This window comes from Prunus avium, chromosome 6 (assembly GCF_965620075.1).
Source record: "Prunus avium chromosome 6, drPruAviu1.hap1.1, whole genome shotgun sequence".
Taxonomy (NCBI): Eukaryota; Viridiplantae; Streptophyta; class Magnoliopsida; order Rosales; family Rosaceae; genus Prunus; species Prunus avium.
This window is the reverse complement of record NC_142289.1, coordinates 31,641,384-31,711,248: the sequence shown is the minus strand read 5'-3', so window position 1 is coordinate 31,711,248 and position 69,865 is coordinate 31,641,384. Positions and strand designations below refer to the sequence as shown.

General features: G+C 36.7%; 7 protein-coding genes across 11 annotated transcripts; 5 read left to right on the top strand and 2 right to left on the bottom strand.

The window, feature by feature from the left end:
* Positions 1-3,311: 3,311 nt before the first annotated feature.
* DRB2 (dsRNA-binding protein 2) lies at positions 3,312-6,697 on the top strand. The gene is made up of 3 exons (XM_021975333.2): positions 3,312-3,910; positions 4,958-5,177; positions 5,721-6,697. The coding sequence occupies exons 1-3, from the start codon at positions 3,665-3,667 to the stop codon at positions 6,488-6,490; spliced, it is 1,236 nt and encodes a 411-aa protein (XP_021831025.1). The 5' UTR covers positions 3,312-3,664; the 3' UTR covers positions 6,491-6,697.
* Positions 6,698-19,124: 12,427 nt separating this feature from the next.
* Positions 19,125-26,713, top strand: REV (Homeobox-leucine zipper family protein / lipid-binding START domain-containing protein). Its single transcript, XM_021975161.2, has 18 exons — positions 19,125-20,300; positions 20,601-20,760; positions 21,189-21,268; positions 21,389-21,479; positions 21,618-21,713; positions 21,823-21,936; positions 22,032-22,115; positions 22,270-22,425; positions 22,504-22,578; positions 23,149-23,255; positions 23,399-23,582; positions 24,090-24,278; positions 24,447-24,527; positions 24,849-24,983; positions 25,133-25,467; positions 25,743-25,848; positions 25,979-26,128; positions 26,390-26,713. The coding sequence occupies exons 1-18, from the start codon at positions 20,068-20,070 to the stop codon at positions 26,537-26,539; spliced, it is 2,526 nt and encodes an 841-aa protein (XP_021830853.1). The 5' UTR covers positions 19,125-20,067; the 3' UTR covers positions 26,540-26,713.
* Positions 26,714-28,078: 1,365 nt separating this feature from the next.
* LOC110770935 (CASP-like protein 5A2) lies at positions 28,079-30,123 on the bottom strand. The gene is made up of 3 exons (XM_021975172.2): positions 29,661-30,123; positions 29,380-29,512; positions 28,079-28,569 (listed from the first exon to the last, which is right to left on the bottom strand). Exons 1-3 carry the CDS (start codon positions 29,873-29,875, stop codon positions 28,378-28,380), a joined length of 540 nt encoding a protein of 179 aa, XP_021830864.2. The 5' UTR covers positions 29,876-30,123; the 3' UTR covers positions 28,079-28,377.
* Positions 30,124-31,457: 1,334 nt separating this feature from the next.
* LOC110770947 (uncharacterized) lies at positions 31,458-33,465 on the top strand. Of its 2 annotated transcripts, none has more exons than XM_021975186.2 (4): positions 31,458-31,595; positions 32,656-32,808; positions 32,915-32,979; positions 33,141-33,465. In XM_021975186.2, the coding sequence occupies exons 2-4, from the start codon at positions 32,664-32,666 to the stop codon at positions 33,207-33,209; spliced, it is 279 nt and encodes a 92-aa protein (XP_021830878.2). In that variant the 5' UTR covers positions 31,458-31,595; positions 32,656-32,663; the 3' UTR covers positions 33,210-33,465. The 2 variants fall into 2 exon arrangements, with proteins under 2 accessions (XP_021830878.2, XP_021830870.2); XM_021975178.2 differs by having other exon boundaries at positions 32,653-32,808.
* Positions 33,466-35,213: 1,748 nt separating this feature from the next.
* On the top strand, positions 35,214-44,520 carry LOC110770915 (SIT4 phosphatase-associated family protein). 2 transcript variants are annotated; one of them, XM_088254814.1, is made up of 19 exons: positions 35,214-35,546; positions 36,265-36,368; positions 36,584-36,670; positions 36,799-36,874; positions 36,964-37,038; positions 37,130-37,183; positions 37,838-37,897; positions 37,985-38,101; positions 38,721-38,815; positions 38,937-39,145; positions 39,698-39,795; positions 40,070-40,173; positions 40,374-40,539; positions 40,825-40,947; positions 41,213-41,295; positions 41,602-41,743; positions 41,873-41,902; positions 42,126-42,196; positions 43,413-44,520. In XM_088254814.1, exons 1-19 carry the CDS (start codon positions 35,508-35,510, stop codon positions 44,224-44,226), a joined length of 2,547 nt encoding a protein of 848 aa, XP_088110940.1. In that variant the 5' UTR covers positions 35,214-35,507; the 3' UTR covers positions 44,227-44,520. The 2 variants fall into 2 exon arrangements, with proteins under 2 accessions (XP_088110940.1, XP_088110939.1); XM_088254813.1 differs by having other exon boundaries at positions 43,410-44,520.
* Positions 44,521-47,423: 2,903 nt separating this feature from the next.
* LOC110772504 (ubiquitin-like protein 5) lies at positions 47,424-48,785 on the top strand. 3 transcript variants are annotated; one of them, XR_015836312.1, is made up of 3 exons: positions 47,424-47,890; positions 48,217-48,409; positions 48,506-48,785. XR_015836312.1 is itself a non-coding variant. In XM_088254159.1 (2 exons), exon 1 carries the CDS (start codon positions 47,640-47,642, stop codon positions 47,859-47,861), a length of 222 nt encoding a protein of 73 aa, XP_088110285.1. In that variant the 5' UTR covers positions 47,425-47,639; the 3' UTR covers positions 47,862-47,890; positions 48,506-48,785. The 3 variants fall into 3 exon arrangements, 1 of the variants encoding a protein (XP_088110285.1); XR_015836311.1 differs by having other exon boundaries at positions 47,429-47,890; positions 48,224-48,409; XM_088254159.1 differs by lacking the exon at positions 48,217-48,409 and having other exon boundaries at positions 47,425-47,890.
* A 7,473-nt stretch (positions 48,786-56,258) lies between these two features.
* ARF10 (auxin response factor 10) lies at positions 56,259-60,539 on the bottom strand. Its single transcript, XM_021976936.2, has 5 exons — positions 60,175-60,539; positions 58,751-60,070; positions 56,906-57,810; positions 56,684-56,749; positions 56,259-56,527 (listed from the first exon to the last, which is right to left on the bottom strand). Exons 2-5 carry the CDS (start codon positions 59,855-59,857, stop codon positions 56,446-56,448), a joined length of 2,160 nt encoding a protein of 719 aa, XP_021832628.1. The 5' UTR covers positions 59,858-60,070; positions 60,175-60,539; the 3' UTR covers positions 56,259-56,445.
* Positions 60,540-69,865: the final 9,326 nt, after the last annotated feature.

Here is a 69,865-nt window from a genome sequence, read left to right as displayed (position 1 = left end):
AACTAAACAATAAGAAGCATGATTGTGGATGCTCTTAAAACGAAAAGGAAGTGGCCTCTTTCTGCCTCCACACTCTAAAACAATCTCACTATATAAACCTTTTTCAATAGAGAATTCACATACACCTAAAAGCTCACACCCTATAAAGGTTACATCTCGTGACCTTGATAAGCTAAGTTACATTGTAAGTGACAAAGAAGCTGGTGTTTCCAAAACCCTAGCTCTGCTAAACAAGTCACACAACCTTATAGGAATAAGTAAGGGCGGACCTACGAAGGGGCTGAACTGGGCTTTAGTCTTTATTGTACAACAAAATCCACTATAATTAAATATTAGTCTACTTATCTTTTAGAATTCAGCCTATCCTAGCAATCCATATAAGATTTTTTTTCTCTTCTACCCATTGAAATCCTACCATATTTTCTATATAAAAAATATATAATCCTACCATATAAAAAATTGAGCCCAATTGTAGAAAAATTCTTGAGTCCGCCATTGGGAATAAGAAAACCCAAAACATAATAAAATAGGACTTGAAATACAAACAGAAAATACGTCAATCTCATAAGCCGGCCAGTAGCCCATGTATACTGCAGCGAGAGTGACTAACATGTGATTAGCCATGCATTATTCAAATCCTTTTAGGTAGAAAGGGAACTTATAATTATGCTCATATGTAGTTGTTTCTCATGACTTGGCAAAACAAGAACAAAGAAAGTACTCATATCATATGTTTATTCATTACAGTATTATTTATTAGATGGTCGTATTTATTATGTTTAAAAGGGCATGGCCCAAACTCCATAATTGTTCCTCACAGGGACCATTTTCGATTTCGATTGGTCCATAATCTCCAACACATTTAGCGGTTAGATACATGGAGAGGGTCACTTAATTTTTGCCTTATAACATCATTTACTCGTATAGCGCACATAGTTACATATTTCTGTTTGGTCAACTCAAACGACGACCAATTAAAACCCGATCTAGTATTATATCTCTTCTTAATATTAAAAGAGGTTGCAAATTCAAATTCACCGTCCCCCACCGCTGTATAATTGGTAAAACGATACCAACTCGAGTAGAAATGAGGAACAACAGCACAGGTAGCTATTGTTTTCGAAACAATGGAAAACAGGTAGCTATTGTTTTCTAATCAATGAAGTTAAGATTTACAGAAATAAATTGGGTGTATTGTATATGTAAAGCAAGCCAAAGCATAGGGTCGCAAATTGACGTTTATCTAAATTGCGGTACAGCGCTCAGTCTGTACTTGCATTTAATTAAATACCTTTTTTTTCTTTTTCTTTTTTTTAAATGTCCATAATAAAAACTAGACTATCATCCTTCTGTGGCAGTATTTTTTTGACCCATTCATTTCATTATTAGTGGTTCGTTTCTTTTCTCATGTTATAAGTTTGAGATTTCATTCCTATATTTGGTATACATATTGGATATGGATTAACTTTTATAGCATGTTTACGTCTTTTTTATTTTATAGAAATAGCATATTTACTGATTAGGAATGAGTACAAGAAGAAAATGAATAATTCCAATTTCTGACTTTCCTATATTTTTTAAAATATTAAAAAAAATTACGGGTTTCACTTTAAAATAACCAGGAAATAGATCAATTAAGGGAGGATAGTTGATCCAATTTTTATTCCTTACTTTCCCTATTTCCAGGTTTCCTAATTTCTTAATTCCCTCATTCCAAACAAGTAAGCATGTTATCCATCGGAATAAGATACCTATAAAATGGAGGAATGGGAAAATCCATTGAGTTCCCTTACAAAAACTATTACCTTGAAATGCTTTTTATTTATTTATAACTTTTATTACTAAAGCGATATTGTAAACTATTCTAATATACGAAGAGAGAGATCAAACTCAAGTGCAAGGGGGCAGGCACACTGCCCAAAATTATTTTAAATAAACTTAAATACATTGTTTTTTTAATTTTTAAAAAGAAGCCTCGACGGTCATAGAATCAATTAACATAGCGTTTTGAATGAAATCAAATGCCCTCTACCCAAAACAAAGATACTTCTTTAGACAAGGCAAACTTTACCAATCTATGTGCACCATCAGTATTAGCTTCTCTACATAAAAATTGGAAAAGAAATTAGGGGACCTGACGTTGTTTATCTTTTGTATTATATACCAATTAATGAGGTGACACTATTTTGTATTATATACCAAAAACGAATTCTTAAAATATAATTATGCAAAATAAACGTCAATTATGCAGGAGATGATTGGTAACCATAAATGCAAATCCTACACATGTGCAAGCTTTGGATATCATCTTACCTATTGCCGATGTACACAAAAGGTGTCTTGCATACACTGGTTGTTATAACTTATGCAAAGTCATTATGTTTTATACAACGAGTGTCTCACATGCATTGGCCATGTACTGGTTATCTGACTAGCGGGCGTGACCAATGCATGTGAGACACTCGTTGTATAAAACAGAACAACTTTGCTAAGTTATAACCAATGTATATAAGACACATGTTGTGTACACAGGCAATAAGTAAGATGATATCCAAAGCTTGATCATGTGTAATATTTGACCAGCGCGCCTAACCAATGCATGCGAGACACTCATCGTATAAAATGATGGTTAGTAACTGGTAATAAAGTATACAAAATTTAAACTCAAGTTTGAAACAACTTCCAAAATTAGGAATTAACGAGTGCGCGCATGATCAACGCATGTAAGACACTCATTGTATAACAATATTATATATCAAATTTTCTCTGCTTCATAAGAAGAAAAATTGAATGCTCTTAACTTATGATTAGTAGCTGGCAATGAAGTCTACAAAATATAAACTCAAGTTTGAAACGACTTGTAAAATTAGAAACTGACAAGCGCGCCTTATTGACGCATGTAAGACACTCGTTATATAGAAAGTATCATATTTTCTCTACTTCCTAAGAAGAAAAATTGAATGCTCTTTAACTGATGATTAGTAACTGGTAATAAAGTCTACCAAAAGTTCAAATTCAAAGTTTGAAACAACCTCAGTGGTTGAGAAGAGATACTATTAAGCTAAGAGTTAATTGATAAAAAGGAGGAGAAATGAAAAAAAAAAAATGAAAAATGAGTAAAAAGAAGGAAAACAACAAGAAAGAGAAATAAGGAAAATGAGAAAATCTAGGAAAAAGATCACATCCATGAACCCATGCAGCCTAACGTTCAGTTGACTCCCAGCAATAAAACCCCATTATTTAATTAAACTCCCCCAATATTTTATAATTACATCCCAAAAAGAAAAACTCCACTCTCCAAAATATTACCCCCCCTCCTTTCTCTTTTCTCCCCCCCCTCTCTCCTCTCTCTCTCCTCTCTCCTCTCTCTCTCTCTCTGCTTTTTTCAGCTTCACATCCCCCAACTCCAAAGCCCCAAAACCTCTCTCTCTCAAACTCAATTTCACATCCCCACCCCAAAAAAACCCTAAAAACCTCTGATCTTAGCCGGTCCCATTTCTCGCCGGCCCCCCAAAACCCAAACCCAGCATCGACCCGACCCAAAATCGGCGCCGATCCGATCCGGGCTCCTCCCATTACAGCACCCGAACTCGGAGCTCTGAGAAGAGTCGGGTCGGAGACAGAGAGCGAGGGAGAGAGGCAGGATAGAGTAAGGGGCGGAGAAATGTACAAGAACCAGCTGCAAGAGCTGGCCCAAAGGAGCTGCTTCAATTTGCCTTCCTACACGTGCATTCGGGAAGGTCCAGACCACGCGCCCAGGTTCAAGGCCACCGTCAACTTTAACGGCGAGATCTTCGAGAGCCCTCACTACTGCTCCACCCTCCGTCAGGCCGAGCACTCCGCCGCCGAGGTCGCCCTCAACTACCTCTCCAATCGCGGTCCCTCTCACTCTCTCGCCGCTAGGATTCTGGTCAGTTCTCTCTCTCTCTCTCTCTCTCTATCTCCCTCTCCTGTCGCCGTTAGGGCTACGTTAGGGTTTTGGGCGCGTGGTTCTCAGTCGCCGCTCGGTGGCTTTTGGTTATTTGCTCGCTTTCTCATTGATCATTTAGTTTCTGAACTCGCAACTGAAAGCAATACTTTAAAATTAAAATTAAAATTTTGTTTTTTAATTTTTAGTTTTGGTTTTCTTTTTGTATTTGTGTTGCTAATGTGCGCCGTGCAAGTGATCAAGCTTGTCCTGCGCACAGGAGTTGTGTGGGAGTCGGAGGTGTAGATCACTGGCCGGCCGGGATGGGGCTTTGGGGTTGGGAACTTGGGTAATGACGGAAGTACCCCCTTCTTTTTGTACTTGGGGTTCTTAAAATGCAGTTAGATTCTCTGAATTCTGAAAAGCTGACCACCGTGTGAAATGGAAATGTCAGTAATTAAATCATTCAACAAGGGGGTATTTTGGTCATAAAAATGTAGGCTTCGAGAGTCAACTTTATGGAACCTGTTCTTCCTCGTTGACCGCCTGATTGGTTGCCGGGAAAACAGAGGAAGTCTTTTTTTTTTTTAAAAAAAATTCTTCATACTAGTGATATTATAGGGAATTGTTTCAGTTCTTAAGTTGACATGTGTATTAGTGTATTGGGAGGAAATTTGATCGCATCAAACTTGACAAGTGTAGTTTTTGATGGAAGTTGAATGCATTTTAGTTGGATTAATAGGTATCATGGAAGTTGAAATGCCCATTAAACTTTGTTTCCATGCCTTATCAACTTTTTGGGTTGGTTGCAAATTGATAGGACACCTAAACTATGTTCCCTTTCAAACGAATCTTGGAAACTTTGGTTATTGTATTGCTGAAATTAAAATTTTGCTACCAAATATTATTAGTTTTATCGGGTCAGTGAGATTTTCCCAATGTCATGGTCACTTTCAATCTGCATGGTGCACTTTGATTATTCGTATACAATGTTTTTGTACTTTAATTAGTTATGTTGTCTTGATACTGATAAGGCCTTAATTTACCCAGGATGAGACGGGGGTTTACAAGAACCTCTTGCAGGAAATTGCTCAAAGAGTTGGAGCTCCATTGCCACAATACACAACGTTCAGGTCTGGCCTTGGCCACCTACCTGTTTTCACTGGGACAGTTGAATTGGCTGGAATCACATTTACAGGAGAACCTGCTAAGAACAAAAAACAAGCAGAAAAGAATGCAGCAATGGCAGCTTGGTCATCTTTGAAACAATGTGAGTGGTGATCAGGCTTATATTCATCCCATTACATTTACGAATTACACCACATATAGTTAGATCCTTACCCCATAGTTGGAATTTGATTTTACTTTAAGATCTATCTTAATCAAGTTTGTTGAACTAATTTGGTGCATTTTTTTATGCTAAAACTCATTTGGTGCATTAAACAACAGTCTTCATTGGAGCTCTTGCTTGGTTTTTAATGTTCTCAGTTATTGCGATCTTAAAGGGTTTCTGACTTTTTATCATTCCTTTCTGTGTGATATTAAGGCATCTTCAGCAACTCATTATAATTCTGAACTCATCTATGAAATTGATGTCGCTTATGACCTTATGTTGCCATCCTCTTTGAAGTCATTCTTACACATCATGTTCTTTTTACTGTTAAAAAAATAAAATAAAAATCAATGGAGCAGTTTACCTCTATGTCATCTTTACATATTAAAGTTGTAAGCTTGGTGACATAATTTTGGAGAGTCCAGATCAATGTCTAGGAACTTCTGCTTTAACTTGAATCACATGTTTTCTTTTGGCCAGTGGCAAAGGAAACTGCAAGTTCTTCATCTGAACCAGAGAACAATGATGAGCTGGAACAAATCACTATAGCACGAGCCTTGCTCACTTATCGTTCGAAGGAAAAGATGGCAAATCCAACTGCTCCAATACTGTTTCCGAAGAAGTTTCCAGTTCATAACCCCAGACCTACAAGTCCACAACCTCCATCTGCTCACACCTCAAAAATACTGCCCTTAATTTGCCAAAAGCAAGCTCCTCGCAGCAGACTCCAATCAAATGCAACAAATGATAATCGTATCCCATCATCACAGCCTTCTCCAATAGAAAGCCGTGTTTTGCGTCCCCATAGATTCCCTGCTGCAGGAGCAGCTCCCTATGTTCCCATCCGACAATTGAGGACTCCTTGCCATGGGATTGCACCGCCAGTGACAATAAGGACAGCAGTGCCTGTGTTCTCAGCACCACCACGTCCGCCACCTCCTGTGATGCCCTGCCAGGCAATGCGTGTCCCACCACTACGAGTGGCTCCACCTGTCACTATGAGGCAGGCTGTGCCTGTATTTTCTGCTCCACCGATTAGAAAAGATGATCCACCAACCACTCAGAAAGAAGATCCTCCAATCATTGTGAAAGAAGATCTTCCAGTAATTCGGAAAGCAGATCCTCCTGCTGTTATTGCTCCTTCCCCACAGAATGATTTGATAGCTCAAGTAGAGGAAACTGGAGGCGCATCTTCAAACAGTTTGCAGGAATCCAAGACAGTGCAAAGCTTGGAACAACTAAAAATTTGATGGTGATCGGGAAGAACTTAGTGTATGGGAGGAAAAATAGTTGTGTTGCCCTTAAGTTTGTTTTGTCATATTTCTCATCTTATTATATGTGTTTAATTTTCTTGCCCATCGTTTCTTAATCTTCTACCCTTTTTTGTTTTGTTTAAAGGTACAAGTTGGCAGGTTGGTTTAGAATTAGCAATCTCATATTTATGCGATTTAAGAGTAGCTATGTTAGTTTTGCTCTTCAGTTACTAAATTCTGCATCTAGTGGTAATATTCATGCCATTGAAGAAGAGCTTTGTGCTGGAGATAAGGGAGGGAGAAGACATGATTATAGCATATTATATTATTAATTCAAATTTCTCAAGTTTATAGGGGGAAAATATGTTTAATTTGACAACAGGCTGATCAAAAAATTAAATTAACAGGAGTTCTCAATTGTGGATCCTACAGTTGGGTTGATCTCTTATTTATTATATATGAACACCCTTACGTATCAAAATTCAAGTGAATCAATCTAATCATTCTCTGAATTGGTGTTTCTGCCATGCATGTTTTTCCATTTGAATTTGAGCCTTGTGGGTGAAGTAACATGCTTAGGCCTATTTTGAATTAACACATGGAAAAGTCATTGGAAGCACAGATAGCCCAACACTTTTTGGGATATCAGGGCCCAATCCTGTCCTCAAAACCATACTTCATTTGGGTTGGCTCTCCCACAACAACATGGATAAGGTTTTCTCAAGCCCAGCATGCTAAGTTGAAGGCTTTATGGTTGTTGTCCACACACATGCTCATTGTTGAGGAAAAAAAAAATAAGTACGAAATTCTAGTTGTCCACTCCCACATGAGAAAGTGAACATGGAAGTTGGATTTTTCGGAAATGCTATAATGAGGGGTTGTGGGCGAGGGGGTTGGGGGAGTGGGGGGGGGGGTTCAATAATGCACCTGTGGATCCAAAACCTTAATGGAAGGGATCAAACTTTTGGAGTTCTACATGTATGTTATGGTCTGTTTGGTTGGATTGGAATTCCCTACCTCTTCATTCATAAAAACTGATATGAGAGTGAGTACTTAATTTTAAGTCAGTCTAAGAATTCAAGCATTTTTTGAAAGAGCATTGGCTTGTTATTATTAATGATATGAAAGATAATATGGAGCACCCATCTTCAATGCAAAAACAGTATAATTTAGGAGCATATTCTAATATGCAGAACAAATCAAACACAGGGCCAACGAAGCTTAACTTAGTCGAAAAGGGTATTGATTTGCAAATCAGTGGTCTTAGGTTCGAACCCCCATGGTACCTTGACAGTGTGTATGTGAGAAACTCATTTCCCCCTTGTAGTTAAGACCATTGCTTGTATCATAAGAAATAAAAAAAAACCAAACCCAGCTAGTCTTTTACGTCCTATATAATCTCTTTTGTCTTTTGTTAGTATTATTTGGTCATGCCCACAAGGACATTGGTTCTTAACTCTATGAACATAAAGACTATGGTGTATATATATATGGTAGTCTTCTGCTCTTTTCCCATCTACCTATTCTTGAATGTGGTCACACCTAAATGGACCACAAGGTTTTTGAAGCAAGCTTAAAGCAAAGCATGTCCTTAATTTCTTTAAATGAAGGAACCAGAATGCCAAAATGTACCAAAACTGCGGGTAGAGAGATGAATGGTTTATATGAAAATGGTTTATTCTCACTCATTTATTGTCATTCAAACCATACTGTCCTTTACCACCTGTGAATCTGTCATGTCCCTCAACCAACCAGCCAATGAATCCCATCAATCTTTAATTTTAGGTAGAAATGGTTCATTATTGAAAGAGGAAAGGAAAACTACACAAAATCATCCCACTTCAATTGCTGCATCAGAATCCGCAGGTAATATTTTTACCCACTTTGCTTGGTTATAAGCTCAAGACACCCCAAGTGAATAGGTAAATTCAACCACAGTAAATAGAGGCTTGGTAAATTTATTTAGGGTTTAAACAAGTGTCATCAAATCAAACTAGATTTGATGGTGCAGTGGTCCAAATCAACTACAACTTTGTCTTGCAAATCTTGTGGGTACAATTCATTTAATGCATGTTTTTAAGTTCATCCATATATTCCACAGTCAAACTCCACATCAGTTTCTGATGAAGAGGAATCAGCCATGACCGGATCTTGAAGCATCCTGAGATGGGAAGAACATGAAGAAACTTATGTTTTAAATTGCATCCCTTTAAAGTTAGGATTTAGATCTATGTGTTTTATAAAATCAGAGTGCCTAGTTTATGTGTATTTTTTTGTAATTAAAGGTCTCTTAAAGTCAGGTAGTTATATAATGGATTACTTTCTTTTTAGCTAAAGTTGATCGCTAGATCCAATGCTCTCAAAAAGGACTTTGTCATATAGTGCTTGGAATAGTGGTCTTAGGGGTACCCCTCTTCTAGAAATTCTATTTTGCATATAACATACTCCTCTTTTTCTTTTACTTTTTTTTACGGTGACTGATTACGTGACCAGCATACGAGAGGTAATTATAAAAAAAGCGCCGTGTATTCTTGACTAACATGTAAAAAGTGATTTAGAAAGAATTATTGATTGCATACATGTGTTGTATGCTAGAAATTTTCACTCTAGGGCAAAGTGGCTTCAAATTTTACTTGAGCAAAACCCTAACCAGCTGTTACATCTTCATCCATTTGTGGGTTAAAAGCTTTAGGGTGGGAAAAGAACAGAGCATGGAAGAGTGAAATGATGTAAACTAGAGGGTCAATCATGTGTACCAAACAAGCAAAGGTTCAAAGGCAAAGTGGCTTGCTTGGGGGTGGGCCCAAGTCTCCACTTCAACGACATCAACCCCTCAACAAAAGCCACGTCAGCATTCTATTGATTTACGCAACAACGTATTTTTTTTAAAAAAAATATGGGGCCAGGCCCAGACAGGATGGGCCCACATGATTGGACTGGAGATGGGGCCCAAAAGGGGTTTTAAGAAGCACTGGCAATATTCCTTTCCTATGAGAAAAGCAATGGCTCAAGGCAAAAGGAAAGAGAGAGATGGGAACCCTCCACCCATTAGGAAGAAGAACATCAAGCAAATAAAGCAAACCAAAAACAAAAGGGAAAAACAAAAAAAAAATTAAGGGATGAGGGGGACAAAGTGGAAGGATGTTAATCCCATCATCTAAAGTTTATAAAAGAAAAGAAAAAAATATACCCATTTGACTTTGTTATAATCCCATCATACCCCATTCATTGTCTACTATTTATATGCAAACAGGTAATATATATATATATATATATATATATATATATATATGTCATGCATAGCCCACCTACCATTACCATGTGTTATATGCTTCTCTTTTCCAACATCAATCTTTCTACTTACAAAGCTCATATGGACACGCATCACACTGCTATTGGCATGAATGTAGGAGCTCCTACTTACACAGTAAGGAGGGAAGTATTTTCCTTATCTTTATCCAATTTTACCCATATTTTAGCCCAAAGCTCTAGTACCATCTTGTTTATTCTTCGAATGTATGATCTTGATTCACAGTGTAAAACTAATGTACGGTTCTGATTAGATCTGATTAAGAGTGTGGGAGCCACATTAGGCTCCCAAGATCTTGCCTATGCATCAAGAAAAAGAATATACTTGGCTCACCTTTCCCCTCCATGTGAATGAAAGAGAGAATTATGTCTGAAGTGATTATGTATGCACAATTATGCCAACAACACCATATCCATATATGGGGCATGAAAGAGCTTTTCAATGCTGAAAGTCAAATTCTTTTACTTTTTTTGTTTATATATATTTGTTTTTCTTCCATATTCTTTACATGTTCTAATCCCATCAGCATGCTTGGAAGGTAGGGAATGCAAAGTCATATTGGGCAGACATCAGACTGGAATATGTTACCTTTTTGTTGAATTTGGGTTTGAACCTAAGCTTCCCATTATCAGATCCAAACAAAAAACATCTATTCCAGTTATAGTACCCAGCCACTTACTCATACCAGTCAAGAAAAAACAAAATTGAACAACTCTTAAAACCGAAGAATAAGCAAATCCTATTTTCCCTTTTTTTGTTACTATTTATCTCCAAGCAAACAAACAACCCTATTTAGAATACGTCATTATCACAAGAATAAGTAACTTTCATATGACGGCAATTTCATTGTTGCGATATCTCAAGTCAATCACATACTGTCACATGATAAAATTAAATTTATAACATTCATGATTATTTTAAAATACCGCCACAATGACGTATCTAAACAAAAGTAAGTTTCCTACCATTAGCACATCTATGAGATTTAGTAGGAAGGGAATACATAAATGAATGGGCAGAGGATCACGTAGGATCTCTTGATATGACAAGTTCTAAATTTTCACAGACGTGCGGGATTTGTTCCTTACGAATTTTGTGCTATTTTTGGAGTACATAATTCTTTCTTTTGCAGGTGCTTTCATCATAGATCAATAAGGATCTAAGATTCACGATCCGCAGGCTGACAGTGCTTTATTGCATAATTATATTTGTATTTTTTTCTTTTGGTTGACAGCTTCATGTTGCCATCCTTATTAATATTATCATATCTATTTTTTTTTACATAATATCAACAGCTTTTTGGTTATTTTCAGATTATTTAATTACAAATAATTGTTCAATAATCTTTATCCAAAAACAAGTGGACTTAAAATATGGACATTGGACACATGATAAAGTTGGGATGGCCTAATGACATTTTTTATATTTGTTAACATCATAAACCATTTAAGTTTTCAAACTAAAATCTTTATTCATTAATAATTCAATCAAATTTATAAGAGTGTGTACAGTTTTGATTCGACAGGTTCCAGTGGCGGACCCACAGAGGCGCAAGTGCACCTCCCCTCGTCGGAAAAAGCTTTGGAGGTGCCGGAGTTACCCCTTTGCTCTGGTGCCCACCAACTGCTCGAGCAAATGCCTGAACAATATTCTTCTTTCGCTGGCTGTGTTGCTGAGCTGTTGGGTTGCGCGCAGCGCCTTTTTTTTTATATATATAAAAAAAGTCTTGCGTTTTGGGCCAGGCAAAAAAAAACAAAAAAAAAGTAACCTGCAAACTACCGACATGGAACGGAAGCCTCCCAATCCAATTTGAAGAAGCCGTGCAAGGTGATATTATCACTGACATGCAGCAATTCCCAATTTGTTTTTAATCATGCAAGATACCCCATCCCAAATCCTAATATGAATTTCAACGAAGATGGAGTCCTTGCTTTTGCTTAAAAATTTGAATTTCAACAATTTTAGGTCTAGTTCCTTTTCTCTTTTATTTTATTTTATTTTTTCAAAAATGACAAGTTTATTATTATTTTTTTAATTCAGTCCTTGGGCAATATCAAAACCATTATTGTTGTTTAAAAAAAAAAATAGAATTCTAAGTCTTTTATAAAAACTGATTTATCGATTAAGTCTTGTGCCAAGACAGAAAATATTGTATCGATCAAGCTTTCAAAGTACGTTCGAATGTAATTCATAGTTAATCTAGAAGAAAAAAAATGATGAAACATGCTGCCGTTTTTTTTTTCTTCTTCTTTAACCGTCGCGCCAATTTCGTTTTCGGCATATGAATGAAATTGGTATTGTTTAAATTATAAGGCTATTTGGTTGTCAAAATTTTTTAAAAAATTTAGTCTTTCAAAATTGCACCTCCGTCGAAAAATTCCTAGGTTCTCCAATGACTGGTTCTATGGTCGGAATTGGCCATCAATCTAGCAATGTCAGCTAGCATACTTCCTCAACTAATATCGGTCACATTGAATCGCTACCAAAACATGTTCGTTCAACTATAATCGATTTCTACGGTTGTTACGACAACAACCATTTGAGAGAGATGGTCTCGTATGCAAGAGAATGTAAAGTTTCTTTAGGGATTAGTCAGTTGGTTTTGGCAATTTTTTATAGTAAAAATGCCTACCATAATATTATAATATTATAATATTATATTATATAATGCAAATCCATTTTGATCGAACTTGAACTTGTGATGCACCCCTATTTCACATATATTAACCATTTTTAATTTCCGCAGCCAAGTCCCATAATTTAGTGCTTAAAGAATAAAGAATGAAGGCGAGCTAAAACTTGTATTGAAGAAATACAATTTGTTGACCAGTCCTAATTATAAATGACAAATTTGGTGAATGTAGAATTACTCTTTAAAACATTGGCCACAATGTGAAATGGAAAATATTCGAAAAAATTTCGAAGGCGTAATTTGACCTATTTTTACCCTTTGCAAGTCCTCACGTATCTCTTGAACCTTTGTGGTCAAAACACACAACTCTTCTCTTCTCTTGTGTGGACTTACTGTGGAGGTCCATCTTGTACTTGGTGGATTCTCTATTTCTTTCAAACTTTCTTTCAAACTATTCTATCTCCCCTGTTCTGTGCACTTCTTTTTTTTGCGAAACAGTAATAATCATTGTGCACTTCTTCAACATAAACAATTTTTTTTTTCTGGGTACATAAATAATAATTTAATAAATTAGGTGGTAAAAGACGAGAATACCCTCACCCAGAATACAGTAGAAGAACATATTATGTAGCGCGGGGCCCCTCCTTCCTCGAATTCAGGTTCAAACCTTAGCCCCCTATTGCATTTTATCTTGCCGCTCGTAAATGTACTCAACTTCAACAAAAGTTTCGCTACGTTTAATATTTTTATTTTTAGGTAAAATTGTAGCAATGGTCCTTAAATTAAGACTAAACTTTACTTTTCATCTCTTATATTGCTAAATTGTTACAATGATACTTTAATTATGCCTCTATTTTCAGAAATCATCATTTCCGTCATCTCAAAATGTCTTTTCACACAAAAAATTTATCTCTCTCTCTCTCAATTTCTTCTTTCCCCCCATCCACCTAGATTTCTTCTCCCCCCACCAATTTCTTCCCACCATTTCTTGTTCACCCCTCTCGATTTCTCTCCCACGCCCAGATTTGTTCTTCCCCCTCCCGCCCGATAACACACATTAGACCCCACACCCAATTGACAGAGAATTCAGAATTTGACAGAGTAAATTGTCCCTTTTTTGATGCTCAAGCAAAGAAAATTCAGAATTTGACAAAGAAAATGGTGTGGGCAACAAAAAATAAATTGACTTTGATGGCTTTATAACCCATTTGGAGAAAAATAGAGCCTTCGTCAAACAAATGAGTAGTCATTTGAAGAAAAATTGATAGGGTTTTCAGAGCAGTAGTCAAATAGAGCCATTATTGCCTTATATTTTTGATGGGTTGCCTCGTAATCTTTGACAGAGAGTGAGAGAGCACGAGACAATTAAGCCTCACCCTACCCATCCATCTCCAGTAGCTCGTCGGGGTCGAAAGCTAGATCTATGGTCTCGAGGTTTGTAGTGTGGGTGATGTCGAATTCACTATGATGGTTTGGGTGGTTTGACAGTGATGGGAATGAGAGAGAGTAGATGGTGGTTTTGGCAGCTCTGTTGATGGTTAGGGTGGCCGGATTGGTGGGGGTATGGGAGGACGCAGTTGGGTTGGGGTGGAGATATGAAGAGAATGAGTGAGATAATTTTCGTTTTATTATTTATTTATTTATTTTGATGACTTTCCCAATTTGCCCTTAATTTTGACAAAAAATTTAACTTAGTTGACGGAAAGACCAATGATGTAACATGAGATCTAATTGAAACACCACCGTTACAATTTAGCGGGATGAAAAGTAAAGTTTGGTCTTATTTGAGGGACCATTGCTACAATTTAGCCTTCTTCTTAATATTTTGACATGGTAAAATTATACACGGCATGAGTTTGCACAAAAAATTTGTGGATTCAAGTTGGAGCTTATCAAATTGGATTGGATTGGATTGGATTGGATTGGATTGATAATGGGTGGATCTCTTAGTCACTTATTAAGGTAACGGTAACGGATCGTTTCGTGTCAATAAGATGGTCATCTGTTTGAACCATTAAGAATAAAACTATTTTAATATTTATTTAAACATTGTGTGTGGTTTCTAATATTTTTCACTTTTTAAATTTTAAAAATATTTTATTTCAGGTTTCTTTAGTTATATTTAGTATCTTTGGTTTCATTGATTTTTGTTGTTGTTGTTTTAAATTCTTTTATTACGGGTAAAAGGGTGGTAACGGGTTGAATTGGGTGCTTAATGGGTTGAAGTCAAATCAATATTTGTCATCTTAAAGGGTGAACTGTTGTCTAGTGTCAACTCTATAAGAAAGTGAGTCATGTCGGATAGGATCCGAAAACGAAAACATCAATCTTTATAATATTATACCGAATATTATAAGAGTTCTTGAGTTCGAATTAACATTGCGGAATTTATAAAAATGAATAGATAAATGAATCATTCAGTAAATATATTATCATTTTCGTTATCGTTTTTTTAATGTTAGCAATGTGTCAATACATGTAGCTCGTATTGAAAAAAAAAAAAAAGAAGAAGAAGATGCATGTAGCCATTGAGAAGCAACGCACATCCCCTATTTTTTTTAGGTGAGACCCAAGGGTATCCACCGCCGACAGCAATGACTAATCCCTTTCGCCGCGGGAGCTCTCCCAATGGAGGTAGACGATTGGCCACGAAATGCGCTCCATTCCCATGGGCGGGGATCGAACCCCCAACCTCATGATTAAGGAATGAGGTGAGCTACCACCACACCACATCTCATGGTTAACGCACATCCCCTTTGATGGTGAGCAATCTGATCAAATTGGCAAATGCAAATTCTTGATGGAGTCACACCTCCATGTCTTGCACTCTAGCCTATGCGATCACCACTTTTTTCTTTCTTTCTTTAAATGTATTTTAATTTCAACGAAAATAAACAATCATTGTATCAAAAAGATTAATTTCAACCCGATGTGCAAAATAATAGTATTTTATACACGTTGTTGTTGCTTGTGAAGCAAATATAGCCTTTTGGTATTTGGGTATTGCTTCTTTATTCATAAAACAGAAAGACATTTCCTTGTCCAATGCAAAAAAAGAAGAAGCAATAATTAAGTCAAATTGAGTATGTTTTCTCATGAAGACACATTAATAATAATAATAATATTACATTTTTTTGCATATGGTTTGGGATCATGGGAAGCACGTGAGATTACTTTTCACGCATGCCAAAAGCAAGTGAAAAATACCACAACCCAAAAATTAATTAATAAAATCCCCATTATTTTTTAATTAATATTAAACCTTAAATTAAAGAATGCAGCAAAATGGACAAATCGTATTCTTTTTTAACATTATTTGAAGCTTTTGTATTTAATATCAAACGTTAAAATGCCACCGGCCAAAAAGGCTAACGTGCACCGTCTGTTCCGGCTCTGCCAAAAAAAATTCTTAATTGTTATATAATTTTCCAGATAAACAAAAACCAACTTTGTTAAGACAACGCCTTGGAACCTCATATTCAAAGTCACTGGTCTTCCTCCTCCCTCTATTTTTTCGGCTTTATAAAATGTTTTTCAAATTTGAGAACATTCTCTGGACGTCCACTTACTTTTACTTTTATTATTTCTTTAGATGTTAAAATAATCATTTTCCCTTTTTTCTTTTGGCCAAATGCAACATATTCTACATGTCTACCAAAAAAAAACTTATAAGTATGGCAATGTTTTAATGATGCCACTTTATGCATATTGTTAGATAATATTGGTTCTTTAATTGGTTAAATGACATTATTTCCTTTTCGACAGAAAAATGAGTTATTTATCTCTTTTAATTCTCAACAATATGAGCGTTGTGCACTTTCACACAAAAACAAAATTGAGAAGTATTCTTTTAAAGACTTTTTTTTGTTTTCTGTTTAAGTTGAATATTACATTTGTTACATAAAATTAGGAAGTACTTGAGTGATGAGTGGATATAAAGGGTTTTCTTTTTTAAACAAGGATATAACAAACAAAAAATGTGTTGAGAAATTCTGGAATTGCATTTATAATTCAATTAAAAAAGTCACTAGCCACAAATGACCTTGACAATAACGGAGTGATCTAATATCAAAATTAAGACAATCTAGTGCGCCTCCATTAACGATCAAGTATGATTGAAGAAACTCTGACATAGACATCCCAACTAAGATTGCAAACTCATAATAATCGAAAAGAGATAAAGCTTAAAAAAACCAAGCCAAAACAATACAAATACCTCACAAAAGGAGAGGTAAAAAGCTCTCACAAAAGGAGATGTGAAAAGCTCTCACAAAATGAGAAGTGAAAATTTCTCACAAAAGGAAAGGTGAAAACTACACAGAGAATACAAAGAGTCTATGCGACTTATTCTAAACACAAAGAAACCGCAAAAAGGATGGTGGTGGAGATCTGAAGCCGAAACACGGGTGAAGATCTGACGCCGAAACACATACGCTTGTGATGGTTGGAGAAAAATCATAACAAAATGAAGACAAATAAGGGAAACCTTCTGTCTCTGAAATGGGGGAAGAGGAGAAGGGAGGAAAAGAAGAGGGGAGGAAGAACAACGGCTTCCACCCCCTTAAAGTAAAAACAGCTCTAGGAGTGTTTTTTAGGAGAGAAGGATATAACGAATTCAAGTTGAAGGAAATTCTAAACTATAATGAAATGTCATTAGAAAAGCGCATGATTAAATGTTTTAGAAAATATATTCATTGGTTTGTGTTATGAATTTTTAGATTAAAAGCCAACTATATGTGTCATGTATATGTTTATAATGACATATGACACGTGTGGAAGATGAAAAACATTTGGCAAATAACGTACATGTTTGATGTTGTTAATAGGTATCTATAGGTGCAAGGAGTTTGTAGCTGAAGTGGTTATGAATATTTACTCACGCATCTTGAAGTTTTATGTATGATTCTCTCAAAGACCAAATTATTTAAGAGGAAAATTAAAAAATTACATATAGAAAAGGGTCCAATTGCATTTTATGTAGTTTCAAACTCCATATGGAGTAATTAACGCAAAAAATTGAAGTGTCAAAATACTTTAGATGAACATGGTGCTTCAATAAAATACTAAAATGACAACCATCAATTGAGTGGTCAAATGGTTTTAGATTCAAGTGATTTTTGAAGGAATACCTAAAAAATAGACGTTTGGATCATTGAAATACAATACGGATTAAGCCCTACAAGGTAACCATCAATTGAGTGGCCAAATGGTTTCGTAGTCAAGTGATTTTTTTGAAGGAATACCTAACAAATAAATGGTTTGGATCATTGAAATACAATACGAAGTGAGCCCTATAAAGTATCCCTCACGTAAACTTGTTTGAGCGACACTTGAATTCGTTATATAATTTCAACTCTCACCCGCCATTACTATCCTTATAGCCCAAAAGAACAAAAAATCCATTATTATTCAGAAACTAAATGCACCAGTATATTGACTGCAATTTAATAGTCATATCAAATCAGTAGCAATCCTCTTATTCCTTCGTATGGCAAGACAGTGACATTTAGTTGTGAAGAAATTTGTACTCAAATCACCACACGACAATCAAACTTCTAAATAAGGAAGGCACATGATCTTGTGAAGGAAAATGATATATCTTCAAGAAGTACCTTCTCATATTTGTTTATATTTCCATTGTCCATACATGAGAATGTGAGTGATGGAAATTGGTTTTAAAGTGTATACAAAGCTCCATTTGAAGAATATCATGCTGAATTTCGAAATCCCATTTTCACTTGACTAGTTTCATACATTTTTGGGAAAAATTATTCGATTTTACTATATAACTTTTGGTATTTTTTTTAAAATAAAAATTTCTATTTATGATATATTTTTCCTGAATTTTGTTTTGGTTAAGAGTTCAACTCAATGTATGAGTTTTAAAAAAAAAGACTCAATAATAGGCGAGGAAAAGTTTTACTTTTGTTTTAATGAAGGAAATAATTAAGCATTTGAATTAATTACTTGGTTTGAGTTGGTTCGATTTTACCTCCATCGAAGTAAAATTCATTTTTGTGATAAAAAGAGGAGTAAAATTCATTTTTGAGATAAAAGAGAAGTAAATTTTAAATATGTTCTAAAACAAAATTATAAGTGTTGGTCTGTATCACTTTTACTATCAAAGTGCTATAGGGGTTCAAACCTGAAACTATTAGTCAATAAGTCAAATATTCTTTTCCACTGAGCTAGATCCTATCAGCGAATTTACTGAATTTCTAAGATGGAAGAAGGTTGTGCATTCTCATAGACTTTATTATTATTATTATTTTTTATCAACTCATTTATCTTGGGTAGGTAATATACTAAAGAGTAATGCTATTTGGACACACAACATTGACACACTTAGTTTCTTTTTCAATATATAAAATATATTTTAATTCGAGGAAACGGAATATTTTTTTAAAAAAAGAAAAAGAAAAGAAAAAGAAAAAAGAAACGATATCCAAAGGATTTGAAGGACAGTTTTGGATTTATACATTTGTTTTCTTACTGCCAAGAGAGATTTGGTTTACTTGACCGAGGCAGCAGAAGACAGAAGAGCCTCACCCTACAATGACCTCTTTGGTCTAAGACGTCATTTCAAAGATACAGTAGGGACAACGACGTAAATGCGCCGAAATAATTTAAAAATATAAAAAAAACCCCATTGTTATATTTGTCGGTATGCGTGCCACATAAACTCTCTCTCTCTCTCTCTTTTATTCTCCACTGTTTCTGCTCAGCTCAGATCACTGTCTTTTTGGCTCTCTCTCTTCCTCTGAGAAAATAAACAAACAAACAAATCCCCCCATAAATATTTTTCTCACATATATTCTCACTGGAAAGTGGCAAAAACAACTTATTTTTCTCTCTCTATGATGATTATGATTAGGGTTTCACTCACTCTTCTTCTGGATTGTCTCCTCCTACATCAAGCTCTCTGATGCGTTCACCCACTGGCTCTCTTTATCCAGAGAGAGCCCCTACTTCTTGATTACTTTCTGTTCCTTCCCTCTCTATGATTTTGAGCTTTGTATTTCTGTTTAAACCAAAGGTTGCAATGTGTAACAAGCTTTTATTTATTGTATGAAAAAAAAAACTAGATTTCTAGCTGAAAAAAAAAGACAGAGATTGAGGTGGTGGTTTTGAAAAAAGAAGTGGGTTTTGTGAGTTTGTGTCATTTCTTAGACTTTTTTTTGTTCTTTCCAGAAATAGGAGTACAGCTACGAATTTGGCTAAGCTTTGGTTTGTAAATTTTGTATTGTATTCAAAGTTTCAGTTACAGCAACCAATAACAGAGCTTTGAGAAAGAGAATAAAAACAGACTTTAGTTTGTGTCTGTATTGTAGCCAAGACCCCATTTTGGGTCTTCACCAACAAGTAAGCAATTGCTGTTGCTGTTTCCACAGAAGCCAAGAATCTTCTAGCTCAAAACCAGTCTAGCTCGTCCGTTTACACTTAATCTCTCTCTCTCTCTCTCTCTCTCTAAGAGGACGGACTTTACAAAGGCAGAGAATCTGTAACCTCCTTCTAAAGCCCAAAGAAAACCAAAACCAACTAGCTCTTTAAAGCGCTCTCTCTCTCTCTCTCTCTCACTTTTTGTTGTCTATATTTGGTTTGAGATTTTGTTGATTTTGGGGTTTTGGGAAAATGGCTATGGCTGTGGCTCACCACAGAGAGAGTAGTAGTGGTAGCAGCATAAACAAGCACCTTGATGCCGGTAAATATGTACGTTACACCTCTGAGCAAGTTGAAGCTCTTGAGCGAGTCTATGCTGAGTGTCCCAAGCCAAGCTCTTTGCGCAGGCAACAACTGATCCGAGAGTGCCCCATTTTATCAAACATAGAACCCAGACAGATCAAAGTCTGGTTTCAGAACCGAAGGTATGAACAAGTCGTTTTGGGCAACTGGGTTTGAATGTTTTTTTTTACTCGTTCTTTATGCTATTTGGGCACATAAAGTTTCTTTTTTGGGTGATTGAAAAATTGGGTTTGTTCAATTCCCCAGTTTGATCAAGTTCAATATATATATATATATATTTCTTTTATCGTTTTAGTTTTTGCTTGAGATTATGCATTTTAGGTTAAGCATGGTTTTTTCCCAATTGGGGTCTTAATGGAAAATCTAGGTGGGGAATCTGTGGTTCCGGGCTAAAAGAAGGGGCTTTGTTTTTGGGTATGCAGGTGTAGGGAGAAGCAGAGAAAAGAGTCCTCGCGGCTGCAGACTGTGAACAGGAAATTAACAGCAATGAACAAGCTGTTGATGGAGGAAAATGATCGACTGCAGAAACAGGTCTCTCAGCTTGTGTGTGAAAATGGGTATATGCGTCAACAATTGCATACTGTAAGTTTATGTTTGTTTGTTTGTTTTTTTTCTGTATTTAGTGCTCTCTCCCCCCACTTCCTTTCTTAGTCATGGATTTTCCTGTGTATGATTATCAAAGAATTTAAGGAAAGAATTCACCTTCTCAGACCAAAAAGTTCAAAGAAATTTTTTGTTATTATGTTTTTAAGCCATTATCTGGTTGGAATTCTATTTTGTCCTTTTGTAGTATTTCTTGTTAAAAAAAAAAAAAAAACTACTTGCCTCAAGTTTCATGTCTTTGTTTAGTTCTTATTGACACTGGTACATTTCAGTCACATTAATTGCTTCTGCAAGTTGTGCATTTATTCAAATTAATGGACGTAGTATAGCCAACCGAATTGCACTTGGTACTTGCTAGAACTTTGCGATATTGGACCGTCTGTAACCTCTAAGTGATTCTCTCGTAGGCACCAACTACCGATGCAAGCTGCGACTCTGTGGTTACAACTCCTCAGCATTCTCTCAGAGATGCTAATAACCCTGCTGGGTAATTCCCACAACTAGTGAAGTTCAGCTTTCCCTTTGTAAATATTTACTGCGGTAAATATTTACTGCCATGATGATTTCTTTGTTGTGCATGATCTAATCTTTACTATGTTTTTGGCAGACTCCTCTCCATAGCGGAGGAGACCTTGGCAGAGTTCCTCTCTAAGGCTACAGGAACTGCTGTCGATTGGGTCCAGATGCCTGGGATGAAGGTTGCTTCTTCTTTTTGATATTTGGGAAATACTAGTTTTTGTTTTTTCCTCTCCTTTATTAAGGTTGGACAAGCCGAAATTGTATACATTGTCGTTCATCTTTGGGTGCTGAATCATCTTGTTTAAATGGTATTGCAGCCTGGTCCGGATTCGGTTGGGATCTTTGCCATTTCACAAAGTTGCAGTGGAGTGGCAGCTAGAGCCTGCGGTCTTGTAAGTTTAGAGCCAACGAAGGTAAGAGTGCACCTCATTATTTTTGCTACATCTTTGTAGGCAGTTTAATTTTCATGTGATAAGGTTCACAAGCGATTGGGATTTGAAATTAACTATTCATATACAACAGATTGCAGAGATCCTTAAAGATCGTCCATCTTGGTTCCGGGACTGTCGGAGCCTTGAAGTTTTTACCATGTTTCCTGCTGGAAATGGTGGAACTATAGAACTTATTTATACACAGGTGAATAAAAACTGTTGGAAATTCAGAAAAATAAACCTCCTGATGTTTGTTTATACATTTTGATTTGAGGAATAACTAACATTTAACTGCTCCAGACATATGCTCCATCTACATTGGCTCCTGCAAGGGATTTCTGGACTCTAAGATACACTACAAGTTTAGATAATGGCAGTTTTGTGGTAAGCATGTCTGTTGTACATTATGTTGCCATAGTTTGTGGATATCTGGCTATTGAATAGTCTAATTGGTAATCTTTCTTTTTTGTTTTTTTTCCTATTCCTGTAAGTGGAGATCTAATGTGCTCTGTACATGTTTCATTTGTCTTTTTGTAAGGTATGTGAGAGATCTCTTTCTGGTTCTGGTGCTGGCCCAAATGCAGCTTCTGCTGCACAGTTTGTTAGAGCTGAAATGCTTCCAAGTGGTTATCTGATTCGACCATGTGAAGGTGGAGGATCAATCATTCATATTGTTGACCACCTGAATCTTGAGGTCTGAATTTTGGAAATTTTCTTTTCTTATGTCTCTTTGTTACGTGAGAAAACTCAATTGTTTTTCATCTTATTCCAGGCATGGAGTGTGCCAGAGGTTCTGCGACCGCTTTATGAATCATCCAAAGTGGTAGCACAAAGAATGACTATTGCGGTGAGTAGAATATAATTTATTCAAGATTCAATATATTCTTCTGTGCAATTTTGATTGACATGCATATCAGCATCTTGAAAACGAATTATGTGTTTTTAGTTTAGCATATAGTGTATGTTTCCCGAAGCTTAACATAATATTGCACCTAATCAATGTAAACAATGTGCTTGATATTCTGTTTTCAGAATAAAAGGTGCTCGTTGTGAGATCGTTGCCAACTCTCATGATGTGGTCATCTTCCTATACATCTTTAGACATATTAAGTTGTATGCCTTTATATACAAATCAAACACACCCTGGAAAATAGAAGTTCTCACCAATAAATCCATTTATCTCAACAATGCTGCTGTGATCCTATGTTAATAGTACTTATGGCAGTAGAATCTTCCATGTCAAACTTTTTGTTGTTTGTCTTGGACTAGTACATGTCGTATACAAAAACATAGTACATATCTTATGAAGTCGAATTCTTTTGGGTAAAATATAAACCCCTCCTTCCCAACTGACAAAATGCAAAATGAGTAGCTATGTCAAGAATAGAAAAAGTACTGACTAAACTTCTTTATGAAGGCATTGCGCTATATCAGGCAAATAGCTCAGGAGACAAGCGGTGAAGTGGTATACAGTTTGGGCAGGCAGCCAGCTGTTCTGCGAACTTTTAGCCAAAGATTGATCAGGTGGGTTATTGTTTTATCTACTCATTTTATTTAACTGTTATAGTTCAGTCACCTCATTGAGTGTGAATGAGTGTTGTAACCACTCATTGGCTTTCTCCATAGAATTTTTTCTTCTTTTGAATTACCTGCATGTCTTCTTGTAGAGGGTTCAATGATGCTGTCAATGGGTTCAATGACGATGGCTGGTCATTGATCAACTGTGATGGTGCTGAAGATGTTATAATTGCAGTTAATTCAACCAAGAATTTAACTACTTCGAATCCTGCTAATTCCCTTGCATTACTTGGAGGAGGTGTTCTCTGCGCAAAGGCTTCCATGTTACTCCAAGTAAGTCTGGAATTTGACCATCATCAAATTTAAAAATGATAGTTTGTGTGTTGTGATCTATGATGCATTAAATTTCTATTCTTCTCACATGGTGAATGAGGATATATCTCTGCCTTTTGAAATCAATTATGTTGCTTGAATCCTGGCCTGTGTATATTTTCCCAAAGAGTCTGACCTATGATTGTAGAATTTGAGTTGGCTATTCTGTGTTGGGAAATGTCCATGATTCTTCTTGCATCACCTGTGGTTTTTTGTTTTGAGATTAGGCATTGAACTTTTCTTGGGAGGACCTGGGTTTCAACTTTGCTGTCACCTCCACATCTATTAATGTCTGTGATGCCTGGTTTTTCTGTTCAAGTCGAAGTGCACGTTTTTCTTGAACTTAATTGGAATTTGTGGTTTGATCATCACAAATGTGGAAAGTGGCAGTCTTTGAATGTTTGAGAGGTTATATATTTTGTTAATAATCTAATGAGATCTTGTCACGTGTTTCTTTTTTCATGCCAGAATGTGCCCCCTGCTGTGCTGGTTCGCTTCTTGAGGGAGCACCGTTCAGAGTGGGCTGATTTCAATGTTGATGCCTATGCTGCTGCATCTTTGAAAGCTGGTTCCTATGCTTATCCAGGGATGAGGCCAACAAGGTTTACTGGGGGCCAAATTATCATGCCACTTGGCCACACAATTGAACACGAAGAGGTAGGTTCTCTCAATGATAATTATTATTATTTTTTATTTTGCTATGAAATAGTACATCTAACAGGGTAATAATTGCAGCAATGTTTTTGTCGCATTGAATTGAAAATATGTTCTACAAGAGTAGTACCCTCCTCTCCCCCCTGTTCTAATTTCTAGTTTTCATTCCAGTTGCTTGAAGTCGTTCGACTTGAAGGCCATTCTCTCACTCAAGAAGATGCCTTTGCATCAAGAGACATTCATCTCTTGCAGGTGCTTCTTGTTCAGTTATTTATATTGATGGTTCTTTCAAATCTTTGGTTTGTTTTTGTTGGACAATATCTCAGGATTGTCTTGATATTTATGTGAGGAATTTTACCATAATTATGTTCCAGTGTCATGTGCATACCTGGCTGGTCTCACTATAGTTTGGAATGGCATGGGAATGGGCTAATTGTCAAACCACCTAGTTTAATTTAGTTATCAGGTTGGGATTGGGAATTTGGGCAGAATGGTTGGTCTAGGGTCATCAGTTAGGGGTTCTGATCTGCTCGTGTATTGATCAATGGAACATGTCTTATTTCCTATTGACAGATATGTAGTGGAGTGGATGAGAATGCTGTTGGAGCCTGTTCTGAACTTGTTTTTGCTCCAATTGATGAGATGTTCCCGGATGATGCTCCATTGGTTCCCTCGGGTTTCCGCATTATCCCGTTGGATTCAAAAACAGTTGAGTTTTATCGTGCTTTACCTGTTGATTTGAACCAACTAAACTGATTCATCTATTTTTGGATTCAGTCTTTGGGCCTTACTAGTATTCATCTTAATGTGTTTTTCCCCCCTTCCCCAACACACTAATGTCTTGCTTATGAATACAGAGTGATTCAAAGGATACATTGGCTACACATCGAACATTAGATCTGACATCCAGTCTTGAAGTGGGATCAACAACAAACAATGCAGCTGGAGAGTTGTCTTCGTTTCATAATACTCGATCTGTATTGACGATTGCCTTCCAGTTTCCTTTTGAGAGTAGTCTACAGGAGAATGTGGCAACCATGGCACGCCAGTATGTTCGAAGTGTCATTTCATCTGTACAGAGAGTTGCGATGGCTATATCTCCATCTGGATTGAGTCCGTCTGTGGGACCAAAACTATCTCCTGGCTCTCCAGAAGCTCTGACACTGGCTCACTGGATCTGCCAGAGCTATAGGCAAGTTCTTTTTGAATCCTTAAGACTGCACGTTCAATCTGTTAGGAGACATGCCCCACCAATTTACCAATTTGGCTTGGCGGTGATATACAAACACATTAAAGTGAATTGAGCAGAATCATGCTTGAGTGCTCACTCTGCATGCAGAGAGGGCTTCAAGAACCTCTCTTCTGACAGGCTTCTTTGATACGCTATCTAATATTTTTTAGTGTTAGCTATACATGTTTGTACACGCAAGTAATTTATGTCTCAATTCTTTTCTTTTACCCTTTCAGTTATCATGTTGGGGCAGAACTGCTGAGACCTGATTCCTTGGGCGGTGACTCGATGCTGAAACATTTATGGCATCACCAAGATGCCATTTTGTGTTGTTCATTGAAGGTACAAGTGCAAAGCTGCTGACGAAGATGTTAAATATTTTATATCAACTCCCATTAGCATACGAATTCAGCATGTCATCAGGTTCAATAATTTCTGGAGATCATAATCTGTGGAATTGTTGGTTTTGCAGTCACTCCCGGTTTTCATCTTCGCAAACCAGGCAGGGCTCGACATGCTTGAGACAACATTAGTTGCCCTTCAGGACATCTCGTTGGATAAGATTTTTGATGAGTGTGGACGCAAGACGTTGTGTGCTGACTTTGCTAAACTTATGAACCAGGTGAGTTTTACATCAGAATTATCCGTATATTATTTCCTTCATCAAAATGCCTGGCTTTCTGTTTGTTGATTATGGATGCTTGGAAATACTTTGTTCAAATATTTGAGCTTTGGGTTTCTTGTAAGCCATTATATGCCGTCTCCCATTGTACCTTCATTTTTTTCTTCATAAATCAACAAAGTAATGTACACCTATGAAAAGCGTGTGAACTTATTTGTCAAGAGAAATTTCTCTTTTAACCATTTTATTTTCCTTTATTAGGGATTTGCTCACTTGCCAGCTGGCATTTGCATGTCCACAATGGGGCGCCACGTGTCATATGAACAAGCCGTTGCATGGAAAGTACTTGCTGCAGAAGAGAACTCTGTTCATTGCCTTGCCTTCTCTTTCATGAACTGGTCTTTTGTGTGAACATTTTAATTTATTCATCCATCACCTTTCTTCCACTTGATTATGGAAAAGAAGTTTAAGAAAAAGAAAAGGAGAAATGTGGAAATGGAAAAGAAAACCAAAAGTTTTGTAATATCTTTCTGTACCCCTGCCCCAGGTTTGCATCATATTAATTTAATTTAATTTTTATTTCAAGCAACCAAAAATTCTAAATGTGCTGCATTTCTGCCCACCAAGCAAGAAACTATGTGGTTGATGACGTGCATTTAAGTGACGAAGGTTCAAAAGACCCACCGTTTTGTATTTAATTTCTTTCCAATGAACAGGTCTTGTAGAGTGGTGAAGAGTATTTACCTTTCCACTTGAGGTTTGAAGGTCCTAGGTTTAATTCTCCCTTCTCCATTATCGCTTGTATAAAATAAGAAAAAAAAATTGTGAGTTCCAAAATAACCCTAGATGTAGATAGGGAGGGAACGTGAGTGGTTAACTTTAGTGTTGAAAGGAGACTTTTGATTCTTGTGGTTCAATGCGCTTGAGCTCACTTATTACCTATTTCATGTGTTTCTTGTAGTGCAAGGCTTTGTTTGTCCTCCAAATGATATGGCCACAGGCGCAATGTAGGTGTTGTGAGATTTTGTTTGTGTACTTTAGAGAGAAATGAATAATATTATTCATTTATTTCATGTACCTATTACCGTTTTGATGAGACAAAAAAAATGTATTTCATGTACTTCTTTACAAGGGTACTAAACAATCTTTTTCATAAGAGAGAACTCCTTGTGTGCGTTGAAAACTTGAAATAAGCATTCAACAAATTAAATCATGCACAAATGCTAGTCTTTCACGGGACCTTTCGGGGTTCCCTAGCTATAGGTTCACTTAGAGCAGTAACAATGGATTTCCTAAACCACCTCCTTAGATAAAATTTAGGGAGAGTGAGAAAACCCACCTCTACCGTGCTCCCTATCCAACTTCTAAAATAAGGAGACCTCTAAGAGCTCTTAAAGCTGAGGAGAGAGAAAGAGCTCATAGTGGCTCATAATAATTTAATGCTGCTTTATTTTATGAGTATTTTAAATCTTTAATTAATGCTAACTATTTTTTAAAATATTTTTTTTTTATATACATGGACCAATGAAAAAAAAAGTAATAGCATTTATGAATCCTTAAACTAGAGAGTATGATTGGAGTTAAAATTTCATGAAAAGCTCCTAAAATAGTTTTTGTATGTTTTAAGCTAAAATTTAACTTAAAAATAGAGTATGATTGTAACTTGTTTTAAATACCAATTTTGATCACATTTTGTGACCAAATGCTAATTGTCAAATCTCACCAATTCAAGACAAAATGACTATTTAGGCAATAGGAAGGGTATCATGAAACAGGGGTTATTAGTTAGGAAGTTATTCTGATCTAATAAGGATGTTCAAATAAGAGTGTTGTTTACAATTATATTAGTTATGAACAACTGATAATCATAACTGATATCAGAATTCTACCCAAATCACTTGAAATTGCCAAAAAATAGAATGGAAAGACAGTAAAAGTATGCATGAGAAGTTTATGGCAAGACAATACAGATCTCTTCAAATTTCATATAAATGTTTACCACAAACAGAATGGATTATCCAAACAACTCAATCTCCTAGTTGACCACATAACTAACCAACCCACCTTCACAACCACAAATGTTGATGTTACAGCAACTATACACACAAAAATACAAGTTTCAAATTAAGCACACTGCAATACATGACAGGCAAGAAAAATCATGCAACACACAATTAGCTCAGGCAGTGTTTCATCACGGCCCATGTCGTCATTCTCTTCTTGAGAAATTTTCACAAATATACATGCATTCATCGGGATGCCAGTGACCAGAAATTCAAGAGAAACGATGGTAATGCGGTGAACCAGGATATGAAGGCCATGGCTGTAGCTGTTTCAAACTGTGCACAGTGGTTGTGGGCACAGCTATCAAGATCATTGTCTATAAGAACTGTGATCCCTGCGGAAGCACAAGCTGCAGCAAACGTAAGAGTGGATGTCATCTGCAGCAGAAAATGGTAGATCGTTTCAGCCACAGCTCACAACTACATGCTCAAATATAAACTGTACAGAATGCAAGCAAAAGGGAGGAAAAATGTTGAAAACAACACCAATAACCGGAATATATAGAGCAAGTTAGAGGATTGCATTAAATATATTTCAGCATTTATTATGCATGGTATCACTACAGGAATTAACTTGATAAAGAGGATTTTCCTTAGAAGGGAAAGCTTTCCCTACCAAGTATGTTGGGGCTTCTAACTTTTGTTACAATGCTTCCATAATTAATATATAAGGATTATTTTCCTTAGTTTGCAATAAAAACATCCTATAGTGACTTAGGAATAGGAAGTTAATGTCTACAAATCAAAGCAGGACCATGCTAATTAGGCAAAGCAATTCCTACCACCCAGGTTACCATAAACACGCGGCTCGAACTAAGGATAGAGTGAAACCAGTTTTGTTCCCAAAACAAAAGCAGAGTTGTCAGCCACTCCATTTAGACTCAGAATCAGATCCATTATGCTTTTGCATTATCAGTGGTTAGCAATGAATTGGACAGCATCAATTCGATTCAATATTACTGATTATAAAAAAAAAAAGGCTATACATCTTGTAAAGAAGGCTATAACTTTTTGGCCATTTAGAAGTAAATTTGACAATGAGATCTTGATGAACACTAGAAAATGCTTCATTCTGAATGTAGACAGTATAAACCAAACAAAAACAAGCAAGACCCACATTCCCAAATGGTTGAAAACAATGAAATCTGCTAAAAATCATATCGAATTACAACTAATCTTGATTCTTACCCCATCACCAAGGGTGAACAAGCACACAACTCGATGGTTCTGCAAAGTCCGCCTAACTAGAAGGGCATAAACGTCAACAATGGCCAACGAGCAGCTCCACAAACACTGCAATCCAGTAGCTGCAACAAGGTAGCTGAAATGCACACATAACAGAAGAAGAAACCCAAAAGAAGAAAAACCCAAACTGTTACCAACCACATTGAAATCAAAATAATTAAACCATAAAAAAGACAACAAAGCTGAAAATAGCATATGGGTTGGTTGAATGTGGCGCGACCCACCAAAAGGCTGTGACTGAGGGGAAATCAGAGGTGGTGGCCATGACTACAAGAGCGGCGGCGGAGAAGAAGAGCTGGGAGAGGCGCAAGGCAAGGCCGCCGGTGGTGCCGGGCATGCCCGGAAGGTCCTTCATTCGGAACCGGGGCGGGTGGGGAACGGCGCCGTCTGTGGTGGGTACATCTTCAACTGGGTGAACCGATCCATGGCTCACGTTCATTTCCTCCTGGGTCGGTCTTCAATTGTTCAGAACCATGAAACAGTCATTGATTAGTCAACGATCGTCTTCTGGGATCTGGTGGGATGAGAGTAGAAACTTGTGGGTAAAGCAGCGTGAAAGGAAGATGGAGAAACTGGAGAGAGGAGATCAAATGGGTTTATCCATCTCAGGAGTTTTTATGAGTTTGTGAGTGGTTTGGGTTATGACATGGCTGGTGGATCCTTCCAATGAGATTTGGACATTTTCGCTGTTTTTCTTTTTGTAGTTGTTGTTGTTGTTATTGTTTACTTCCTTCCTCTTTTTGTAATTGGTTCATCGGCTTTTTTAGGGTAGTCAATAATATTTTGCAGTTTCACCACTAGTCTAGAGATGGGAAATACTTCCCGTCTTACCCTGTGTGCTAGAATACTTTCCGACTTCGAATTTCCACTCCTATATCCCAAAAAAAAAAAAAAAAAAAAAAAAAAAAAAACTTACCTTATCAACCTAGGTAGGCGGTTCTACTTGGTGAAACAATCTTTAAAATTTTGATGATGTTTAACCGAAGTAAACTCAATCCATCCTTATTATGTATTAAAATGTTAGCTACATTCTTCTCTTGCCTTTTCATTCTTGTCTTTTTTTATTCATTTTGTGGAATGTGTATTGTACTCGCACATAAATTTATCCATTTAATGTGTTAAAAAACTCTTTATTATCTTTCCAAGCAAAAAATTTGGACTTTGCATCAAATACATAGACTGGAATACACGTTGTACAATATGAATATATAAGGTAAGAAAGAAGTTAGCTAGCATTTCTCAAAAGATTAGTTAGTTTTTTATTATCCTAATTGTTATATTGTGTTCATATTGACCAAATTAATCTAATGTACGTTGTTATTCGAATATGAATTGTCATCCTTACACAAAAAGAAATTTACCTGAATTACATTTTTTATTAGTCTATATCACCAATATGTAAGCATAGGTGATGATATTCAAAAAAATAGAGTGAAGTGTTAAATGTTCAAATTTGGTTTGCTAATCCATTTGGTAAAGAATATTGTATAATTCGAGAGAGAATATGAAGGACTTTTGAGTCAGCAATATAATACCAATACAACATAAATACAGATGTAACCTCCATGGATCGAATCTTACTTCGTGCTTTCAGTTGAAGAGAAGGATAGGAATTTGTCAAGTACCCACGAAGGATGCAACCCTTGCGCTCGACGAACCAGTTCAAATAAATTTATACTAACTTCTTTGGCCCTCTCTCGTGTGTGTGTGTGAACCCAGCATTTTTCTTAAAGTTTTTAATTAATAAGTTCATTCTAACATGACATATTATGCAAAAATCCATATAGAGCATATTTGGAAAGAAAAACCTAAAACTAGCTATTTGTCATTTTCTAATTGGTTCTTAGTATGTTAAAGTTTTCTAAGAATCAATTAGAAAATAATAAATGGCTAGTTTTGAGTTTTTCTCTCTAATTAAGGTTTTTAACAAATATGTCCATTCTAGCATGCTCAAGTAACCATTTGAGGCTTATGTCTTTAGTGGGGGTTACTATAACCTACCGTGCAACCCACCGCATGTAACCATACAAACCCAGTCGATGTAAATTGTAATTACCCTTTGTCGCGCCGCCTCACTCTTTCTATTCTCAGTCGAAGCCCACACGGCCAATCTGGAAACCTTCCGGTGATTCTTCGCGCGCCGCTGCCGCCGTTCTCAGGTAAACTCATCGACCCTTTCTCAGTTCGGTAATTTTTGTTGTTGTGGCGGAGCCCACAAACAAGCTGCCATGAAATTTATTGAATGCTATTGTTTACTCTGTGAATCTTTGAGGAAAAATGAGAAGGCTTTCATTAGCCTTAGCCAAAATCATGAACTGGGTCTAGCCCATAGGAAATAAAATGCTTGCAATTTCATAGCTTTCTGCAAATTTCCCTCGGAAACCAGAGTTTTCTGAATTGGCTCCAGGCCTGGTTAGAATTTTGAAAGTTAGCAATAGTTCAATGGGCCTTGTTTACTTGCTTGTGGGAATGATGTGAATGTGTTTATGAATTTTCCTGTTTGAGTGATACAAGTCATGGCAGGGCAGAGGGTTACATTAACTGTTACTGTAATTCTTCTAGCTAAAGTGAAATGTTTTCCACGCCCGGAAAAGAAAATTGTTGTGAAAGATGATAGTTTGTTATGTCATAGAAAAGCTATGTTACAAATAAGCTCTTGTCGTAGGTTTCGAATTCTACTTGGGAAATCGGAATGAAAGGGTACGCTTTGACCGTTAAGAGTAGGTAACCCGTTCCATGTGTCTTTGTTTCTGTTGCATTTTAGCTCATCATATCACGTTCTGTTCTGCGATATTTGAGAGTCATTGTCAGTACCTCAGCTTAGGTCCGGGATAATCCTTTGTTCCTCAGTCTGGGGCTATTTACAACTATCCCATTAAGAATTTTCAGATGTACTAGGAAGTGTTAGATTTTCAAATACATAGATTGTATAGACAATGAGGTATAATGCAACGTTCGAAGTATGAAAACTTGTTAAAGGTCGTTATGACCTGGTAATGTTGTCTTCAACCTTAATGAAAGTACTGTGAATCAATATTAAAACTTTGGCGTTTATTGTCCTGACATAAATTCTTGGTTTCACCTCTGTTTCCTTGGCCCTTTTTGAACAGGCAATGCTCCTCTCTTCTCAGCTGATATCTTTGTTAGTTTTAGGGTAAGCATTTATGTTTTCAAGCATGTTTGCTGATTAGTTTTAGTTTGATTTATTGTGAGAAGAAGTAAAGAAAATGGCATTGGGACTAATACTAGGGCTAGGAAGGGCATTTCGTCTAAAGCGCACATCATCGCTTGACATTCTTTCCTCCAAACGTGCCCCAAGGGACTACTACAAGGGGAAGAATTGCAAGCCCATTGGTTTCCACACTAGAAAAGGTTTGCCTTACTTCCCTTTTTGCAAACTTGACAAGGTGCTCGTTCAATTTTTAAGGGTAAGAATTACTACTTGACATGTTATCCAAATTGCCCAAAACTTTTGCAGCTAAGTATGTCGTGCAGCAGGAGAAATTACCTAACTATGTAGTCCCCGATTTAACCGACTTCAAGGTGAGCATATTTCAATTTTTTTGGTTTCTTTTGTTGTATTTATCATTTATAGTTTTTATCTGTAAATGAGTGTTTCCAATTGGAAATTCATAGCTGAACTCTGCAGCTCTTACTTCAATACTCATGTAATTCTAAATTGATTTTCCCCGTCTTGTTTGCAGCTCAAAGCATATGTATCTCAGTGCCCAAGAGATGTCAAGACTAGTGAGTCTGCTGGATCGACTAAATAAGCATACTGAGTGACAAGCATTTGATTTGTTTGTTTATTGTTTTAATCGTGAATTAGGTCAATATCTTGTTTGGCAGGTTCATGCCTTGGACTTGTTCAAGTAATGAACCTTTCTTCTTGGTTGAAGCATTGCTTTATTTTATTTTTCTGGTCAACTGCACCAGATTATTTATACGCAAGAGAAGGAGGCAGAAAATTGCCTGTATAATATGTAATTGTAGCAAAAATTATGATTGAGATTTTTTATTTAAACCCCACACTTCTCTTAGTTCACCCTATATTCTAAGTTCACCCCAACTTTTAATTTAAATTGTCACAATTTCTAAGAAAACCCCACTATCTTCCCAAACTACCCTTAAATACACCTCAAGCTGAAAAAATAAGAAATAAAAGAGATTTTCTATTTAAATCCCACAATTTTATTTGTTCACCCCAATAATTAAATCAAGAGACACCTCATTGCCTTGCTTGGCAACAAAATCAGTAGTTGTGACCGAACATTTACACATAGATAACCTTACACAATGCCATATCTTGCTACCCTTTAAACTTGCCTTAGACAAAGAAACTTTTCTAACAAGTGAGCGGGACCTTTCAGATGAACCCAAACGTGTGACACTTCCCAAACTAACAAGGGAAGCCACAGAAGCTATTGTCCCTTGCATGCTTCTTGCTAAAATTAGCATGGAGACCCCACAACACAACCACCCATATATATATTCTAACCTATCATCCTGAGCTCCCCAAAGTTCCCGATTTAGTGCCCGTTTGGTAAACTATGAGAAAATCACTTATTTTTAAAAATTGATATGAGAGAAAGCTATAAGGGAAAGCAACTAATGAGGTGCTTGCATTTTTTGATTATGTGGGAATCAGTTTCAAAGAAACACTGAGTTTAATGATTATGTAGGAATTATTTTTTAATTATGCGGGAATTAGTACAAACAACACTTTTAACACAAAGTTTACCAAACGCCAAACTGCTTTATCTTACAGCTGATTTTTCTTACAGCAAATCTGACAATGTTTATTTTCACAACACAACAATGCCAAACTAGCCCTTAATATGAAGAGTGGTGGGGTGTGTGTATAGATGTACTAGGGTTAAGTATTAAGTTGGATGACCTTTTTTTGTCTTTTTACACAATAATAAAACTTACATCTTAATTATTTAAGTATTGGGGTGAACAAAGAGAAGTGCGGGGTTTAAATAGAAAATCTCTTATGATTTGGTATTTGCTAAACACAAAAAATTAATTAAGGAACTAATGCCAAGGGCAAGCAGGTCTTACGAAATCTTTGGTTTAGTTTTTGGGTTCGACTCCTGGTATCAAAATAATTTTTTAAAAAGTTTGTTTTACTGTTTTATTTATTTCTCCATCAGTGTGGGAAGCAATAACTTTTAACAAACCGAAGGAGTTAGTGGGTATAACTTTTAGTTGGTTGAGCTCTTTTACCTTTATCCATGTGGGTAGAGGTTCAAAACCCCCAGACACTTATTGAATATTCGTGTAAATCCCTCTCCCCCAATTGCTTGTACTAAAAAAACAAACCAAAGGAATTTAAATGAAGTATTTTAGCATGGAGGAGTAGTTGTGTTGTGAGTTTGTGCTTTAATGTTTATTTTTTGTAAGAGGGGAAAAAGGCCACATACCCTAAGGTCAGCCACTAAAATCAAATTTCACAATCATACAACACCAACACTATGTAGATTGCATTATTTTATACACAGAAAAAGTGTCACACATTTCATGCATACATCAATCATCATATTTCTTTAATTCAAATTGATTTTTTATTTTCTATTTTGTCATTAATCTAATGATTTTACCTTGAGGGAAAATCAAAGTAATTCATGAATCATCATAACATGTACCACTTGAAAAAGTTAAAAAAATAAAAAAAATAAAAAAATGTTAATTTCACCTCATTTGTAGTTTTGTGCTCCTCTCTCTCTCTCTCTCTCTCTCTCTTCATCAGCATTCAGCAATTAGCCAAATAAGCCAACAAGCCGATTACCCTTTTTGCTCTCACAGTTTATTATTTTTTGGGGGGCTCATTTTCTCTGTCTCTCGATCTTCACGGCCTTTGCTCCCTCCTCCTCACCTCATCGATCTCTCAAAAGAATACTAGGGTTTCGACTTTCGTGCTTCAAAGCCACCGACTCCCCGCCCCTGTTCTCAAATCCCCACCTCTCGGCTTTGTCCCTGAAGAGGCCCTAGATTTTCTGCTGCTTCTTCTAGGGTTTACAGATCTAAGACAGCTCTTACTTTCCAGCTCTGCTTTCTCCTTCTTCACCATGTTTTGGAAGCTCACTGCTCTCTCTGCCTCCTCGCCTGTAACTCTCTATCTTTCTCAATCTCTTTCATTTTAAAACCTAGTATTAGCTTCTTATTTTGAAATTTACTGGTCTTCTGTTTGATCAATTTGCTGCTTATTCAGAAGTTTAATTGCTAATTATTTTTGTTTATGTTTCATCTCTAGTTGAGGGGCGTTCAATTTTTTTGTCTTATTGCAATTTACTTTTGACTGATCTGACTTAGCTGTATTAGTTTTCGAAATTGAATGAACAACTGGTTTTAGTAAGTAGTATTTTCCAGGATTTGTTTTTTACTTTACAAGTGCCGTCTTTTATTAATCTAATTGTGATTAAAGTAGGTGAGCTCAAATTTTCTAAATTTGGGATAGATTACCCTCTTCTTGGTTGCTGAGAGAACTTAAGGATATGTGATTACCCTCTGTTTAGTTGCTGAGAAAACTTAAGCATATGTGATTACCCTCTGGTTGGTTGCTGAGAAAACTTAAGGATATGTGGTTACCCTCTATTTGGTTGCTGCTCACTGTAACAGCATCTAGTTCCTATGTACTGCGTTTTATTATTTTCTTTACGAGGGGTACTGCCTTTTAATATTTGGCCAGCTATAAACATGAGTAACAGTGTTCCACTGTTGTAGTTTCAAGTAACACAGGTTTCTTAGCATACTACTGCAGGATTTTTATTCTTATGCCCTCTGATTGTTATTTTTGTTTTCTCTTCTGTTTTTTCTCCTTTACAGGTGGAGTCGGTGCTAGACAAGGAGAATTTTACACTGGATGAGCTTCTGGATGAAGAAGAAATTATCCAAGAATGCAAAGCTTTAAACACTCGTCTCATTAATTTGTAATGTCTCGTTGTTTTCCTCTTTAGGGCTTGTAGTGTTCCGCATATTATCAAGTTCCCTATTGTATATATTATAAGTCAATACCAGAATTTGTTCTATTTCCTTACAATTTTCTTGAATTTGTGGAGGAATGAATTGTACATGATATCTTTTATTATATGGAACTTGACTGTGGATGATACATTGATACCCTTGTGTAAGTTTTTGTTTTCAGTTTAAGGGATAGAGCTCAGGTGGAGCAATTATTGCGTTATATTGTTGAAGAACCTCCTGAGGATGCTGAAAGCAAACGAGCCTTCAAGTATTGTTCCATCTTGACAAAGATTTTGTTTTGACCTTTTTTTATACTTATATTCTAATGTTCAAACTCCAAACTTTTTTGGATTTTTATTTTTGTGGGTCTTGCTTCTGATTATTTTCATGATTTAGGTTCCCTTTCATTGCTTGTGAGGTTTTTACATGTGAAATTGATGTTATTTTAAAGACTTTGGTGGATGAAGAGGAGGTAATCATGACCACATGCTATATTTGAATGAGGAAATTGATGTATAAAATCTTGTTTAGTATTGATAAATGCTTATTATGTGCTTGCAGCTAATGAACTTACTTTTCTCCTTCTTGGAACCAAATCGTCCTCATAGTGCCCTGCTTGCTGGGTATTTTAGCAAGGTATTTTTTTATGATACTGTTAACCTTTTGTCCTACTTGCTCTTGTCTCAAAACGGGTGTCTTGATCCGCTTCTTTTTTGGGCAACTTTAGGTTGTTGTATGCCTTATGATACGAAAGACAGTCCCACTTATGAATTATGTTCAAGTAAGTAACTTTTTTACCTCATCTTTATATTGTATATTTTTAAATTTCTGCCAATATTTTTTAAATTTTTATATCAATTGCATCAATGCATCACCAGATACTTGGACCTATTGCCTCTTTACATTGCCAGCATTAGCATATATAATCCACATTTATTTGATTGCCATGGTTAGCCTTCTTCCGTTGTAGATATTCCCATTAGAAGTGAGAGTTTGTTGCTGAAAGTTTAAATCAATATTATCTTTCCAGCCAACCATGACCCTTGATGCCAAAATTTGTGTTGTCCCAGCATTAATTATTCTTTAATAAAACACCAGCATATTCTGACAATTTAGCTCTTGAATTAAATCAAGATTTTTTTTAATAAAAAACCCGGAGATTATGCCTAGTGGTTTGGAATATTCTTTGTGTTTGAAGTAATTCCTAATGTTTGGTCTTGTTTAATATCTGAAAGTTCTATGCTTCTTACACACAATTTGGATTTGGGCTGTGCCAAAAATGAGCTACTTGCCTATGACATTCCTTCCATTGACTGTTGTTTTGGAAAAAAATTTCGAGGCCACTGTTTTAGCTGAGAAATATAAGTGTTATCCCGAAATCCATCTTTTGTTCATTCGTGTAAATGTTGTTGATTACTGTCGTTGTTGTTTAAAGGCCCATCAGGATGTTTTCCGCCAGCTAGTTGATTTGATAGGAATTACATCCATCATGGAGGTAATTAAGAATAAAATTTTCAGAATCAAGTTCAAAGTTTTTCAGATGCTTGTTTGTAGTTCAATCTGAGGTGTTTTCATGGTACAGGTTTTGGTTCGACTTGTTGGTGCGGATGACCATGTGTATCCCAATTTTATAGATGTGATGCAATGGTTAGCTGAAAGTAATCTGCTAGAAATGATCGTAGATAAATTGAGCCCTTCTGTAAGTCGGAAGATTATACTCGTGTTTATCAGTATAATTTTTTCTCGCAGTCATTGTACATATTTATGGAACATATTTGTTTAATGACTACTTAGTTATGCACTTGTAGCATCCATAGCCATTATGCATATCCTAGGTTACATTTTGTTTTCTTTTGTCATTCTGGTCACAGTACCTTAGAGAACCATATATTGTTAACTAAATAACCTAATGGAGATATTTTTATTTGAATGCTCATATGTCTTGTGTATGTCCACTTTTGAGGTGGATTTCCTCTGTGCACTTCTTTAGATGTTACATAAAGGTGCAGCCTCTTGGATCCAGAAACCATAGTTGAACAGAGAATTGGGAAGTGTTGCATACTTTGTCACCTTAACTGTATGCCTTTGGCCTTTCTAGCTGGAGTTCTATATGATTTTTATTGTTTTTGGTAAGAATTGATAATGAAAGCGAGACTACTGTGATAGACTTTTAAATAATTAAATGGAGAATATACTAAATGGTAGCTCATAAATGTTCATCAGATTAAGAAGTTTGGAACAAATGTTAAAGAACTTAGCTCATTAGCAGCCCTGGTGCATATTGTACAACTGACAACTTCCTTTTACCTTTGGATCAGAATTCTCCTGAAGTTCATGCTAATGCAGCTGAGACACTTTCTGCTATAACTCGAAATGCCCCATCAGCCCTAGCCAACAAACTTTCTAGCCCAAGGTTTGTAGTCGGAGCACTTTTTGGTTGGTTTTGAGTTATTATGTTTCTATATATATATATATATATATATGTTTATTTATGAGCAATGGTTTTGAATTCTTCTTGAATAATTCATATGCAGTTTCGTTGCAAGGATATTTGGTCATGCACTGGAAGATTCACATTCAAAGTCTAGTCTTGTAAACTCGCTTTCTGTTTGTATCTCTTTGTTGGATCCGAAAAGATCAGCAGTTTCTTCTCCCTTGTTCCATTCTTTTCGGAGTCAACACATGTATGAGTCTCCAATCCCTGTTAATCCAGACACTGTCAGTGCAATGCTGCCAAAACTCGGTGAGTGTGCAATTATATCTTGCCATGATTTTTTCCAACAACGGAAATTTACATTTTTCTAGCTGCATAGCATGTAAAACTAATGTTTTTCATCTATTTTATTCAGCTTATTTATTTTAAACTTGCTGCTTGTAATTTATTTTAATGCATATTACATGATTGTTTCAGTTTTCCAATTACATTTTCCAACAACAATTTGGAATCTCCATGCTGCTTGTAAATTTTCAATGTAACATGGCCTTTTGTAGCTACTTGAAAGTAGGAAGGGGATAGTTTAGGTCCATGAAAGGTAGAGGTAAACTGATTGAACCTCAGAGCGGACAAAGCTTTGGCTTATGACAAGGCTCATATAATAAGGTGAAATATATTGCCATGTCCGGGGACTGATATATCATATTTGAACAAAATCTGAGGGCTCTTAGGATTCATCAGCGGAGTGATACTTTTTCTCTATCATTGATGCAAGTCTTGCATTATATTACAGCTGCCTTAAAAGGAACAGAAGAATTGTTTCTTCAGTATGATTTCAAGATTTAAAGTTTGGTTGTCCAGGTGACTTGCTTATGCTTTTGAATGTGTCATCGGATGAGAAAACACTGCCGACAACATACGGAGAGTTGAGGCCTCCACTTGGAAAGTATCGTTTAAAGGTTGGTTTAGTTTATTTGGCTTGTGCGAGAGAGTTTATTCTCCGTTTTTACCTCGATAGGAGTTAGACTAGTATTCTGGCTGTTTTTAATGTAATAAATTGTAGACAAATTTCAGAATTCAATTCGGTGCCGGCAGAAATTATTTTTTATTTATAAGAAATTATTTGTCAATGACTTTTCCACCCTAGATCACAGAAAGCGAAAATTGTTAATTATTGGATATTAGAACTGACAGTGTCGATTGCCATTTTAACTGTTCTGCAATTTATTTCAGATTGTGGAGTTCATTGCTGTTCTATTGAGATCGGGTAATGAAGATGCAGAAAAGGAATTGGTTAGCTCGGGAACCATCCAACGGATCATTGATCTTTTCTTTGAGTAAGCTGTTGCTTCAATTTATTTTATTTTGAGATAGTTATTGGATATCTAGATTCCTCTCTCTCTCTCTCTCTCTCTCTCTCTCTCTCTCTCTCTCTCTCTCCCGATGATACCTTGCCAAAAGAAATGTTCTTCTCTTTTGTTACACTGAACGATGTACCTGTTCATAGTAACTTAATGGGTTGATCTAATTAATGCAGGTACCCCTACAATAACTCATTGCACCATCATGTAGATAGTATCATATCGTCATGTTTGGAAAGCAAGAGTGATGCTATTGTTGATCATCTCCTTCGAGATTGTGATTTGATTGGGAAGTTTCTCCAAACAGATAAACATCCCCTTCTATCTGGTGATACTAGCAAGGTAGAGAGATTCAGTAACTGGATAAATGAATGCTTGAATGTGGGCTCCTTCTTAAATTTCAGACTGTTGTGGCCAAACATTAAATGCTCAACATGCTAGATATTGTTTATAATGCCTTTAATTTCCTTGTTGGATGAGGTGTAATGTAATAGAAAATAGAGCATGCTTAATCTTAAATGGAGTTTGGATTTGTGCAATAGCATGTAGTTATATATATTGATGATTACCTATACTTGGCTGTTGATTTTATTTCATTCTCTGATAGTTTGAATTTTCCCTTGATAGCCAACGGTACCTGCTGCTGGGAAATCGGCACCACGGGCAGGAAACCTGGGACACATTACACGAATTTCTAATAAGCTCATTCAGTTGGGAAACAGCCAAAGCCGTGTTAAGGCATGCCTTCAGGTAGGTTTCAGGTTTAAACTTTGAATTGCTATAAGCATACATAAATGGATCACAACTTCTGCTCAAAATTGTGATTTTAACAATGATCGTATCTGATCTTTTGTAACTGTTTATATTAAGCTTCTCTAATTTTTTCTCCTTTACCTCTCTATTATTGGCAAAACTATGAACATTTCGCTACTTGAGTGGGATGTTAGTCTTCTTAGTGGCTAATATTTATCTTTAAAATTCTTTGTAAAACAACATTGCTTTGCTTGATCTCTAGGAACATAGCGAATGGAATGAGTGGCAGACTACAGTTTTGCAGGAGCGCAATGCAGTTGAAAATGTTTATCGATGGGCTTGCGGGTATGCTGTTGTGCCATATATCTGCTTTGCAATGCATATTTGTCAAGTATGATTAGGGGCCATTATGAATAAATTACTGTGTTCTGGTTTATATAGCACTCAATCCAAAGTAATGAATTTGTCGGTTGGGTTTAAAATAAGGTGTTAAAGACACCTACTGTGATGGCACATTTTTGCTTCTTTTAGGGACAGAAATAGTTGTCAAGCCTTATTAAAACGGTCAACTTAGTTAACCTTTCTATACATTGATTTTTTTAGTTGGATTTGATCTTCAACTTCAGTTTTGTTTCTCCTTGTTATGCACAGCCGCCCAACTGCTTTGCAAGACAGGACGAGGGATAGTGATGATGACGACATGAATGACAGAGATTATGATGTAGCAGCTTTAGCAAATAATCTAAGCCAGGCTTTTAGATACAAAATATATGGGAATGAGGACGCAGGAGAGGTATCTAGCTGGGTGCATTGTATTTATTAGTTTCAGCATAGCTTCGCCTGGGAAATTTGTCCCCTTACTCGTTTTTGGTTTCTCCATTTGTTATTGTTGGATGAATGTTTTGAATTCTTTGCAATGCAGGACCACGGAACTCTAGATCGAGATGACGAGGTAATTAGTTTGGTCATTTCTACCACTGATTTCTTTCCGTAGTTTCATGTATTGAACTTGATGGTAGCTTTTTTTATTTTAACATGAATAAGCTCTAGATAAAGCTCTGAGGCAGAAACATGATAAACCGTGAAAACATGTTAACTTTTTTTTTCTTTTTGTAAAAGTAAATATTTGGTTTCGTTGCATCCTGAAATGAGTTGGTTTAATTTGTAACATACAGGATGTCTACTTTGACGATGAATCTGCTGAAGTAGTCATATCATCCTTGCGGCTTGGTGATGATCAGGGAAGGTGAGTTTGTAACCATTTTGGTTTTATATCAAGGAAAACAAACTCCGTATGCCACCAGTTTAGGTTTAGTGGAAATACATTGTATGCATGGTCTATAATGATTTGCAACATTTTCCGAACTCTGTATAGCCGCTAGTGGCTGGACTTCTAGACCCAAAAACCCAAAATATCCACAAGAAAAATGAAAAAGAGATGTACTAAAACTTTAATTATATACACAGTAATGACAATAATTTAACATGGTTCAAATGGTACAAGATCTTCCTCCCACACAATACGTAAAAGGATACCAATTAGTCTCCGGGCTTAGAGGTTGAATCTGATTCAATATACCAAATACAGAAGAGATTGACTTCTGTCTATACAATCTGGAAATTCTATATATATATATATATAAGCTTCAATTGAGGGATCCCACAAATAAGCTTATTTGAGGGACACCCTTGTAGAGCCCGCTCCGTATTGTATTTCACTAATCAAAACTGTCTATTTTGTAGATACTCATTCAAAGATCATCTTTACAAAAAATCACTTGAATCGGATTCATTTGACCACTCAATTGAATTATTGAAATTTTAGTATTTTCTTGAAGCACCGTATTCATTAATTTTGTAGGACACAATTGGATATCGAAACGGTTTCCGATTTGTCTAATTTTTTGCGAGGATGATCTATGAATGTAGACTTGAAAAATAGATGATTTGGATCGTTGAAAAAAAAATTAGACAAATTGGAAACCTTCTATTTTTCTCATCTTCATTCAGAGATCATTCTTGCAAAAATTCATGCAACTTGAAAATCATTAAGGCATCTAATTGAGACCAACAAAATCAATGAACATGGTGTTTCAAAAAAGTACTTCAATTTCAATAATTTAATTCAGTAGTCAAATGATATTGGATTCAAGTGATTTTTATGATCTTTGAATGAATATCTACAAAATAGACAGTTTGGATTAGTGAAATACAATGAGGAGTGGGCTCTAGTATTTTGTCAAACTATGAATTAGGGTTGATATGGTGTGGAGTCTTGTCTGAAGTCACTTTCCCAACTGATAATTTGATAAAAAGAACATGCAACAGTTTCTGTATATATGTTCTTGTAGCGTCTGAAATGGTTGGCAATGATGTCTTAACAATGTTGTGCATCATAAGTGTAGCTGTAGATTCAATTATGTAATGGCGATGCTGAATAGTATTAATCCTGAATGCAGCAGTTTATTTACAAATTCCAACTGGTTTGCATTCCAAGATGATAGAATGGGTAATGCACCAGTGGGCACATCAGAGATGGAGGAAGTAAACTTGAATGGGACTGCGAATGGTGGTAATAGCAGTAGTGATGATGAGGTTGTGGTAGGGGAGGATGATGAATTGGCCGGAAGTAAAGACTCTGTCGATGGCACATCCACTTCGAACAAAAACGTTATGAATGGATTTAATGGGAACAGTGGAAACATGAACCCAGATGGTGAGAATGCAAGTGCCTCCCATGATATGGGTGGATTCTTCAGATTTGAGGCAACTGACAATGAGGATTTGTTTGGAGACAGGCCTTTGCCTGAATGGGTGGGATGGAGTGAATCATCAGATTTGCAAGTCGGTGGTGCAAGTATAAATCCATTCGAGGATCATGATGACTCGGATGCCAATCCTTCCAGTCATGCCGAGGTAGTGGCACCTAATGCTAGTTTGCCCCCAAGTGGAGGATCTGCTCTTTCAAATGGCTCTGCCTCCTCCACTGCTTCTACTGCAGGATCGCTGGGTAGTGATGGGAGCCAACGATCAGCTGCAGTGCCATCATTGTTTGAAGAGGATGTTGAATTTGTTGGCGTCGAATTAGAAGGTACTGAGAAGGCTATGGAGCAGGCTCTTAAAGAGGGCATAGTAGGGGAGGCAGGGCCGTTGAAGAAAAACATTATGCCAAAGGTGCCAGAAAAGGACAACTCCGACGATGGTGGGCCTGCAACTAAGGAGTTCAATGATGCAAATTATTGGAGGGTTGATCAGGAGGTTGCTGTTTTGGAGTGAATGGTGGGTTGATCCTGCTTAGGCTGTTCAAATCTGAAACTGGGTACAACAGCAGGGGACCCCATTTTCGGGATGGCAGGGTGCCAGCAGCCTATGCAGCAGCAGCAGGAGGTCATATGTACAGTATATTTTTGTTTCGACATGGGATCAGATGGTAGGTTGTGTTATGGTTATTTGCTGTTTACTTATTGTTACTCATTGTTTATTATTTAAGTTTTTTTTAAAATCTTTGGTTTCGTTCTGATACTGATAATGGGATTTTCCCAAAATCCAAAATATTTTTAGTTTCGTTTCTGGCTGGAATCATTCTTAATGTGGTATCTTTCATTTGATGAATCTGGACCCGTTACCTATAAATTGGTTAGGTATTGTTATTGTATACATATCTACAGCAGTTTTGATGATCAGTGCAGTGCCTTTTCTCGCTCTCGATATTATTTTTCTTATTAGCAGGCAAAGTGATTGAAAATGTTGTCTTCCTTCTGGGTTTGGTGATTCAGAAATTTCACGCATGTGAATTAACATTCATAAACAATTCTAACAGCAACTCTAAAGCACCAAAGTAACTTAAAGGGTTATCTTATCTACGCACATAAAAGAACGGGCTTTTTTGGTAGAAAAGATTGTTCAAATAATAAAAAATGTTTAAAAATTAGATGCGAATATAAAATTTTAAAAAGAAAAGAAAAAATTAGAAGCACAAATCCAAATGGCTTATATGCAAGGTGGTTGAGTTCTTCAGTGGTGTTTTTGTCCAATTTTTTGGGGGAAGCCTTGTAACTCTCCTAGCCCTTGTGTCATACTTCTTCTCTGTGTATCTCTCTTATGACATGGCTAATCACGTAATAAAAGAGAGGTTATGAAACAAATTGAAGTTTTTGTCCCAAATTAGAGGGCCCGACTTTATAAATAATAGTAGGGAAGTTTTTTTTTCCACTTTACATGTTTACTTATAAGCCTAGTTAGTAAAATACGGGACGAAAAGTACGAATAAAATACGTATGTGTTTTATTCAGTAAAATTTTGGCAAGATACAACTGAAAAGTGTATATAATATTTTAATATAATATGTATATATGTGAATTTTGTCTGTATTATTCAAAATTTTGTAAAAAAATACTTGTATTAAACATGAAAAACACATACGTACGTATATAATGTGTATTGTATGTATTTTTTTTTATTTAAAAAATGTGTTTTTTATCGAGTCTTTAAGACGTGTACGAAAAATGAAAGTATTATTGAAAAATAAGTACATACTAGTATAATATGAGTATTAAACGGGAAAATGCTAAATTCTTTATATGAGTATTAACTCTAGAAAAGTAAAAAATCAAAATGGGACAATAGAGACTCGGGTAATAGCCTAATAGTACTAGATAATGCTCTAAACTACTCCTATTGACAAACGAAAATTTTTAATTAATGTATATATATATCCCAGTATAGCCGTGCGGCTATTAGTATAGCCGCTAATAGCCGCACGGCTATTAGTACAGCAGGTATAACCGCGCGATTATACTATTTAGGGTTATTCGTAGCAATGGTCCCTCAACTATACCCGTAGTTACACTTTGGTCCCCCAATTCAATTATTAGTTGCAGGGGTCACTCAACTAGGTGCTATGTTGCACCAGTAGTTCTTCCGTCAAGTCTGTGACTTTTTCCGTTAAAAATGAGAGTAAATTAGGAAATTCATCCACAACCCTCCCTTTCCTCAACAATCCTCCCCTTCCTCCCAGTGGTCCTCCTAGATGTTTCCCTGGTCCTTCAGTTGATCCTCCACTTGGAAGGAGCTTGAATGGTGGCTATAGGTCTCCACCTCGTGGCTGGGCTAGAGATGGCCCTAGAGATTTTGGCGCTGGGATGCCACCTCCAAGGCATGAAGGCAGGTTTCCTGACCATCAAATGCGAAGAGATCGATTGGATTACTCAGACAACCATAGAGGAAGAACCAAGTTCGATCGGTTGGATTCTTCACCACCAAAAGATTATAACCGGCCTATGTACATGGATCGAGGATGAGATGATCGTCGCGGCATGGGGCGAGGCCGAATTGGCTCAACCCACGCCTTCCTCCTCCACTCACGCTTGAAGAAGACGGGCCTTGGATCGAACTTTCGCAGCTTTGATTTTCTCTTCTTTTCTCTCTAACCAAACGGACGAGAAGTGGTGAAACGCTACCTTGGCTTGCGAGCGTTTGTTTTGGTGCGAAGCGAGAGTCGTCGAGAGAGTGAGAATTGGGTCTGGAAGTGCCGAAGGCTTTTACTGCACAGATCGAGTTGGGTTTATTTATGTGTTCTTAATCTTTTAGGTGAAAGTTTTGTTTTTGCATTTTGGTTATGGGAATGAAGGGTGATTTTCAATTTGGGCATGATTCAAATTCGTTGAATCTTCTCTCTGAGGTTTTTGTTATCGTCAAAAATTGGAAGAAAGATGATGTTAAGAAGGCCATGGCCATGGCTATGAGAAATTGCTGCTGCAACCCACTTCGTGGATATGGATTTGATGGGTGTTTGATTCCTTAGAAGGCCATGGTCAAGCAAAACAAAAGGGTTTTTTCATCATCATCATCTTCTTCTTCTTCCTTGGATACGTTGGCTGAAATTGCAACCCAACAATTGATGGAGTTGGGGGATGGGAATGGACTCACAATTGAGTGGGTTTTTGATGAAAAAGCTGTTCTTGCATAATTCATTAGTTTCTGTGCTAAAAAGAAAAGGTGATATGCAGTTTTTGTGGGAAGAAGGGTAGGTGGGGAAGGGATGGGAGGGTGAGAATTGCGTCTGGAGTATTTTGAGGAATACAGGTTGGGGATGGGTGCCCAGTGTGACAGAGAGATAGGGATTGGGGTTGGGAGGGATTGGAGGAGGAAGGCGTGGGTTGAGGCAATGGAAGAAGTGGATGGTTGTGGAGGAAGGGGAGGGTTGTGGATGAATTTTTGAATTTACCCTCATTTTTGATAGAAAATTTAACAGAGTTTGACAGAGGGACTACTGGTGCAACGTAGCACCTAGTTGAGTGACCCCTGCAACTAATAATTGAATTGAGGGACCAAAGTGTAACTACGGGTATAGTTGAGAGACCATTGCTGCGAATAACCCTACTATTTATTAAAATAGTAATTTTCCGTTTAGTAAGAAGAACAGTATGTTGCTCTGTAATCCGATACAACACGGGGCTGCTGTGCCGACGTGTAATATGGTATTACAAGTATTTTGCTCAGTGTAAGGCGAAAAGACGAAGATACCCTCAGTAGCACATTGTAGAACGTTCAAGAGAGGCCCAACTTCCTCATATTTCAGTTGTTTAGCGCCTCTGCAACTCCATAGACAACCAATCCAGAGAAACTCGGGATAGGGATCAGGGGCCTTAGGGCTTGAAACCTTGCAGAAGAAGAAGAAGAAGAAGAAGATGATCGAGGTGGTGCTGAACGACAGGCTGGGAAAGAAGGTTCGGGTGACATGCAACGAGGACGACACCATAGGCGACCTGAAGAAGCTGGTGGCGGCCCAGACGGGGACCCGAGCCGATAAGATCCGAATCCAAAAGTGGTACAACATTTACAAGGATCACATCACTCTCAAGGATTACGAAATCCACGACGGCATGGGCCTCGAACTCTACTACAACTGAAACTCATCAATTCAATTCTACCTACGTACGTCGTCGTTTCTTTTCTTTGCTTAAGGCCTTCGGTGGCAATTAATTAATTAACTAATTATGTCATTGCCTGCATGTTAATTGTTAATTGTCAATTGTCGGGTAATTAATTTGATGGCTAATTGTTGTTGGGCAGCAATCGGATATTGCTTGTTCTGTTTTGTCTTTGCAGATTGTGGGTTGTGTTTTTCATTTTATGATATGAACTGCTTCTTCAAGACTGTATATGTTATGCATTGTGTTTTGTGGAAAACGTTTTAAGAAATAAATGATTTGATTGCTAAGAAGATAATTCTATATGTCTATGCCTTGGTAAACATGCCATTAGTTTACAGGACGTAAGATGCAAAATGCCTTGCAAGTGACTATATACCAACAAACCCATTGTGAACGAGTTGAGGAAAGAGTTGGGGCCCTGTATGTTTATGGGTATCGTCGTCGTATCGTAAACATTTGGACATCGGAATATTCAAAGCTCTGCATTGTTTCTTACATTGATGATGAGCATGCTCATCAACATGGTATAGACAGAGATATGAATTTATCTTCATATAATGTTGATTTGAGCTTATACAAATCATCAATTGCTCATGATATTGTGGACAAATTTAATGCAGTTGTTTCCTGTGTCCACGAGAGTCCAGCTGAGAGAATATATGTTGTTTGCGACTTCTAGCTTTTGCTCTCATTGTTGGCAAAGACGTGTGAAGTAAAGTGATGAAAGAAGAATTCATTGTCTTAAATCTCAACAGATCAACGGGAAAAAAAGAAAAGAAGAGAAACCTTGGCAAACAAGGAAAGACAGAAAGAAATTGCAAAGTTCTGTGTGAATGCAAGAATAAGTTTTCTGTTGTATAGGCGAACCAATTTAATGAGAGGTTGTATTTAATGTTGCAAGTTAGAATTGGGAGTTTACTGGTTTTAGATCCCAAAGAAAAGAAGAAAAAAAAATACAAAAACAAAAAGGCATCTTGTGGGTTTCGATGGGAAAATCTGAGTGCATCTGTTCTGTTTCTGTATACTCTCTGGTCTCTTCATGTCTGTGTTCAGTGTAACATCTTGTCTTGTCTTTGCTAATCCGGCCCATATTTGGTGTTCTTCAATTCTGTCATCTCTCCTTTTTTACTTTCTTTTTCTTTCTATTTTCCGTTTGATTTGAGTGACAGAGACTTAACATGAAAACTTGTGTCAGTTAGCATATTGTCCTGGTGTTTCATGACACAAACTTAATTGAAGAAAACAATGAAGTCATGTAAACCTCAAAAAGGATCCAGTATGTTCGAATTTGGATAGTGGATGGAATAGATGATCAGCTGCGCTTTTTGTTTTGGACTGAAATTCTGAAACCCTGGAGGCTTCCATTACCTTCACCACATGCATGGTTTTACCATTATGCTATTATAAATATGGCTTATTATCACAAAAGGTCCCTAAGGTTTAGGAAACTATCAGATTGCATCCTTAATGTTTTTTTGTGTCATTGGTGGTCCTCAAGGTTAGTATGTGTAATCACAAATGGTCCATGCCGTTAGGTTCCGTCAAAAACTCTGTTAGTTTGCTGATGTGGCATATATATATATATATATATCACAAAACATCCCTGAGGTTTACACATCTATCACAAATGGTCCTTGCAAATTTTTTTAATTTTTTTCATTTAAAATTCATAAAATTTTGGTTTTCTTTTTTAAATCTTATGAATTTTAAATTATTTTAAAATATACATTGTATTTTAAATACACATGACACTATATTATTTTAGATGTGGGCTCCACATATATGTCACATCAACAAACTGGAGTTTTTAAAAATTAATTTAAAATTCATAAAATTTAAAAATGAAAAAAATCAAGGGTTTAGGGTTTATAAATGGTCCTCAAGGTTAAAATCCTTATATAAATGGTTTTTTCATTTTTAAATTTTTTGAATTTTAGATTATTTTTTTAAAAAAACTTCATTAGTTTGTTGGTGTGGCATATATGTGGAGCCCTCATCTTCAAAAATATAGTATCATATGTATTTAAAATACAATATATATTTTTAAATATTATAAAAAACAAAAACAAAATTTTATGAATTTTAAATTAAAAAATTAAAAAAATTTGCATGGACCATTTGTGATAGATGTGTTAACCTCAGGGATGTTTTGTGATATGTATATATGCCACGTCAGCAAACTAACGGAGTTTTTGACGGAACCTAACGGCAAGGACCATTTGTGATCACACATACTAACCTTGAGGACCATAAGTGACACAAAAAAACATTAAGGATGCAATCTGATAGTTTCGTAAACCTTAGGGACCTTTTGTGATAATAAGCCTATAAATATTTAAGGACTTACTTTGTGGCCGATTAACACATGGAAAATTGATCTTATGTGTCATTGTATTATTGATTGGGGATAGCAAAAAATGTTATTCCCGTTGCATGAGAGTTTCTCTCATGCACTAGGGTCTGCCATTTCCAAAGAAAAATTGGCCAATCCGGCCGAACTAGAACGATCGTGCTGATTTGGTATGTTTTATATTTTTGTTGGAATTTCGATGGTAAAGTCGAACATGATGAACTCAACAAGTTTTGTTCACGGTTTGAAAAACTCACATTTTCTACTTGGCATAAGCCTATTAGTTTGGCTCAAAACTTACCATAGTCCTCCTCGCACCACAATTTTGTCATATTAACTTACTAATATTGTTACCTTTCGTCTCCTTCAATTAGCCACAACCAACATAAATTCTGTGTGTCAAGTCTCTCTTAAAGTCCTCTCTCCTTTCGACATCCATAGATGCTCTCAAGATCTTGTTGTCAAATGTCACCATTGTCGTCATCATTGTCACTAAATCTCGTCATCGTTCTCATTTGAACTCACCAAAATTGACATGCATTGAACTATTGATTTGGTGAGCTAACTGTGGTCGGTGGGCGAGTAGTGGGTTGGTGTCGGTCCCATATATACTCTTGCACTGACTTAGTCGGTTCAGTGAACGATCTCAACCAACTAAGTTAGTGCAAGATTTTTTTTTTCCTATTCCTATTTTTGTTTCTTTGTTTCTTTGACATAATATTTATTTATAATGGGATATATTGGATTTAACTTGAAACATTAGTTTAGAGCATTTGGATACAAATATTTAATTTTCAACATAATATTTAATTTATTTTATAATTAAAATAATTTTTAGGGTATGATGGAAACATATTTAATATATTAAAAAAAAATTATAAGTGAAAGTGAAAGTTCTTTCCCTTTTATCAAACACTTTAACAGAAAAGCCATTTCAACATAAAGACCTTTTTAGTCATTATACACAATTCACACAAAAAAATTATCAAATACTTAGAAATTGATTATTGTACCAACATCACTTTTAACGAAAAAATTTACCAAACACCAAACTTCTTTATCTTACAGCTGATTTCTCTTACAACAAATCTGACAGCGATTATTTTTACGACACAACAATGCCAAACTGGTCCTTAATTGAAGAAGACAATGAAGTAATGTAAACTGCCAGAAAAGGTTCCATTATGTTTGATTTTTTAAGATAGTGGATGGATCGGCCACATTGAAGAAGACAATGAAGTAATGTAAACTGCAAAAAAGGTTCCATTATGTTTGAATTTTGGATAGTGGATGGATCGGCCACTCTTTTCGTTTTGGACTGAAAATCTGAAAGCTTCCATTACCTTCACCACCGTGCGGAAGGATAAAAGGATGCATGCTTTTACCATTATGCTATTTAAGGACTCTCATACTTTTGTACTTTGTGGGCTCATTATGATTTCGAAACCTCTATAGGGCTATACCACTCGGGCCCCTTTTTTGTTTCTTTTTTTGGGGGTTTAATAGGGCCCTGTGCGAGGAAAAAAACTTTATTCTAAAAAGAACATCATTGTTTTGCTATTTCCGATTAATAATACAATGACAGATTAAAAAATTATCTTACGTGTCATTTGTTATTGGTTGGGGATAGCAAAAAGTATTATCTTCGTTGCATGAGAGTTTCTCTCTTGCTTTAGAGTCCGATATTTGCAACGAAAAATTGGTCAATCCGGCCGAACCAGAACGATGGTGCCAATTTGGTATGTTTTATTTTTTTATTGGAATTTCGATGGTAAAGTCGAATAGGATCAACTCAGCCAGTTTCGTTCACGGTTTTGAATTTCCAAACTGGTGGTTTAACCAAACTAAACCTGCCTGCATTATTCTCCTTTTTGCTTTGAAAAACTCACCTTTTCCACTCGACATAAGCCTTAGTTCGTCTCAAAACTTACTTAGTCCTGCTCACACCACATTTTTATCATTTTAACTTATTAGTCTTTTTACCTTATTATAACTAAAAAATTATGGTGTGTTTAATTTTCTTTCATTAATTATTACATATTTTCTAAAGTCACAATGTTTGTCAGGTCGCTACATAATCAACTTAAATCACTCAAACCCACCATATCATGCATTTCCTTTCAATTTTTTGTGATAAAATAATAGACAATTGACTAAGTAAACATCCTCTAAAGTTTCAATAAAAAATTTCAAGTTTTTCTCACGATTTCCGTGATTTTTATTCAATTTTTATCGATATCGATATTTCCTCGATATTTCCATCAATATATCCGTGTTTTTGGACCACCGATATTTCCGAAACTCTCGATATTTTAGACCTTGGTCCCAACCAACATAAATTCTCTCTGTCACGTCTCTCTTGTAGTCTCTCCCTTCGACATCCATAGATGCTCTCAAGATCTCGTTGTCATGTCACCATCATTGTCATCATCGTCACTAAATCTCGCCATCGTTCTCATTCGAACTCACCAAAATTGACCCGCATTGAACTATTGATTTGGTGAGCTGACTGTGGTCGGTGAACACGTAGTGGGTTGGTGTCGACCCCATATATATTCTTGCACTAACTTAGTCGGTTCAATGGACGATCTCAGCCACTTGATATGATGAACCAAACCGTGTTGAGCCCTATTATATACTATCAACTACTTAAATTCTTTTGTGCATTATTCTTTGTAATCAATATTTTGTGATCTAGACATAAATGACAGGCAATTGTGGTTTGAGAAAAGATGGGCTACCGAACAAAATGTCTATAATTCATGTCGAATTATGATTTATCTATCTCTCCATAAGTTGTAATCAATCAAACATTGGTTATGTCGTTGTCCTTGTTGCGCACATATAGCTCATGCACAGTTGCCACTTGTTCAGCACCTAACTCTATCCATTTATTTTTCTCTCAGTGCTTTCCAAGCTGGACCGCTTTAGACTTATGCTTATAATCTACAACATTAGCTAAGTAATGCTTTAAATAATCATCGTCTTTTTAGTTTAAAATTGAATTTTGTAACAAGGATAGGATGGTATAGGCCACGAAGATTGGAGGGGCAACAAGCACGGCTGCTGCCGAAGGTGTTGCCATGCGTTATGCTTTAGTTCATGCTCTTGATCATTCTGATTGTACAAGGGGACTCCGAATTGATAATTGACCGTGTCCGAGGATATTAGCAGATTAACTCCTTATCGGTTGTATCTCCTTTCTATTTTGACCTCTTTGAGTGTACTTTGTTTGAGTGTGTTTTATTTGTGCGAATATTATGTTATTGAAGTGTTAATGATCCATTAAGACACTTTCCTATCCCAGTGCGAGAAACTCGGATCCCGTATTATACGGATTTTGGAACTGAAAAAACTGATAAAGAAAAATATGAATTTCTTGTTTTCTTGTAATCATGTTCATGTCTTTGCACAATTCACTCTTTCTTTGGCTCTTTCCCCAATCCTTTCTTTGACCATTTGACTATTTGACTTTCCCTTCACTTTTTTTTTTTTTTTTGGAACATGAAGTTGAGAAAGATGCATTGAAATGTTGGCCCAAAAAAAAGAAGGTTTATTATAGATTTTAGCATTTTGTTAAAAAGATTTATTGTGTTTTACTTTAATCTAACCTAAATTGCCATGTTCTCTATAATCTTTGTTTATTTGTAGTAGAAAGAAGTTATGATTAAGAAATATCAAAAGATGCAGCAAGACCATACAAAAACCTTTTAAAGAAAGATAACACAAAAATCTCAATTCAAGTAAATGATTAAGAAAGAAAATGGTGTGGCTCTCATAATAATTGTCTTCTTAATACACTTAACATCACAATTTCCAATCCCACAGTCCTCCATGGTCTTTACTGGCTAACATGAACATTTCTAATTTCAAAGCAAAACAAGTAATATCAATTTCCCTAATTAATTGTCACTAATTAACCCCAAATTAACAAATAGGCACTTGGGTTTTAGTGTACTTAGTTTGAACCAAAACGCATCGTTTTCAGTGATTAACAAGTTAAAACAACAAGAAGTGGACTAGGTGGAGTCAAATCCCAATCCCAATCCCAAATCCCTAATCTCTAAACCCAATCCATCCACCACCAAAATCAACTGTTTGGACCACAAACAAAATTTTTTTTTTTTAAAAAAAAAAAGGCCCGGCCATCAAAAAGGCGACACAAGTGTTGGACCGCACGTGACTCCTGATGTCATCAGCCCTTCCTTAATTGTCATTTGGGTCCACGCCACGTGTGCGTTTGCTTTGGGCTGGGAAATCCAAATTTTTTAATTTGGTTTTTGTACTTAATTTTTGTTGGGATTTAAAAAATAATAACAATAAAGAAAAATTGGGGTCTAGACTCTAGTGTTTGCAAAATTCAACCTGTGGCTACTGACCAGACCCAAATTGCAGGGCAGGCAGAACATGTTTTCTGGGGGTTTCAGATCCCAAGCTCTGAGGCCCAGGTTATGTCAATAAATTATTTTAAATTTAACTTCTCTTAATTTTAATTATAAAATGGTCCATAACATAATTTGGTTGCCCTCTCAGCTGACTTTATTTTTCTATAAGCAAACTACAAAATTTGTATAGACCTCTTCATCACTCAATTGGACACTAATAGAATGTTTAATACCATTAGACCACTAATTGGAAATTATAACTTGTTTGGACCCAAAAAATAAAAGATTATAACTTGTTAATTATATATATATATATACAGTTATTCTCTTATCCGGATGTCCGCACGTTATTATCGTGCGGATCCTATTATAAACAGGCAGGAAAACAAAGAGGGGTAGTACAGAATACACTGCGTCCGCACGATAATAACGTCCGGATGTCCGCATAAGAGAATTTCTATATATATATATATATATATATATATATATATAGTTATTCTCTCATCTGGATGTCTGCACGTTATTATCGTGCGGATGTCATTGTAAACAGGAAGGAAATCATAAATGGGTAGTAGAGAATACATGGCGTTCGCACAATAATAACTATATATAAATTTTTGGGCACAAGAAGATCAAAGTTCCTAAAAATATTATAAAGCAGGAATCAAGGGTTCAATGTTTGGTGGAAGCTAAGTGGCAAATAGAAAATGTAAATTCAATGAGGTTTCATTTTCATGCAATTCTTCTACTATGTTGAAGTTGAAGGACAAAAGACACAGTCTATGTAGCATAAAAAAAAGTTTTATTTTCTATTCTTTGGCCATAAAAAGGCAAAAATGTAAGACACTTGGAATGGAATGGAAAAAAAACACCAATTCAATAAAGTCAAAAACAAAATACCAATTTCATGAACCCAAAAGCCCTTCACCTTTTTCAAACATCTTAGATTCCATTTCACCATAAACAGGTTCTTGACTTGTTCATGAGATTCTTTTTTTCTTTCTGAATTTGTTCTTTTATTTGAGAATATGGGACATATTTTTGGGTCCCATGTCTCTATATACCATTGTGTTGGAATCTACTTCACATGTAATTGGCTTCAAGCTTAACATGCATATCATGGAAGCCAACCAAGCACCTGGTTTTCTTAAAAACAAATCCCAACAACCAGTGGGTTTTTCATGTCTTTTAAGAATCCCAACAACCAGTGGGTTCATCATGATTTTTGTTTTGTTTTTCATTTTTAACTAAACCTACTTTGCACTATTTTCCTTTTCAATTTTTTGATCTGGTATTGTATGAATAATACTTACAAAATTAGAGTAGTTCTTTTTTGTTTTTTTGCCTGACACATGACATGAGAGTGCATGTTAATTTGGTGTCATCATTCACCTAACCATGAAGCCAACATAACATTCTTCTAACTTCAATTAGGTTAGTGAGGGTTGAATGGCCAATGAACTTAGTCATTCTCTTAAATGCAAATATGTTTGTTGATTTTTCGAAAGCATGGAAATGCTGAAGATGTGCTTGAGTGAAATCTTCTTTGCATTTCCTAGAAACACCATGTGGGTGAGAACATAACCTCTGAGTCTTAAAAGAAAATACATCACTTGCAGAGATGACAGCCATGCAAAATTTTCACCAAAACATTGGGCTTTATTAATATTGATTAGAACATGTACACTTAGCACACGAAATATACCAAGATGACACAGTTAATAAGAGGAGTTCAATATCCCATTTCTCCTAAACTAAAAATTAAGTGAACAACTTCAACATTCATTCAGTATTCTTGGCATTTAGTCTCAAATGCCATACTAGACTAAGCAAATATGCTCAAAGGACCAGTCTTATTTGTTGCGCTGAGTCCATTTTCCGCATTTTGCATTCCTCGAATCCACGTCCTGCAAAACAGTTTTTCAAATCAATATCCACATAGGAAGCTCTTCTCATATATTCAACATTTGATTGGAAAGTTTCTCCAGATGTTTGGAAGACAAAGGAATGCATTGGAAGAGAGATCCATATATATCAAGTGTGAGATCATTTTTTTCACTTACCTGCCAATACTTTCACCGATTGGATGTGTTAGAATAGTCAGTCTTTTTGCTTTTTTCATAAAATCACTGCATTGCCAACAAAAGGAGAGAGAAAAGAAAAGCAAATAAATATAAAGCTGATGAAACCAAATTCACCTGAGATGGGAGCTAGGACTCCATGCAGAGTTCAAAATTCATATGACAATAGTTAAGAAAAGAAAGATATAACATAATAAATGATACCTGAATGGTTCAACTCCAGTTTGTTTAACAGCACCTGTCACATCCCGGTAAAGAACATGGCTCAGCAACCCTGGTTTTTCTATTCCAAACATGTTGGCCAGCCTCCTGTACAGCTCTTCATAAGAGCCAAGAACCGAGAGGTCCAGAGTCCGCCCCACATCCTCTGACTCCATGAACACCTTGCAATGACCGGTATCCAGTTCAAAGTCAGAACCTTGAAAATCCTTATTCCATGGAAACCCAGCATTAGAGGATTTTTCTAGTGAAACTTGCGGCTCAAGTGCAGATTTTGAACCATCAGAAAGAAACTTTGTTCTGTCTTGATTCCCATCTTTTGAATCTTTCCCAGTAAGAAGTTGTGAAACTGCATCACTGGAACAGCTCCGAGAAATCTGCTGCTCGGTAAGTATTGGTTGACCAAAGAGTAAAAACTGGTGTTTCTTCACATTATCAGATTTCTCCGAGTTCTGACTAGAATTCCCCATTGTCAGCAAGCAAGAAAGGTTTTCATTGCTGCTTGTATGGCCTGCCCTAATGCCATTGGAGATTCTAGAATTTTGATCGCACCGCTGGAAACTGGATTGGAACAGCCCCGACTGCAGTTTGTTGTTAACGTGGAGATCTGATAAAGATATTCTAAATTGAGCATGCCTGGCTCCCTGTATGCCTGCAGTAGTGTTGTCAGGTAGACAACACAAGGGGCTGCTGGGCCCGAGGGGGTTGCCTGAAAATGATGGCAATGTTAATTGCCCATCAAGAGTAAAGTCTGGTTGCGGGAGACGCAACTTCTTTCTTGGTGGTGAAAAGGGTGACATGTGGATCATGGGAAAATTTGATACCAGTTCAATCAACCATGGGTTGACACACTTCACATTCTGTAACAAATCTGGCTCATCCCATGTCACCTGTAATATGGTGATTTGTCAAAAGATGTAAAGGGGAAGTGATGCAAAGCAGGATCAAATGAGGTTGCACTTTTTAAACAGGCTACAAATAGGACATAATTGCAACATATTCATCAATAGAAGGGAACATACAAAAAAATTGAGTCTATAGTTAAACAGTTTGGCTGTACTAAAGAACAGTGTTAATATTGTCTTTCCACGCGCACAGTAAGACCGATGGGATGAGTTTGGCTTAAGAATGATGATAACATTCTTATCAACTAAGAGGACTGGACATAATGTGTTCTGTTTAGAATATTTAGGAACTTCAGCAGAAAGGCTGAAATGTTCCACAACTAAAACAATATAGATTCTCTAATGTTATGTCCCACACTACTATGAATGACCATATAGAATCATGGCAGCATGTGAGCTCCATGAAAGTCACGTCAGACATCTGTTCCAACAGCAACAGAAGTTTGGTGCTTCAGACCGCATGTACAGCCCAATCACACAAGGATGGTGGCCGACGAACATAAAGGAAGCAAGAACTGCAGCAATTCGCCAAAATAAGATGGGGAGATGAAAAACTGTGAATTTGGCATGTTGTAAATCATTTTTGTCTTAGTCCTGCAAATGGGTCAAAAAGCTAAAAACACTCTGATTCACTCAAAAACATTTCAGCACATCTAACCAAATGAGAAGAGCCAAATCTCGAGACCTCGGATTCAAGAATTTTCACAAACTGATACAAGGCAAAAGATGCAAGACATGACATGATACGAGGGAAGAGAAATCTGATTGTTCTCTCCCTAGTCCCTACCAACAAACCAAACAAGACAACATGCAAGAACAGCCCCAAGAACACAACCTCAGAAAATAAAAAAAAATAAAAAAAAAGACAACAAAATTCCAAAAACGAAGTACAATTTGAGCACCAAATCACAGAACAATACAATACCTGTAGAAGTCTCCAAGGGGAATTGGGCCAGCGAATTGGGTCAGAAACCTGAACAGAAGCAATGGTACCCATGAACCAGCTGATCCTAGACGAGTCCTCAGTCTCAAACGCCATCTTGAACCTCATTCCTGAGCACCACTGCACCCTCATCGCCGCCCTCACCGCCGAGGCCTTAACGCAAAACTCCGGCGTGCTGGCCCTCGGATAATAAACCACCTCAAACGCCTGCCCATTTGCAGCCAAAGTTGCAGCTTCAACAACACTTTCAGGCCTCACTCTCCCCTTCCCTCTCAAATTCCCATTGGGACTCAAATTCCCACCCCCGTTTCTCACCATCTTGTTCTCTTCCTCTCTCAAAAACACAGAGAACCCACCATATGGAAGAACACAAGCTCCAGAGCCTCCTCCATGGCTGTTGTTCCACCCAGATGCCAATTCAGGCCCACCAGCGCCGTCCAATCCTCTCTTGGCTCGCCTAATCCCAACACAAAGATCACCATTTTCAGCTCTCAAGAACACAATCGAGTCGCCAGCCACCAACTTCTTCTGGTTCACAAATGTGCTCCACCCAGTGGTCAACAAATGGCGTCTGGGCGTGCCTCTATAAATGTGCCTGAACTTCCATATCTCGCCATGAACGTCCTTAGCAATCACGGTCTGGACCGGCGGGTCGGCCGAGTAATCCAATCGAGGAAAAATGGTTTCAGCGCAGTACCTGGGTACAGAGAACCCACCGCCATTGTTAGCGTCCGATTGGGTCAGAGTCTTAGCGAAAGATGCTGGCTTTTCTTGATTTTCAGACCCATCAGCCTCCATGGAGCCCTCATCCGAGGCATAAGGCTCGTTGTTTTCAATTGGATTTAACTTAATCTTGGCGAAGACCTCGTCGGTTTCTGGGTCTGCCATGAATTTGATGGAGGCCACTCTACAGAGAATGAGAGATGGGATTCTGAGGGAGGCTGATGAGAAATCGACATGGGCTTGAGCGTGCTCTGCGTGGCCTTGTGGAAAGTAGAAGACTTTTGAGTTCACCGGAGGCATGTGGACCATGCCTCCGGCACAGGCGTGCCACAGCTGAGGATCCAAGCTTCTCTCTGAGTCTCTCATGGTTTTGAGTCAATTTCAAAAGGTATCCGGATGATGAAAAACAGTGATTGTTTTTGGGTTCTTTTGTTTTCTGGTTTTGGTTGTTGTTGTTGTTGTTAGAATGTTGCTGTTGGTTCAAGGCAATAAAGGCTTCAACTTCATGTTAACGAAGAAGAAAAGGGAAAAAGCTTTGCACCTTTTTGAGAGAGCTTTTGGTGATTCAGTGAGTAAATGCTGTGAGCAGGAAAAACAAAGATCCCAAAATGAGTTAATACAAAATCAAAGTGAATAAAAAGTGGACCTCTATACAATCACTGCATTAACTTCACACTTTTTACCTCGTGTACAACAAAATCGTCACAACAAAAAAGAAAAGCACCGAATAGGAGTGTCGAGTGCGTGTGGGGTTCACTTTTTTACTCCAATTCTTTCAGCTCTGTCTTTGCTTGTTTAGCCCCTTCCCTTCTTCTTGTTTCACTTCAATGTAACACACAGGAATCAGAGAGAGAATGACTGTTTAGATTCTCTCACTACCCAGTAGCCATCTGCTTTTTCTCACTGTGAATTAGCTCCATTACTTTAAAAAGCTCCAAGCTTTAATAAGATCAGCTCCCTCTCTCTCTCTTCTCTCACCTGAATTTTTCCTCCTTATCTTTGTTTTTGTCGTTCATATATTCATTCAGATGTAATCAGATCTGAACACATGGAGGTTTTCTCTCTCCAGAACCGAAACAAAACAAATCTTTAAACCAATAAGATTAATGGGTTTTTCTTTTTCTTCTTGAAATTTAACAAATCAAATCAAAGAATTAGCGATAAAATGGGAAAATATCGCGAGTGAAACTAAGTAACCAGTAACTAGTACTTGGACTGGCTCCGAAATCAGAGCAGTCAAAAGACAAACTTTAACTCAACCCTCGAGTTAAACTTGAGTCTTCTTTGATTTTCCCTTGGTTAACGGTTAACTAGCCCATAGGATTAGTACCAACCTTTGGGGGATTTTGTGCACTCGATCTCGCTGGCGCGTGAGGGAAGTGGCACACTCATGGTTAATGGGAAAATGAAGAACACGCACAGGACGGACCGTGGGGGAGTGTTTGGTGGGGAAGTGGGGGTCCGCGATGTTTTGGTCGGGGCCGATGAAGGGGGTGTGACAGGGAAAGGAGCGTAGGTAAAAAGGGTGAAATGGTAAAAGAGATGAGAAGTGGTTGCTTTGTGTGGAGACTCGGGAGGAGCGGTAGTAGGGTGTATACACTCCTCTCTTCTCTCTTGTTACGGAGAGAAGAGAAAGAAGAGTGTATACGCTCGTTTGTGCAGTAAGTGTGTACACTCGCTTATTGATAGGGAGGAATCGCTCCGAAAATTATCAATGTATTATTACAAGTCAACACAAATTGTAATGGATAGCGATTTCAACACTTCTTTTTTGCCCATATGCACTCCAAGCTATGTAGTTTACAGTTCATTTTTTGCATTCATAGAAGAAATAAATGAGCCTAAAAGAATAGTGCTAAAATCATTGTCCACTATAAAATTGTACTAGATTTAGGGTTCACAATTTAAGATTTTAAGGTCTAATTGTAAACGTATTATAATTTGGCTGGATTCATAACACTACTGTATTGGCATGTTACACAATGATGTTAACGTCTTACCAAAAAATTACTCTCACGTCAAGTTTTTTTGTTTCCGGTTAAGGGACTTTACACAAGTGTTTTTCTAAAACATAAATTCCTTTATTTTTCTTGGTACAACTTCTCAAATCTTTCTCACCAAAAAAAACTTCTCAAATCATTTTTCTTTGTTTTTTGGATACAACTTCTCAAAATATTCAAGGTCTGAGTAGAAGCCAAAAGTCATGGTCATGAGCTAGAAGACGAAAACGGCAAATTGAGGAAAAACACCAACTACTTTTCAAAAGATTTGTCAACATTACCTAAGCATAACTTTAGACGGAGACTAGAGAATCTCAATATGTCACAACCATTTCACAAAGTTATGTTTTTACTTAACAATGTTTTTATATATATATATATATATATATATAGTATGTTTACTTACTCGTTTAAACAAAAAGAAATTCAACACTTTGGTAGATTTTAGGTCAAATCAGCTATTTTCAATTTACTATTAATCTACATGACGCTGAGATTGCGTCTATGTCTAAAATGCTTTCGCTATAAACGTTCATTTGAGACATCTTTCAAACCCTACTAAATTCTAAGCGTGTAAGAGTATAAAGTAAACTCTTCAATTCCAAAACTACATGGATAGTTTTGAATGTAAAATATATTGTGAAAGAAAACACATTATTAGTAAAAATGTTTTTGACATTTAGCATATATTTAGTAATAAGTAACAACATCAAATCCGTCACGGAAAATCCCTCTTTTGTCAAAAGGTCGAAAGCTTTTGGTGAGGTAACAAGAACAACATCAATCCCGACACATAACATCAAGCCAATTAGGCCTCTTAAAGAATTTCATAATTGTTACATTATTAATGAAAAAGAAGGAAAGAAAGAGGCCCCCTCTTAGCCTCTAGGCATGCTTTAGGCATTCTTTTTTACTTTTTAGTTTAAGCCTATAAGCCAAGGCTTGGTGCATCAATTGCCAATCCCATAGAGAAATCAAATCAAATTTAACTACATGGTTGGCCAAGCATATGAGCATAGGTACAAAAAGACACAAGGTTGAGACAAGAAATAAATGGCGTGACCTTGCAATTAAATTTAGCATGGCTATATATATGAAATTAGGTGGTTTTTCTAACCATTTCTTATCTTATGCCTAGGCCAACATCCTTGGTCCAATTAACGTACAAATTTGCCGTCTCCATAACCATGCCAACCAACCCTATTATGTGTGGGGTCTCATCAACCTCTGGATTTGTTTGCTTCTCTATAAACTCTTTTTCTCTTTGTGGTCCTTGTAGAATTGGATCCTTTTTGGTTTTTTGATGAGAAAACCAACTTTGGCCGCCGACGCTAGCTACTGCCCAAATCTCTTTAAAGAGAGCTCTTAATAGTCTGTCATCATCAAACAAACAGTCTGACATTTTATTTTGTCTGATTGTTTGTTTTCAAGTTACGTGTTTAAATAATAACGTCACATATCAGGCAACGTAAATTGAATTGTCTATCGTGTATCTTGTTTACGAGTCACATAGTGACATATACAAGCGGTGTTTTATTTGTGATAAACTCAAACCAAGGTATGTGAGAAAAGGGAAAAGTTTGGTTCATGAAGTTGTTGGTAGGGTTTTGCACCATGTGAAGAAGCCAAGGATATATGCAAAGCTAGTGGAAGATATGCTCCTACAAGGCCAAAGGAAGGTCCGATATTAAAGCTATTAGATGAGCTGGAAAAAGTAGCAAACAATCACACCAGTCAATCCAATTTAATCCGATCCAAACTGCATTTATATTATATATATCATGTTTTTAAAACTCCCAAAGAAGCATACCGTTATGCTCCTTTCCAATTTCCATTTTTGTTTTCTTCCCCCCCACTGTCCACACACTAAATGCTTGAAGAACAAACGAAAAAGAAAAAGAAAAAAAATGTCAACACGGGTTAGCCGACCAGTTGATGAAGACAATAAATCCATTTCCTTACACTCAAGTTCGAGTTACTCTCCTCCTAAATTAATTCCTGGTTTGCATTGCATTAGACCAAATCACCCAACGACAGCTTTGTGTTTGGCCCCCTTAAAACGACAACCCAACTGACGCTACTGCCGGTTAGACTGTCATTGTTCAAACAAAAAAGGCAAAAATAAAAGATTAAAATAATAATAAAACCGGTGGGTACAAGACAAGGCCTGTCTTCTACGGGCCCTTGCTAAAGTGCGCCGTGGCGCGCATTCAACCACAGACCTCCTTTTCCCTTCTGCGTAAGGCGGAGGAGCGAGAGAAGGAGAGTAGGACAGCTAGAGACAGACAACCCATGAGGATGGATGATGAGAGAGAGAGAGAGGTCGTACGAGTTTTGACCTGAGGAGGAAGATTATGCTGACCTGTCACTGCCACATCTGCGGAGTTTTAATGCACTGGAGATTATGGGGCCCACTCCGTGCGACAGTCCACGAAATCTCTGTCGTTTTGGGGTTTCTGAGTTCATCGCGAAGAAACTCTCTTTAAGCCGACTCGGTGTTTATAAAGGGCGGATCTCGTGACACGTGTACGTGCAGGATCGGGGAGAGCTTGAAAAGGGACCGTACACCACCCGACAATTATCTGAAAACACATCGTTTCAGAGCTGTGCCGTGGGCCCGTGACTTTCTTTCTTTCTTTCTTTATTTTTTCTTTTTACTTAGAAGAATGTCGGGCTCACGCTCGTATATATGACGCAACCCAACTAAATTTGAGTTGTTAACCTTCAATTTGAGTTTCCTTTAACCATTCAAACATGACCAAATTTGGAGCTGGATTGAATTTTTAGCATCCCCCATTTTACTTGAACACACATTTTTTACATCCATAAATAAGAAAATGCTAAGAGTTATACGTCACTCGAACGAGAGCAATGCTAAGAGTTATACGTCACTCGAACGAGAGCAACTTCCAACCGTCCATACATTACTTTTAACCATAAAAAATATCCAAATCTTGAGTTGGATTGAATGTTTAGCATACCTAACCCCAAATTGTACTTAATGAAACATAGCATATTATGTATAATTCACAAATGATAAATGTAAATTACCCCTCGAGTTGACATAAATCTTGAAATCAATGCTCATCCTCGGACAATGAGTCATAATTTTTTATTTGAGGTTTTTCACACACACACACACGACTAAAGTGCCATGAAATTCAAACATGAGACCGTTAGTCTATAAATTAAAGTCATTTTTCTATTGAGTTAGACACCGTTTGCATAGTTACAAATTAAAACTCTCCTTTTGTAGGTACACTTACCAGAGCGTTGTGTAAAAAGTGAATACAAATTGGGCCTAAAAGGGTAAAAGTGTTCCAACCGGAGAAATAATGTTCAATTTTCTGGTGAAAAGTCTTGGACAAAAGTAATTAAATGGCACAAGTCAAAGCGCGCAGAGAGGTTGCTTCCTTTGTATGTTATGGTTGGTTTGGTTTGGCTGAGTTGAGGGTTGTGACCATTTTCAGCAAGTGGTGGTGTGATGGAGGAGGGACCATTGTCCATTGTACCAGAGATTGGTACATTGGCTATGCAGCAGCAGGAGATAAGGATATGACTAATAAGAGAGATATAAAAGTAGCAAAAAGCTTTCAAGAGAGTCAACCGAAGATCCAATCCAATTCAATCCAATTCAATCTCATTCAATAGTTAATGGTTGCACGTGAACATCGTGCTCCAATTGATTGCTAGGTTGAGCCCAACACTCACATTACAAGTAACGGGATATTCTTTTTCACTTGATAAAAATAAAAATTACAGTTTGACATATTTGCATAGTCTTTTCTTTTTGTCTTTTTACAAGTTTTTTCTATATCCGTATGTAATTTGCGTTGCGTGAAAGTTAACTAGCATAATAATCCAATTAAAGAACGACAAGTTTAAGAAAAACAAACATATCATAAAAAATTTGGATACATATCATATCACTCAGTGTTTAAGCTTTGATCTCGCACTATCACACGTATATTTGACGAGGAGGAAGTTTAACGAACAAATTTAATAACTCTAGAATAGGATTATGATTTTAATATGTACATAGTATACAAACACAAGTATGTCAACACACAACCAGCCAAGGCCCGTGTGGCCGCCGCCTCTCCTTTGTCATCTGTGTTGGATTCTTTCTTATACCCTTTCGTTGAAAGTTGGATCTCTCTAATATTCATAGTTAATGTGTTTTCATTTTTATTTTAATATCATCATTTTAATGTTTTTCTGTGTGTGTTTCCAACATCTCATTGTGCTTGCTTAACGTTGAATGCTTTTAATTTTTATTTATTTATTTAATACAAGCGATATTGGGAAGGAGGAAATCGAACATATAACATCATGTGCAAGGATAAATGCTCTTAATCACTTAAGTTACAAGTCCCTTGCTAATGTCCAATGCTCTCTATTCGCACTAATTTATTCATCTTATGTTTGCATCCTTTTGGTTTCTGACCCCTTGAAACTTTCTTTAGTGTCACCAAAAACCCTTTAAACACAAATATATTAGTTTAAGTTGCTTTTGATTGTAAGGAGAATTTGGATTTCTTCAGCTAGCTTTATGTCATTGGAGCTATAAAGGCTTACACACTAAATAAATATTATTTATTGCATTGCCGATTTTGGAAGAAAAAGGTCAAAAAAGAAACAAAACAAAAGGCAAAAACACATGCTATATGGATCCTAAGGGTTGACCCCAATACAAGCAAAAACACAAGCTTGGGATCATTCACTCTCTTTTCATTATCTACACGCCTATTATACTTTTACTATTGTCTATCTCATTTCTCCCTCTAAAAGTTATTGAGTTGATTCTTGGCCCATGCCCTTAATATAAGGCCCAGCCCATTATAAACCTATGGTATTCAAATCAGTGCTCAACTCTACGCCCAATAACATGGGAAGAAGTCCAGAAGCCAAAATACATGGGAAGTCTTGTTCCCCTAAACTTACAGTAACAAGGAAAGATCAAAACTTAGACTATCATGAAAGTTAAACAACTAAAACAAAGTAATCGAACAAGGAAGCAAGTAAAATGGAGGGACCAAAAATGTATTGTTTCAATTTCTTTAGAATTTACTTTTCAAGATTGGTGTAGGGGCCCTTTTCTTCCGGCAGCAGGTGGGCTGGACTGATGAAGTTGTCCCCTTTGTCTGAGTTCAAAAATTAAGCCCCAAAATGCTTCGAAAGGGCAGTAAGGCCTTAGGAAGTATTTTGGTTACCTTCACCAACCAAAACAGCAGCAACTTACAGATAACTTATTTAGGCTTGCAGATAAACTTTTGGGCTTGGCATGAGAGGCATGTGGCATAGGAGCAAAATTATCATGGGTTTAGCACTTAGAGAGAGAGAGAGTTGTGGGTTTCTATGAAGGTCAGGGGTTCTAATGGAAGGGAAGAGAGGTTCTAAGGAGGATCGGGGGAGAGATTTGGGTGATTTTCGTAGCTTCCGGCAGATTGACAGTGACTCTGTCCAAGCGTCTGTCAATCTGCCAAAACAGGGGAAGCAAAGGAAGATGGGCAAGGATGGCACGAAAATTGCTGAGCTTGCAAGTGAGAGAGAAAGCTTGCTCTCTGGAGGCTGTGGGGTTGTGTTATGTTGGGTGGAAGAGGCCCTATTTATAGTTGCTGGGGTTTGTTCTTCTCCAAGAAACCCTAATGGTTTCTTCCCAACCTAGCTAAGCTCTCTTCTTCCTTTCTTCTCTTCATTCTTGACTTACCTTATGGTGGCAAAGTCAGCTCTGCCCAATCCCACAAAATCAGAGATTTTGGGTGCTCCAGGCCTCTTCCAGCGGCTGCCTCAGTGGGTTTCGTGGCTTGCTGCTTCAGCCAAGTGCTGAAGGCCTTGGACTCTTTTTATTCAAATGGTATGGGCCTTTTAGTATAGAAAACCAAGTCATCTATTAAGTGGGCTAAATTCACCAAATATTTGGGCTTTATGGGCTAAAGTAATGGGTTATTTTGGTTGGGCTACCCTAGTTGACTTAATGGGCTATTTCCTCTCTTGTGCTTACCCACATTTGGGCTTAAGAAAATGGGCTTGAGTCACGAGGCCCCCAAGCGACTCGAGACTTCCATTTTCCGACCCATGGGTGGGCCCCATGATAACTCGTTACCATCCATACCACAATCCTGCTCAAGCAAGCCCCGGGCATTCGAGTGGCTTGGGCCCACTTAAGCTTGTTGTGGGATAATACTTTTCCGCTTGGCATGGCATGTCACTGGGCGTGCTTTTAAATATGACGCTTGATAGGATAATTGGCATGGATTTGCAGAGCTAAATGCATCTTATAATTTTAATCCCAATTTCTAGCACGGTAGATCTTATTTGGCATGATATGGCTTGCGCATGGTAGACCTTAAACCGGGTCTTTTTCCAACAATATATTGCCTTGGGCTAGGATTTTATTCGGGCCCAACCATGGATTTTTTGGGCCTCAACAATTGGTTATATACTGGGGTGCCAAAATGGAAGGACCCAGGAGAAAATGGAGGGACAGAGTTCTAAGGGTAGGGTTTGGTTGAATGGGCAGTGGTTTTTTTTTTTTATGGGTAGATGATAACCTAAAGGATTATTAGTGTAAAAAAAAAAACTTGAAGGACGATTCGTGATAATTTTGTAAACCTGGAGGACCATTTGTGACAAAAAGCCTTTTATCTAATATGGTTTTCCTTTTTAGGTTTATGTGGTTTTGAGGGCATTTGAGTCTTTTAAATGAGTTTTTGGCTATTTTTTGAAAAATTTAAAACTGACCTTTATGAAAGTAAGGGGCAAATTTTAGCTATTTTTATTTAGGCCAAAAGTCACTTTTGGTCCCTGTAGTTTGGCACTTCAACCACTTTTGACCTTGTAGTTTCAATTCCGTCAATTTTGCCATTATAGTTAAAAACTCGAAACTCACGCACACAGGTACTATGAGGACTCAAACTCATAACCACTCTGAAGCAAACCAAAGGCATGGATCAATCCAACTAGGTCCAAGGAGGTTGTTCGCTTACTAAGAATAAGTTAAAAACTTAACATTCTAATTTAAGAAAAACTTCTATAAGATGGGCCTCTAAATTATGCATCTCTCTAGCTTTCTTATCATGTAAGTTCCTTACAAAATTTCATCCATACTAGTAGAAGTTGTTCAGAAAGTAATTTCGTTTCAAGAAACTCATGTTATGTGATGAGAGAGATGAATACCCAAGGTTATAACACAGTTACATTAAAGTATTTCTCAACAATTGCTGAGTTGATCCTAATATACATAGTTGTACTTGTACCAATAATTCCATTTGCTGACTCAGGCCAATCTTGTTTGCTTTCAATCAAATTGGGTTAGCGATATAGAATTGGTACATCACAGCCACACATGGTGGTCAGTGGATCTCCTCAACTCAATAATGTGCACATGCAGCAGATGGCTTGAGTAAATGAGCTCATGATCATATAAATATGATATGAAAAATTGTATTGAAAATTAGCTCATCAAAGGTCAGTTGAAGACAAAATTGAGTCATATATATGTATATATATGTTCACTTCTTTTTTTTTTTTTTTGGTTTTGTTTGTGTATATAAATTCAGATCTTGTTCTGTTTGGTGGCCTTCTGGGGAAATATCATGTGAGCCTTGGTGAATCTTTGGAGCCTTTTACCTTCAACCACTCTCTAAAAATACTTCAAGTCTAGAACAAAAGCCCCATCATGGGTCTAGCCCAGTGAAAAGAGCTTTAATTTACAGACCAGTCATCTCAGGTTTAATCTCTAGTAACACTTTAATAGCGTGTGTGAGAAAATCACCTTCCCCAATATCACTTGTAAAAAAAGAAGGCCCCATTAGTATAAAAATACATCATATTATTCCTCTAAAACTAAAGTCTAGTCTCTTTCCTAAATTTAAATTAGAATTATGTCCTCCCAAATCATAAAAGGGTTGTTTTTCTGATAGTATTTGTTTTCTTTTTGGATTACTTCCATTGATTAATTGAGTTTTGGTAAATTTAATCCACCAAAACAAGTTACACTATCTTTATTTTTAAGCCGGTGCTTATTATTATTTTTCTATCAAATTTCAAAATATCTTGACTTTCATTCTACATACTAATTTGTAATATAATTTGTCCTTTTGTAAACATTCATCTATCGAATGAGTACAAGACTCATTATGAATATCAAATAAGTTTTATGCACGAGAAATTGGATTAAAATTCTTAACAAACTCTTGATCATCTCTCTTCAGAATCTTATTTGCATATTTGTTGAACACTTCAACAAGAAGTTTGATGAATATAAAGTCTAATCAGTTTCTTTTTTGTTAAGAATTTTTCATCAAGCAAAATATCAGAGAAGGGGAAATCAAACACAAGACGAGACCTCGAGTTCAGGGTAAATGCTCTA

Bases quoted from the DNA above. Each gene is read 5' to 3' on its own strand.
- ARF10 (XM_021976936.2), bottom strand. From the start codon at position 59,857: ATGAGAGACTCAGAGAGAAGCTTGGATCCTCAGCTGTGGCACGCCTGT. The intron at 56,750-56,905 runs GTATCATTTATT...TTGGCAATGCAG, and splicing joins ACTGGAGTTGAACCATTCAG to TGATTTTATGAAAAAAGCAA. The intron at 56,528-56,683 runs GTAAGTGAAAAA...ACTGTTTTGCAG, and splicing joins ATCGGTGAAAGTATTGGCAG to GACGTGGATTCGAGGAATGC.
- LOC110770915 (XM_088254813.1), top strand. From the start codon at position 35,508: ATGTTTTGGAAGCTCACTGCTCTCTCTGCCTCCTCGCCT. The intron at 36,875-36,963 runs GTAATCATGACC...ATGTGCTTGCAG, and splicing joins CTTTGGTGGATGAAGAGGAG to CTAATGAACTTACTTTTCTC. The intron at 39,146-39,697 runs GTGAGTGTGCAA...TTGGTTGTCCAG, and splicing joins TGCAATGCTGCCAAAACTCG to GTGACTTGCTTATGCTTTTG.
- LOC110770947 (XM_021975186.2), top strand. From the start codon at position 32,664: ATGGCATTGGGACTAATACTAGGGCTAGGAAGGGCATTTCGTCTAAAG. The intron at 32,809-32,914 runs GTTTGCCTTACT...AAACTTTTGCAG, and splicing joins TGGTTTCCACACTAGAAAAG to CTAAGTATGTCGTGCAGCAG. The intron at 32,980-33,140 runs GTGAGCATATTT...TCTTGTTTGCAG, and splicing joins CCGATTTAACCGACTTCAAG to CTCAAAGCATATGTATCTCA.
- LOC110770935 (XM_021975172.2), bottom strand. From the start codon at position 29,875: ATGAACGTGAGCCATGGATCGGTTCACCCAGTTGAAGATGTACCCACC. The intron at 29,513-29,660 runs GTGGGTCGCGCC...TGTGCATTTCAG, and splicing joins CCCTCAGTCACAGCCTTTTG to CTACCTTGTTGCAGCTACTG. The intron at 28,570-29,379 runs GTAAGAATCAAG...TTTCTGCTGCAG, and splicing joins TGTTCACCCTTGGTGATGGG to ATGACATCCACTCTTACGTT.
- LOC110772504 (XM_088254159.1), top strand. From the start codon at position 47,640: ATGATCGAGGTGGTGCTGAACGACAGGCTGGGAAAGAAGGTTCGGGTG.
- DRB2 (XM_021975333.2), top strand. From the start codon at position 3,665: ATGTACAAGAACCAGCTGCAAGAGCTGGCCCAAAGGAGCTGCTTCAAT. The intron at 3,911-4,957 runs GTCAGTTCTCTC...TAATTTACCCAG, and splicing joins CTCTCGCCGCTAGGATTCTG to GATGAGACGGGGGTTTACAA. The intron at 5,178-5,720 runs GTGAGTGGTGAT...TCTTTTGGCCAG, and splicing joins TTGGTCATCTTTGAAACAAT to TGGCAAAGGAAACTGCAAGT.
- REV (XM_021975161.2), top strand. From the start codon at position 20,068: ATGGCTATGGCTGTGGCTCACCACAGAGAGAGTAGTAGTGGTAGCAGC. The intron at 21,269-21,388 runs GTAATTCCCACA...TGTTTTTGGCAG, and splicing joins GATGCTAATAACCCTGCTGG to ACTCCTCTCCATAGCGGAGG. The intron at 23,583-24,089 runs GTAAGTCTGGAA...TTTTCATGCCAG, and splicing joins AGGCTTCCATGTTACTCCAA to AATGTGCCCCCTGCTGTGCT.